General features: G+C 33.4%; 2 protein-coding genes across 2 annotated transcripts; both read right to left on the bottom strand.

Moving 5' to 3' along the window:
* Window positions 1–4,860: 4,860 nt before the first annotated feature.
* On the bottom strand, window positions 4,861–35,036 carry pasi2 (Protein). The gene is made up of 8 exons (XM_085956633.1): window positions 34,936–35,036; window positions 34,694–34,773; window positions 32,826–32,958; window positions 32,002–32,131; window positions 31,304–31,398; window positions 26,271–26,507; window positions 24,894–25,040; window positions 4,861–5,570 (listed from the first exon to the last, which is right to left on the bottom strand). Exons 2-7 carry the CDS (start codon window positions 34,762–34,764, stop codon window positions 24,939–24,941), a joined length of 768 nt encoding a protein of 255 aa, XP_085812759.1. The 5' UTR covers window positions 34,765–34,773; window positions 34,936–35,036; the 3' UTR covers window positions 4,861–5,570; window positions 24,894–24,938.
* Window positions 35,037–38,742: 3,706 nt separating this feature from the next.
* On the bottom strand, window positions 38,743–42,356 carry LOC147065075 (uncharacterized). The gene is made up of 2 exons (XM_085957129.1): window positions 42,306–42,356; window positions 38,743–39,402 (listed from the first exon to the last, which is right to left on the bottom strand). The coding sequence occupies exon 2, from the start codon at window positions 39,392–39,394 to the stop codon at window positions 39,077–39,079; it is 318 nt and encodes a 105-aa protein (XP_085813255.1). The 5' UTR covers window positions 39,395–39,402; window positions 42,306–42,356; the 3' UTR covers window positions 38,743–39,076.
* Between the last annotated feature and the right edge of the window lie 18,592 nt (window positions 42,357–60,948).

Here is a 60,948-nt window from a genome sequence, read left to right as displayed (position 1 = left end):
TAAGATTAGAGCAATAAAATGAATATTTTAAAATTGAATGGTAAATAAGATTTCAATATTCACGGACAAACGGATATCATTAAATTCAAGCAATTCATTAATACATAAGACTTTATTAGTCACACGTCGTTATTCTCAGGTTTATTTATTAAAAATGTACACTCATTATTTAACACTATAAAAATAATATATTTTTCAATTAAAATATTAATGAACGAAAGGGAAGCGCAAAAACCATACTTTTTAGATAATTCAATTATCAATTATTATTAACATGAAAATGAAACATTCTTTATGGCGGATTTGTTTTTTTTTCTAAGCCTTTACTGATGTGACATCACTAAACTGACAAAACCAATCACAGATCAGTACGTCCGCTGTTACATGTAAAAATCACAAACATTAATAGAACAAGGATTTAAGCAATAGTTTCCAAAAAGCATCTCCCTAAAGAGAAAGGGGTATTCCTTAAAAAGCACTTTAGTTGAAATGGAGCTTGAAAGTGTTACCATTTTGTGAGTGTAGTAGGATTCAGACAGTCGTAGATCCCTGCAACTTATCCGGAGGAGTTTCAACCATACATCAAGGCGAACCAGAAGCTGTTACGTGATGGTTTGTCGGTTCACTATGACTTGTGATTTTATATAAAATTATAGTTGAGACAAACTGTTCCCGCAATATGTATTTACGGCGCACACCCATATGGCAATTACAGTATTGAAAAAAAATGAATATTCTCGAAGGCATTCATAAAAAAATTATATTAAACAAAATATTTGAATTAAGGTAAACCTTGCAAAGTGTAGATGTTGTTGATACATAAATCCTTTATTTTCAACAAAATTCTACTATTATCCATCGATTTAAATGCAAAGTTGCCTGTTTTACCAAATAATCCACAAAAAAACTTGCACAAATGTCATGGTGTCATTACAAGAAAATGAGACTGTTATTTTCAAAGTCAGTAACTTCCATATTCTGCCATTCTGGCCCCCATAGTCTAGTGCGCAAAATACTGGCCTTTTATCCAGGGACTTCGGGTTCGATTCTAGTGAGGTCACAACAAATTCATGTGATGTCCTCAAAGCCTAGGTGCTGTTTGTGATTGTTTCGATTATATTACTAATTCCACTACTGTTTCACTACACTACTGCCATTGGGCCTCACAGCCTGTTGTAGTGTTATAAAGAATATATTTGATATTTTATGAATACACATATTATGACATGAAAGTACTTAGGTACCTATTATTAAAAGTAAAAATGGAGGTTACTGATTTTAAAACTTATAGCCTCAAATAAATTAACATAAAGGGAATGATATTCTTGGAAGCGATATCAATATGCCATCCATGTACCATTTTCAATTAAAAACGTTTTGTAAACAGGAAAAAATCATAGAATTTCTTCAACTAGGTGGTGGTTTTATGGTAACTTAAAATCAACTATTAAAAAAACCAGTAATACTTCCCTCGGATTACTATACATAAATGTCTTGTGATTACCAAATTTTTTTAACAACAATAATCTTTGATATCTGTATATAAAAAGAAACACATTCTTTATGAATGAAAAACCAGCTTGAAGGTATAATTCACACTATAAATTCGTCGAGCCTGTTTATTACAAAGAAATTTAAATGAACATTATTCGGACAACAAAATATGACATAAACATAAATAAAGTTAATGAAATTCAAAGACATTGAATCTTCTTCCAAACGAAGCCATCAATAATTTCCTTATAAAACTGGAACAAGTTTCAGTTTGAAGTGCCATCTTTGTATGAGAATTAGAGGTCCCTTTTTTGCTTCAATTTCACATATTATATTTAGTCTCCATTTCCATACAAGAACTTCATAAACAATGATATAGGTACTTGAACATTAGATGACATCAGTCAATTGACACTAGTCCATTTTATAGATCAAATGTTTCTTAAAAATAGATATGTTTAATTAAAAATATTTATTTATGATTGCATCATAACATTCTCAGAAGTTCTCCATGTATATTTTCCTTATAAGCTTATAAGCATACAATGAGACATTCATTTTTAAATTCAACATAAGGAATCGACTATAAATAACGTCAAATGATTTTGTTTTGTTTTTTTAATATGTATCGCAATCGGTTTTAAATTTAAATCTGCTTAACCCATCGCGCCCTATCGGCGCCGGTGTTACAGGATGCAAGACATGATTAAAATAAAAAAATTTTAATCATATTATGATTTTTTTTAAAGTTGAAATTACTTAATAATATATTATGTAGCTATCATTTTATGATGTTAGTTATATTCGGTCCGATATATTTTTTAAGAAATTTATAAATTTAAATATTAATAAATTTGTCAAAATAATGATCAGTTCGGTAGGTATGAGGTGTTTGAGACAGTAATAAACATAAAATGGCCCTCCATCTTCTAAATATCTTGAAGAGTATTATATTTAGCTCCAGTTTTAGTTTATCTTCCTTTTATTATTTACTTCTATCATAGACTTTCTATCTATGTCATTTTGTATAAAAGAAGGCTAAAAAATACCAAAAAACTATATTTGACATGTTTTTTTCATTCCACTTATACACAAAGTTTACTTAAAATGTAAATACATAATAGAAAAATTCAAAACCTATAAATATTTCAAAGATTTATTTAAATTGAATGAATAATACAAGAGTTATATCAATTTTAGTAATCAGTGTGCCTTTTTAAATGATCCCGAAAAATTAAATCTGTCTGCAAAAGAAATAAAATGTTGATACTAAATAATAGTCATATTTCTCTATAACATTTTCGATTTCTACAGCGTATTAAGGTAAAAAATTTAATTGAAATATCTTGTTATCAATGTGTATTTAGAAAAATGATTCTTTAAGCAACTACTGGTCATGTTATGTATTGCTTTATTTCTTCGTTGCAGTTTTTAATTCAAACACTCAATTTATGTCAAATCTTTTTTGTAATGCAGATAGACATAGCGATGTCGTAAAATTACAAATTCGGTCGATATTGAATCGACCTGTTAGCCATACCTAATATATACCATTAAACGATTATTATCCACATCAAATTTAATTTTGTATAGTAAAAGGCACTCATAATAAGTCACAATGATATTATCAAAGGCAGATACTAATATGAAAACCCTCCCATGTCATTTGAGCTTGCACACTTTGTATTAACTGTAAATACTCAGTGTGAAGTTATTATAATAATAATCTATTTATTTAGTTTCTAGACTCTGGTCTGGATGAGTTTTGCTTGCTTTAATATCATTTGGACAGCGTTATACATTTAAACACCAACTGACGTTTTGAAGAAAAGAAATTAGCATTATTTTTAAACTCTCTCCCATTGTCACTATACTCACAATATCTCCCCGTCTAAATTGCGGTTAGATGTAAATTGTACGTAAAACATTTCACCGTGGCACAGTTCATCGTGAGCTTTTTTATCGGAAAGAGATGATTGTACATTATACGGTCTCCAATTTTATTAGATTCAATATGAACATTAATTCAATTTTCATAGCTGATTTTGGCAAAATTCATGAATTCAAGAAAGAAAACCTAACCTATAATCTCTAACAAATAATCCAGTATATCAGCCATTTTCAAAATTTGTTTGCTGCTGGCTTCCTGTAAAGTGTAAACCGACAAGAACCGTGTTTTATTTCGAGATGAATTTTATGTCAGTACTATATGACCCAAAGAGGTTGGACGGTCTTTAATATACGGCCAAATATTTGCGATACAATATTTCACAGTGAAGTGTGATACGGCGAACTGCACACGTACAAGTTTCCGGACACGCTAAATTGTCACATTTTTAAACCCCCTTCCCCTATTTACCAAGAAGCACTTTTGTTGTAAATGATCGATTTCGGTAGGTATAATGTCTCACAGAATATTTTCTAGTTTATATTTTATTGGTTTTGTGATTTTCTATTTCAGATTTTCTACAACCTCGTCTACCCCCTTCATCACATTATATCAGACCCCTCCCCCTCTAAAGTATGACTTCGTACATAAACAATCCCTTAAACACATATACAACTAGAGGAATGATGAAAAATTCTAAGCTCACCCAAAAAATATACATACAGCTTTGCCTGTTTCAAGCGTTTAAAGGGATGCTTATACTATCAGAGGCGAAAAGAGGGGCACCTAACGGAGAAATATGAAGCTTGCAATTTGAGATTTTTTTTTGATAATTTACAATTTCAACTGTAGTAATTAATAAATATGTATCTGAAAACACTAAAAAGATTTTTTATTTTTTTTTTAATTTCAAGATAAACTGGCAATTGTAAAAAAAATGTAATAAAATGTGAATTCGTTGCAGGGTCAAATCTTACTATTACATTATATTTTATGGCCATATTTATTATTAAAATTTAGTTTATTAAGTTTAAGATTTTTTGTCATTTAGATTTTTAACTAATTCATCGTTTTAATATTTTTTATATATATATTTTAAAAAACATCGATTTTTACAAAAATATAAATGTGTATAACTTGAAATCCTTTTTATTTATATCAAATTTTATTTTAGGCATGGTCACAATATTGAAGCTTGATTTGATATAAATAAAAAGGCTTTCAAGTTATACACATTTATATTTTTATAAAAATCGATGTTTTTAAAAATAAATATAAAAAATATTAAAACGATGAATTAGCCAAAAATCTAAACGACAGAAAATCTTAAACTTAATAAACTAAATTTTAATGATAATTATGACCATAAAATATAATGCAATAATAAGATTTGACCCTGCAACGAATTCACATTTTATTACATTTTTTTACAATTGTAAGTTTATCTTTAAGTTTAAAAAAAAATAAAAAATCTTTTTAATGTTTTCGGATACATATTTATTAATTAATACAGTTGAAATTGTAAATTATCAAAAAAAAATCTCAAATTGCAAGCTTCGTATATTTCCGCTAGGTTCTCTGCTGGCATGCGTCTCCCCCTTAAAGACTGTAGTGAAGTTATGACGGAACACTAGCCTCTAAAGTCGTCGGTCACAGATTCAAATCCCGTAGCATGATTCAATTCACACGTTTGTGGTTTTCTACATGTATTTGGATCCAGATGTGTTGAAGTGATGAAGGTGTTGATTTGGAGCAGTGGCATTTATCTGATTTTTTTTATTGAAAATGTAATACAATTCGGAGTGTTCATTTAAATTAAATCCAACGAAACTGATCCCAACTGATATTAATTCATGTCAATTAACATGTATACAATTAAATTACAATTGTTTAATTCAATAATGAATATCGACAAGATTTATAAGTTAGATTTTGTTTTTGAAAATAATAATTAAAAAATGTCAGTCACATAACTGCATTATCTGAAAGTTTTTCAAATTCCGCGACTACTATGCAATTCATTTAATTTTATTTAATTCATTAAAAATTTGATTATGTGGTCCAACAGTTGGACGGTGATTTCATGTGATATGTAATGGACATGATGAGTTTTTTTTACTTACAGCTACATTAATAATTTCATAATAATTGTACGAAGGAAAGAGTGGCCCGTTTTCGTCCCTCGGATCTGAAACAAAAAAATCATTCAATAATAAAAAAAAAAGCAAAGTTATAGATAACACACATTATTTTGATTTAACAGCGCTGCGCAGGCTGGATTTATTTACACTAAATTATACAAGCATTGGTAGCGTTACATTATTGGTTACATTGTAGGTCACAACAGAGAGTACACATCATCATTACGGGCCATTATCGTAACACCTTTAATTTATTTGACGCCGACACTGGGGCGAATTGATATATTTAGGCACATTGCGGGGATTAACACCGAAACACTTTATCGGACACGCGATTCGTTTTAAGGGTGGTTATATGAATTATTATTAACACATTATCGGTACAAGGGGTGCACTGATATCAATTTAGGATAACATATCGTCCGGCTTATCTTGACGATCGCGCCACTCCCCGCAGGAGCGGCGCATCCGTCGAGAAACGATTTCTCCACGTCCGGTTTATTTAGGGGTTAATTGCAAACTGAATCTTTTTTTTTAAAAAGCCTGATGGTTGGTAAGGAGGCAGGAGACGCGTCGCTACGGCTGTGGGTTGAGGGGGAAGCTATCCGGCCAAGTAAAAACCTAACGATGATTTTTTTCTGTCACTTCGGCCGAGCGACCATCGATGCCCTTGGTTGCAGGCAGGTACTTTCTTTTGTCACCGTGGGTACCCAAAATTCGTATCGTCCTTTTGAAAGATAATGTTTGTAATATTGTTCGTAAGGTAGGGCTGTGCAACCTTTTAGTTGGGGAGGTGTTTCGATATTCATGTTAAATTGTTGATTTGGAATTTGAAACGTCATCGCGCTATAGTCTTTTTTTGTCTGGTAACAGTATGTACCTATGTAGTATAAGGATTATGCTTTAAATACATCATCACGTTATGTGCTGTCATGTGCTGTTACAGTAAGCTGCCACTACGGGAAAAAAGTGTGATGATGACTGATGCTCCCATTCCGTAGCACATTTTAAATGAATATTGTCAGTTAACAAAATCTGCTGAAATCGCCAGAACAACAATGAGGTCACCTCACGCATACCACGCTACATCAGCAACCGGATGACTCAATGAATGTTTTCTATTATTTTCTACATGCCTACACATTTTCGACTCGTGTCAAAATCGCATGTTCTTTGTTTTTAGTAGTTTCCTCTGTGGATTTTCTATTTAATTATTATCTATGTCTGGTGTTTATGTCTATTATCTATGGTCTGTTCAATATATTATCTATGGATGCAATATCGCAAGTACAGTCGAACTCGGTTATTACGATCTCGGAAATAGCGGGATCTCAGATGTAATGAGGAAACATTTGTTGACATTTTGGTTTATGATTTTCTCCATACATTTATTCACTGTTATAACGAGCAACTTATCGGATATACCAAGCTAAAATACTGTTAATGTGTCGATCGTTTAAAAACATTTCGACCCTAAGCAATAAAATCCGATCGGACAGGATGCCGCCAGGGTCGGATTACGTTTACGACACTAGTTAAGTGTCTAAGTACCTACCTAATTGTTGTTTCGATGACAATAATAAAAAAGTATCCACGCATATGGTTGAAAAATCCAAGGTTTGTGAAGTCCGTAGGTACCTACCAGTGTTCATTACAGTAAACACTTCTTTTTTAGTTATGAATGCCATGCTTGTTTTGGGGATTTTAATGATGATTTTAAGATTTTTTATTTTCGACTTTTTGTGTACTTAATGTACCGCTCATTTAAAAATACTTATTCTCTGATATAACGAGTAACGCTTATAACGAGCAAATTCAGTCGGTCCCATCTTCCTTGTAATAACCAAGTTCGACTGTAATTTTAACGTACGCGCGCACGTAGAAACTGTTAAAATTAATTGAAATTACCATGAATAAGAATACCGATCTGGACATTCACTTAAAAATGTCCCTCTGAGGCGGACGAAACCGGTCCTAATTTATTGATTAAAAGTGGAATAAGTACTATAAAAAATTGCGTTTTATTAAATTCAACAACAATTATAATATTATATTCAATAATGCAAAAAACATATTTTGAACAAAATGTCACTTACGATGTCTCGTTTCTTAACGCTCAATATGTATTTACCTATTATCACTACTTATATTCATAATTATATTTAATGATATAAATATAATATGGTATGTAGACATGATAACAATTCATTTATATACGATATAATAGAAAAGGTTATATTTTGTTCTGATATTTGCCATAATTTGCGAACTGACATTTATTTAGACAATGATGACATCATACAATACGAATTGATTATGTAATATTATAATATTTGACCTACTACATTAATGTTAATAGCATATTAGCTACATGAGATCAAATCACATTAAAGTGATGATTTATGTGTTACCGAAATCAAGAATTTGAAATATGAAAATATTGACAGTGACACAGATAGAAAGTTTATAAGTATGACATATTTTTCCAGTTTTAAATTAGTTTAGATCAGTGGTATTTTTTTTGTGGGGAATGGTTGTTACGAGGTAGTCCCAGAAGTACCCGACCTAACAAAGAAAACACAAAAAATTTGGGAAAAAATATTTTTATTTCTCTACGTAGTCTCCTTTTAGGTCGATACACTTTTTCCAGCGATGTTCAATAGCTTTGATACCCTGTTTATAGTGAGAATCGTTGAGCTCCTCAAAATAGCCATCAACCGTAGACTCCACCTCTTCATTGTTGGCAAATCTTTTACCACCGAGCCATTTTTTCAAGTTTGGAAACAGAAAATAATCCGAGGGGGCTAAATCTGGCGAATAGGGTGCGTGAGGAAGCAATTCGAACTTTAACTCATTGATTTTGGCCATTGCGATAACGGATGTGTGAACTGATGAATTATCCTGATGAAACGAAACTATCTTTTTCGCCAAATGCGGTTGTTTTTTCTTGATTTCATCACTCAAACACTGCAATAAGTTTGCATAATACAATTATGCAAATATGCATACATGTTGATTGATTTTCCTTTCTGAAGATAATCAATGAAAATTACTTCACGCGCATCCGAAAAAACTGACGCCATGACCTTTTGCCTGCAGATGGAACTGTCTTCGCCTTCTTTGGAGCCGATTCTCGTCTTTCAGTCGATTGTTTTGACTGTTCTTTCGTCTCAGGTGTGAAGTGATGGACCCATGTTTCATCCATGGTTATGAATAGACGCAAAAACTCTGTTTTATTGCTGTGAAACTTCGCCAAACACTCAATTGAAACATCCTCACGATGCTGTTTTTGTTCCATTGTGAGTAATCGCGGCACCCACCTTGGGCACAGCTTTCTCATGTCCAAATTTTCAGTCAATATGTGATGTACAGCACTTTTTGAAATGCCTACCATGTCTACTAGCTCGCGCAATTTCAGTTGACGTTCATCCAATACCATTTTGTGGATTTTCATCACCATTTCTGGCATGGTCACCTCATTTGGTCGACCACTGCGATGTTCGTCTTGGCAGCTCGTACAGCCTCGTTTAAACTCAGCAACCCAATATGTTACTGTTGAAAACAAAGGAGCAGACACCCCCAGAGTAGAATCTAGCGCCGCTTTGATATTGGTTGGACTGAAACCTTTCAAATGAAAGTATTGTATCACATAACTATGACCAATTTTTTCCATGTTTACAAATTCACTAAGAGCGTTCACTGTTGATGGCTGACAAATAATTACTGAACAACGTAGCATCGTCAAACTTCAAACTTAGGCTTTATAAAGTTGGTACTTTCTATCATGGTTATTATTTTCAAACAACAACTGCTATCTATACGTCAGGTCGGGTACTTCTGGGACTACTGGTACCCATGCGCCCAACCAAATAAGTCCTTGTACTGGATCAAATACACATTGAAAAACAATATTCAAATTATTAAGCGGCTGCAGGATTTAATAGTAAGTTAGCAAACTTATTTGTAACCGGGCAAATAGTTTTTTGGCTTTGCAGGACAAGAGGCAAAGTCAAGGATATTCAGAAAGTGGGCTAATGATCAGAAAAAAGTAATTCATTGTACAAAATGTAAGTTAATAATGAAAATAAGTAGACTACTGTCCGACAAGATCCAGGCAATAGCCAGAAGTCGCTAGTGCGGTTAAAAGTAGGAGGAGCTTGTTAGTTCACAGTTTTAACACGTGGACAACTCGTCGCTAACCGGAAACGCTTCAATCGAAGTGCGGTTAAAAATTGGAGGAGCTTATTAGTTCAGTTATTAGAAATGTTTGAAATACAGCACTAATAATGAAAAAGATAATATTGGTTTTTTGAAATAACGTTTTACCATATTGAGGTTCAAGGTTAATACTTATCATCAAAATTGATTGCAAACGTTCATGTGTTAATGCTGACCTGTATTGAAATTTTATAAACGAGTATTTCACCTATGAAAATTTAATATGTTTAATCAGTGCGTACAAATCGCATAGTCTTCGGTTAAATTTACCTCTTGACATTTTCCTTTTAGCGTGTTTTAACTATTGGGTGAAAGCTCGTCAACAGTCAAATAAATTTTGAAATATGCAACTTCTGCACTGACTTGACCTGTGAACTGTAGTTTGCCGACCCACGAACAAGTTACTAGGGCAATGTGGGTGCAATAATATACAATATAATTAAAGCTAATTTAAATCAACTTCAATGCTTATTTTCGTTATAATTCAAATTATTTATTTACTTTACATATAATGAACATGACAAATTATAAATTCAAAGCGTTCACAACATGAAAAAAAAAATATCTGTTAACAATGTTGAAATAAAAATACAGGATAATACGAGTAAATAATAAAAAAGTACATGGAAGCACACAGAGTGAACTAGGTTGATAGACCTTTTCTTAAAAACTCATAAAACAACATCCACCAAAGTGGATACATTCTGACGTAAGTGGAATATATCAATATCCAAAGTGATTTGAATGAACATAGCTATTGCCCTCCCAATTGACATTATTAATAGCAGATTAGTTCTGCACCTTGGGAGAACAAACAACGAATTATTATCAGAGACACACAAGTCAATACCACCAAGAATGGCAGAGATTCCATTTACGCCGCGTATAAGTTGGAAAAAATATGTAGCTAAATAAAGATCCCTTCTAAACTTTAAGCTACAGTATGTAAGCATACCTTAGAGAAAGTCAATCGGATAGAGCCACAGATAATATCCATACAGCTGAAAGTAAAAGTCTCAAAAATGTCTTCTGAACCCTTTCCACCATAAGGCCGTACTTCAACTGATGCAGGGCCCAGACAATAGACCCAATCTCAAGTCTGCTTCTAACTACTTTTACTATCATTATCATAGCCCAAAATATCAAGTTTTTAAAAACAGGCTCATTGACAAAATGATAATTGTGCAGGAAAGCAAAAAGGCGAATCAAATCGTTATTGGTTGGAAAATGGGTTTAATATTAAGTAAAAGAATTTATATATTGGTTTTTCTTATATTTTGTAATATAATAAAAGGGAAAAAATGTAATAAAAATATATTATCCTACGTTCTTGTGGAGTTTCATACACAATGAGCAGATTTTTGCTTTGACTACACTTTCTTCTCCTTTAATTTATGAAATAATGAAATCGATTTTAGTAGTTTTAATGATACATTCTTGAGCACTTCCTCTGTTGAACAAATTGGCATTTAAATCTCAAAAATGAAAAAAATGCGATGAGCCTGTTTTGCATGTAGGTACCCTCATATCGTTGGTGTTTTGTAAAAAGGGCGAATCAATCATTTTGGCGAAATCGAGATTTTAATGAAAATACAATATGTACTCCACTAGCTTTGTTGTGTAAAAACGATAATCGACTAAAATTAAATCAATTAAAATTACGAATAAAAAGCAAATGTGACATATTAGGCCTTTTAAAATATTATATAATAATCCCTATTATAATGTCAGTATTTTTTCTAAGCTTTATTATAAACTTGCTAGATATTTATAATCATCCACAGGTCATAAACAAATAAATGTCAATAGTTAAAAATCCTCCTGTAAAATAGCATTTTGGTTAATTCGCCCTTTTTACAAAACACCGACGATATATAATATAAAATTAAATTTTAATACACTCATCAATAGAATCAATAATTAATATTGTTTTTTTTATTAATTGAATTTGCGTCCACGTGGTAGATGTACATTTATAACAATGGCTCTTCTGATTTTCAAGTTGTTGATGTTGACAACCGTTTGTCAAAAAAAAAATGGTTTGGCCTTAGATTATATAAGCATAAACCCATTATCTACATACACATTGTGGTAATTCTCTTCTTTAAAGTAGTTTATATGTATTTTTTTAATTTATTAAATTATTGCTGTACCTATATGCAGTAAACTGGACAACAGCATAAATTTGGTTTTATTATAATTATGTAGTTATAGAGCGCGATGCTCAATCGTCTGTCATAATTACAACAAAACACTATCCAGAAAGCCTTTCATAGTTATGATCGAGTTGTCTATGGTCCACCAAATCTGCAATAGCTTCGTTCTGTTTTTCTATTGAAAATATTACCATATATAAAAATTCTCTTTCTCATAATTTAGGTAAATTATTTTGTAATTGTTAAACGATGACAAAAATATGAAAAAAAAAAAAAAAAAAATCAATAACTATAAATACACAATTAATATTTAATTCAAATGATTAAATGTCTCCGCAATTAGTGAATAATATAAGTTATTTTTTGACCCATGTTTTTACCGATACGAACACTTGCCGTTGAAATGTCAGATTTTGTCATTTACAATTATTACAAATATGCCATGATGTGAATAATTATATAGAGTGATTAAAACTTATATTACTATGTTGGTGTGTAGGTAACTAAGTACTTATATATTTTAACTACCTATCTATTGGTTTAATATTACATAAATGTCTAAATCCGAATAAGAAAAGTTAATTCATAATTCATTGACACTGACATTTCAATTCGATAATCGGTTTTACTAAATTAAGACATGTACAGAATCAACGAAAGTAAAGGAAAATATGTCGTATTAAATGTCACGGATATTTAATAGTTGTTCAATACCCATATTGAGATCAATTGTTAAATGAATTTGAGTGTATGGGCTGTTTATAGACATGTAAATTTATTTTGACAGCAGCTGTCAGTGGTAAATGGTAATACAGAAGGGGGCGAGTTCATAACAAAAGTAGTCTATGGTTAAGGATTCCTTATCTCTATAATCTATAGTTAACAGATGGATTTCGGCTATTTACCAATTTTACTGTAAGTTTGTGGTAAGTACGAATTGAGCATTACGCCCATAACTAATTTCTGCACAAATTTAGCATTAAATTAAAATATCAAGGAAGTATATTATATTTGTTTTGAATTTAAGCCAAACAACATTTTTATTACTACTTTTACAAAATTATAATATATATATTTAGTTTTAAATTATCAAATTGAAGCCTCCCCCTCAATAATGATCTATGTTACATTTGGGCATTTTGAGATAATTAAAGAAAACCATTTTGTTGAGAAGAAATTATTTATAATGAAGAGGCCTCTCCTGAATTCCTTAAGAGCGTACTTCAGTGAAACGGCAAATAATTTTCAACAGTAGGTGTGACGAAATTTCTCACTAGTCGCCAATCGGAGACTGACCGTCGAGGTGTTCGCACGTCGATTTGTTTTGTCATGACGTCGGATGAAAATATTCTTAAATCGTGTAAAGATGACTAAAAAACTTTAAGTATGTACTTAAAAAAGAAAATGTCAATGAATATACTATTATTATTAGTAATATAACAATAAACATAACATTAAATGGACGCATGTTGGATTTTTATGACAAATTATATTTCGTTCGGCACGCGCCATTTGCACAATACGCGCATCGCCTAGCCACGATCTTTTTAAACCATGCCTCATCTAAATTTTCCATGTGAATTTTTCTCTGTGAAGTCTTTTTGCATCAGCAGGGTTAACAAAAACTCTCGTGTCATCCTTCATTTTGACAGATGCATGGGAGGATAACATAACGGATCAAAAACAAGTGACTTAGTGTTGCTAGATCAAAAAAATAAATATGCCTAAACAGAGGCAATGTGATGTAGATCATTGTTGCATATTTAGTTCAAAACTGCCAAAATGCGACATAGATCATTATTGATGGGGAGGCTTCAATTAGAGAAGGTGTAGGCACTGATAATGTTGTATACATAGAAAATGGGAGTCTTTTGAGGTTTCCCCACAATGAAGGGAATTTCAGTTTTTCAGTTTCTAATGATCGACATCTATTTTTCGTAAAAAAAAAATCTTACAAAACTTCTTCGTGAGGCGGCCAAGATTCAGATTGGATTCTATAGCTAATGAATAAAAAAGTTACAGAAAGTGGTTTTATGTAAAATAATATCTAAATATATGGCAGCTATCGACCATAATTATGTCAAAATTAATTTCAGATTATATCATGTTTAGGTATGTAATACGTTGGTGGCATTTTAATTATATTATTATATTATCATATTAATTTTGCATTTAAAAAATGAAGACGTCCCTATAAAAAAGGTCTAAGTATATATAATGTAGTGTCAAAAGTGATTTCAATGGGCCATGTATACACAGCGTGGGGAATTTAATTTTTATAATATTGCCAGACTTTTTATCAAAATTCGTTCGAAAAGGTTGGCCAACATGAAAGAGTGGTCTACGTGCGATGTACAATATTATGATAGTTTTACTTTGATTTTTTTAATGTTTGCTCTATTAGTATCTTAAAATATTATTTTTAAGATAAGAAAATGCGTATCTTTCAAAATGTACCAATAAAACATTGAAATTGTCGTTATTTGTGTATTTTTTATCTATCTTGAAAATTTTTGTTTTTTGATATAGACTCTTTTTATATGGAAGCCTTGAATAGTGATATGATTAATTTGAAAAAATTGTTTATTAAGGGGGATGCTTATACTATCAGAGGCGAAAAGAGGCACCTAACGGAAAAATACAAATATAAATAAAAAGGATTTCAAGTTATACACATTTATATTTTTATAAAAATCGATGTTTTTTAAAATATATATAAAAAATATTAAAACGATGAATTAGTCAAAAATCTACACCACATAAAATCTAAAACTTAATAAACTAAATTTTAATGATAATTATGACCATAAAATATAATGCAATAATAAGATTTGACCCTGCAACGAATTCACATTTTATTACATTTTTTTACAATTGTAAGTTTATCTTTAAGTTTAAAAAAAAATAAAAAATCTTTTTAATGTTTTCGGATACATATTTATTAAATAATACAGTTGAAATTGTAAATTATCAAAAAAAAATCTCAAATTGCAAGCTTCGTATATTTCCGCTCAGTTTTCTGCTGGCATGCGTCTCCCCCTTAATAGGTAGGTATATAAAATTACCCTCTCTTAATGAAAATCTTATTAAAGTAAGTAAATAGCTACATAATGCATAATACGAGATGGTAGATATAATATCGTCTCTGTTCTGGCAGAACACACTAACTGGAGAATACTAGTTTTGAGTAATTTGATTTTGAAGTTGTTAAAATGTTTGAAATGGTCTATCGTGTGAGTTTATTAAGTAACCGTAAAAAGGATGACTTTAAAATAAAGACTGTTTATTTATTAAGAAGGTTTCAAGGTTTCCAGACGGTAAAGTTTGAAATAAGGAACATTTTGGTATAACTAACTCAATATGTCATTTTTTCGAATTAGTGTCTTCTGCCAGAACAGTGACGATACATTATAATAATAGTTGGTTGTATAGCTACTACTGGATGCTCTATTATGATGTAATATACGCATTTCTAGTGTATTTTCCTGACAGTATGAAATTGCAATTAAAAGATAATGTGATTGGAATTATTCGTAAATATCAAGGATACATATAATCCTAAAAAGGAAATATTTACAAAAAATCTTGCATTAATATTGATTATTTATAAAAATGAAATAACACTTTAGTTACCTTGAATAAATTTAGATGTTATTAGATAATAAAAAAACATTGACATCATATGCCGGAAAGAAAACGCGAAATGAAAATCAGATTAGCGAGTATCTGTGGGCCTTGAGGGAAACACCAGAGCACACTAGGACTCACTGTAAATGTGGAGATAAACAAATATATGGACGTATTCAGAGTGCTGGACGGACCATGTGACACTTTTAGGGCGCACAACAGCACTTTTTTTGAGAGATTTTGAGACCTGGGATCCTCAATTTGAGTAATTTCAGAATGTATTGGTTATTCCACTATTTTGAGATAATCATAAAAAACCGTCAAACGCATTTAAGACTGCAAACATTATATAATAGAACCCCGATTCTATGGTAAGAAATTGAACTGCATTAAAAACTCAACTTTGCCAAAAATGGAGCTTCCACAAACCAATCCTCGCGAGGCGACGATATGGTAGAGATGCTGATGTTTACAAATACCTATGTAGTATGTAGTTGAACAATATTGGCACTTTCTTCTTCGAATGATCTTTCAATAAATTTTTATTAGGAGTACCCCGAGTACCCCACTGGTAATTCCGTGTAATAATGTTTTATTAGTTTATTGCACTTCTTACATTTGGCAATTTCTTTACTTTTATCCTGTAAGTAAACCAAACACAGTGTTGCTCACTTTTTTGTTCAACAAAATTATATTTTATAAGGTACTCTTGCGTAGATAAACATAGTATAAAAATTAGGCATAGGCCAGTTCCATTATAGTGTATAATTATTATTCTATCATAAAATATTCACCCCTAGGACGGAGGTCACTAATGATTATACAAATGAACATATAAAAATACACCTGACAACTTCTAAGACTTGCGAGCGACTGGTCTGGAAGTACCTACCTATAGTGCTAGTGTATTTCACAAATAAGCATGGGTCATTGCTGGTCACCAAGGACGACGAAGGACAATGTAAGTAAACCGGACATCGCGTAACCCGACAAATAATTATAGTTCTGTTAAACCTTCTATGTTAATTAATAGATTTTGTTTCCACTTTCTTAATACCTACCGAATATACCGGTATATTCTGATTTTGGAAACCGGTAATTTGGTATCGAAAAATACTGGGATACCAGGATCATTTGAATGAGCGAAAACAAAAATAAAACAAAAAACTTAACCAATCCCATTGTATATGTAACCTTGGTCTTGTTGTATGCATTAAATTGAATGTGTTTAAATAAATTGGATTTCTAATTTGAATACGTAATTTTATTTGAATTTTGAATGTTTCAGATGTAAATTGCAGGAAATAAAAATGAAAAACCGGAAATTAAATGTACTAAAATGAAACAGGACTGCAGAAACTACATACAAATAGCGGAATAACGTGAATTCCGGACACGTAAAATCAGCGTTCCACTGTAATTGTGAGGTGTTTTCAAATTATGCATGTTCAATAAAATATATATCGAAATCTAATGTAAAACTCTTGAACGATCTAAGTCAGTAATGCACAAACTGTGGCCCGTGGGCCGCATGCGTCACGAAATAAAAAGTATTTCATTACCAAATTTTTTATTGAATACAAGCTGAAGTACCCGGATTCGTACAGGGTCGCTTCGTGGATACATTTATCTAAGATATTTAAAGTAATTATCTTTTTAATATTAAAATATCTGTGTAATACAATATGGCAATATGAAAATAATTCTAATAGGAGTAAAGGTCAAACAAAAGAACACTAAATAAAATCGAATCCAAAATATGCAAATGTTTTTAATATGTAGTAAAAAATTCAAAATTGGATGGAACAAACAAACAACAAACTTTGTATTTTATATAATACTAATTTAGAAACCTTCGCAGGTGTGCGCACAACAACTGACAAAAGTTTCATCGCAATCGGATTAATGGTATAGGAACGCATACGAATAGAAGAAGAAGATTGTTTTCTAATTCAGAAATGTTCGCGGGCGTGCGCACGACAACTGATCAAAATTTCATCGCAATCGGATGAATGGTATAACAACGCATACGATTAGAAGAAGATAGAATAGAAGAAAAAGAAGATGAAAATGGTTGTACCAATACCATACAAATAGAAGAAGATGGAATAGAGGAAGAAGAAGATGGTTGTACTAATTCAGAAACCTTTGCAGGTGTTGGCACAATTACTGACGAAAGTTTTATTGCAATTGGATGAATGGAATATGAACGCATACGAATAGAAGTACAAAGCATAGAAGGAGAAGCAGAAGAAGATGGTTGTACTAATTAAAAAACCTTCGCGGGTGTGGGCATAACAACTGACGAAAGTTTCATTCCAATCGGATGAATGGTATAGGAACCATACGAATAAAAGAAGATAGAACGAAGAAGAAAAAGAAGAATATGGCTGTACTAATTCAGAAACCTTCGCGGGTGTAATAACTGACCAAAGTTTCATTGCAATTGGATGAATGGTATAGAAACTATAGAATAAATGAAGATAGAATGAAGAAGAAGAAGATGGTTGTACTAATTCAGAAACCTTTGCGGGTATTACCACAACAACTGATGAAGGTTTTATCCCAATTGGATGAATGGTATAGGAACCATACGACTAAAAGAAGATAAAATGAAGAAGAAGATGGTTGTAGTAATTCAGAAACCTTTGCGGGTGTGCATACAACCACTTACCAAAATTTCATCGCAATCGGATGAATGGTATAGGAACGCATACGGGACAGATAGACAGACAGACAAACAGACAGACAGACATTTATTTTTATATATAAGATATAGCCTATACTCTTCAGGCAAGTGCAAGCAATAAGTTGACAAAGTTTTATCGCAATCGGATGAACGGTATGGCAGCGCATAAAATACGAACAAACAAACAAATATTGGTTTTTATATATTAGATGACAAAATTATTATTTCATATATACATAGTAAGTTCTAATATGCAAATACATTATGTACATAATGCAGAGTGAAGAGTAATTGGAGTATTTGATATGTAACTATTAAATTAAAAATAATAAAATGTATTATATGCATAAAATGCATTATTTTTCACTTTTACCCACTGCAGCCCGTAAAAAATTAGAACATGGATAAATTTGGCCATACTTTCAAACAGGTCAGCGATGACAAATACCTGGAACACGTACCCAACTTGGCACGCTAAAAGTTTTCAACAGCACGCCAAAAAAATGAAACTTTTTATTTTCTAATATTCAAAACGTCTATAGTGGAAAGATATAAAATCAAAGCGAAATCATGTTGATGTATATGTATATTTTGGCAACACTGGACAGTTGTGTTCTATATTCTATATCGTCGATGCACATCAAATATGGTCTATGTGACTCCGAGTACATTCTGAGAAAATCGATAAAAACTGTTTAATAACACTTCTATTTATGGACAAATTGGGGAAAAAATATTATTATTAAAAATATTAATACATTTTATTGCAAATATTTACTATTTTGAACAAGAAAATGGCATTTTACTGCGTTTTTTGCACATGGTTCATATTCTATGCACAGTTTTCGTCACATGAACCATTTTTAATACTAGCTATCAAAATATATCATTCAAAATTATTCAAATTTGATAACTAGGCACTAGTCTAGTGTCTAGTTAACAGAATTAAAATATGAGATTCTATTATCACAAAATTTATGTGAATGTTATGGACATACTATGACAATGGAATTGTGTAGTGATTATGCAGAGGATATGACTTTTTTATTACAAAATAATTTATTAATTTTCTGTTTTGGCAAACATTTATTTGACTTCGGCTGATAATGTTTTTTCCATCTTCCCATGATGTTTAACACTTACCATTGAGTCATCACAACACCCAGACTTGCAGCACCAGCACCCATATTTACACAGAAAAAACATCCATGTAAAACATGTTGGCGGTGTAGCGGGAATCCGACCCGTAACCTTCAACTCAAAGTCGAGGCCGTCATTTACATTTTCCCTCTTTCTTTAAGAATAAATTGTTATTCTTTAACAATATTGAAAGCATGAATATTAATCATTCTCTATTGAAAAAATAAACACAACTTCGTTTTAATGTTATTTTTATTTCAAATCGTACATCCATCAAACAAAATAACAACTATAAATAAGACCAACAAAACGAAGTGTTTTTATACAACATTGACATTATTAATTGGAACATAATTCACAAAACATGAAACGGTGGTGAAATTCTGTCGATCCCAAAGACTAAGGTGGGCTGGACACGTTGAGAGAATGCCTGAGTACAGGACGCCAAAAATCATGACCAAATGGATCCCACAGTGGAAACGGCCTAGGGGCAGACCAAAGAAGAGGTGGGCTGACTGTATCGAAGAGGACTGGAGAAAGATGGGGAGGGCTGGAGACTGGAGAGGAGCAGCCAGGGAAAGGAGCGTGTGGAGGAAAATTATAGAGGAGGCCAAATCCCGCCCCGGGATGTAGTGCCGAGAAAGAAGAAGATAATTCACAACACAAAAAATTAAATCAAAGTTTTTGCTCCAATTCCTACATGGACATTAGGGAATCATAAAAAGGGTGATGAACTTTGTCCATCACAAGTTTTAATTCTTCCAAATGCCTGAATTTGGAGTCAGACAAGGCAAGGGGTCTGTTATACAGTGGCAATGGGGGAACATAGCTAGTCTTGCGGCGTTGAAGCAACTCTAGCCATATTTCAGAGCCCTTAAATCTATGAAAAAAGGATCCCCTACTTTCTTTCCTGGTCTGAAAGAAGTTAAATTCGTATTTAAAGTTTCGTGATTTAAAAAAAAATCAAAATGAACATTTTTAATATTCTACAGCTGTTTGGGTCGAGCCATTTGCATGCGTGATACATAATCACTTGGAGAATATATTGGGGGCTTGAAGTAATGCTCCAGCACAGAATGAACATTATCGGCTTCCATCATAGTATGGGCCTTCTTCAAAAATATCTGTTCTACAGTGACTGATGTCATTTTTGAGTAGTCACTTAAAGCTCTTGCCAGTATTCGATTCCGATTTTGGTAATTACAACCATCAGAAATTAGGATGATCTTATTATAGTTACGTGGCCTGGTCCCTAAATAGTTGATAATACAACTTGTGAACTCGTTGGAGCTCACACCTCCATCTGCTTCGTGCCACGCGTAGAGAGTCACGTCCGCATTATTAAGGACATATAAGATGAAATTATGTAGTTGTAGTTTCTGTTTGTAGTAAACAGCAGATGCCAGCAATTTAGGCCTTAATATCACACTCTGCAAGTCCATTGTTAAAACTAATGTAGTCTCGCTGGCAGATTCTTTGGTAGTGTTCTTGGCCTTTTTAGCTTGCTCCTTTCGTGTTATATGTTGGTCGTAAATTTCTTTCCCAAGAGTTTCACATTTAAATCCTACAAAAATATCACATTGATCTTTGCGTGGATGGTGAATAGAAACTTTTTTAGCCTTTAAAACGTTGCTGAAAAAGTTTCTGTTCACAGTTAGCACATTGTTCTCTGTGCACCACATATTGAAGACTGATAGCATGTGTTGACATATCGTCGTTTTGTTTGAGACCGACAACAATGACTTGGAACAACTCGAGGGCTTAGTGTCAAATAACACTATCTACAAAACTGCAACTTTACAGGAGAGCCAAAAATCGTTGTTTTAAATTCTTGTAACTCAACAAGGGAAATGTTTATTTAAAACCTAATGTTAATATTTTATAATTTATTGTGTATTGTACATTTATCTTGCTTATGATGATGTTAAAATTTATATTGATAGTTTTTAAAAAATATGAAAACAAGGGTAACTTATCTAGTTAGTGTTAAACTTTACTGACGATTTAATAAGAAATTAGAAAAGATTGACATAACGTTGTTTGAATATCATGTAGCCATAAATGTAAAATAACGTTATCTCAAAAAAAAAAAAAAACACTTTTTTGTAGATAACGTTGTCTGACTTTAAGCACTCGAACTGGCAGAAGATTTAGCCACTTTTTTACATTCTCCACAGCTTCAGTTTGCTTGGCCACTCATTTATTTGTATTGTTGGGGAGAACATTTTCGCCGTCATTAATAATAATGTGTTGCTGATAACTCCATCTTGTGTTAGTGCTTTGTGTGATGCTCAAAGTATTTATGAACATATTGCGGCACACTTTATGTTTATCCCCGTCCTTAGTAAAAAGATATATATCGTGCTCTTGATTCTTCTTCGTGATAGCTGTACTTTCACTGCGACGCTTTCTTACAGCACGTGTTGCTACAAAGCCCAGGAAATATGCTTTTTTCTCCGACCAAGTTTTCAACATCCAAAAATTGTGAAATGTGTGCAGACGATCCTCTTCTGTTATTTTTTGACAACTTAAAGAATTTTTATATGCCACCTTGGGTAATTTGTGTGAACATCTTATTCCCATAGACTTTGCTTGCTTTGATTGGCTTTGTTGATATTTTCCGCAATGTTTTTTATAGCCGACATACCCTTTCCCCAAGACTCCGTTTCTGATTTTTTTTAATTTTCTGAACTACTGAAATATCAGAATCCATTGGTAAAGAAATATCCATATCACTTTGTGGGATCCACTCTCCAGTTGATTCGCACAGCATATTTACATGAAAATACATCAAATTTATTTAATGAAACGTAATAACTTACCGCTAATTTATAAACCAAATGATCACAGATAGTAAAACAGTGATATTAGGTGTGATTTATATAGTTTTTCACTCCAAAAACAACTAGGACACGTGTACAAGTGAAATCATGATGTAAAATACGGACCATGTGACCATAAACCCGGTACTAGCCACGTATTAAATATGGCGCATGTGCAGTAAGATCACATGGTTCATATTTAAATGCAAAGTTTTGAATGTTGGCACATAGTTTGTTTTCTATCTCCTTTAATTTTTGTTATTATCACATGGTTCATATTTTACAAGGTAAAGGAAAAAAAACTGTATATTTAGCTCATTTTCGTAAAATCGTCACATAGACCATATTTGATGTGCATCGACGATATGTAGAGTCAAAGACTAGAAATAGGTTGACAAAGGAAGTTTCGGCAGCATATATTAATTTGCAATCAACGACATATCAGCCTGACAGTCGCAAATAACAAAAAACCTCAAACAAAAAGTAGTGTGTTATTAAATGGTTTTATATTACCTTATTTTCTTTCATTTTATATGTATCATTTTTTTATATTCAATAAATATGATTTAGATTATAATATCATGTGTACACTTAGAAGGAATGGCATGCGCCATGAATTAAAAAAAAAAAACGGCTTATTTTGGCAAGCTGATCAAATCCTATTTGCCATCCCTGAAATAGGTTGTGCATCACTGATCTATATGAAGAAATCTTCACAGTTGCAGTAAGAAAAGCAACAAAATTGGTCTTATGACGACACATTTCAGCACATTCCCAGAGGATGTGGTTACATCCCCCACTTTTCAGCCACATGGAGATGTCAATCGGCCAACAAGTCCAAGCTCATAGAGCTTGAAAGCTTGCTTGGTTGTATAGGGACAACACAAACATGGACCCTCCAAACCAACACGCCCCAACCCTCGGATTTAATCAACCGTATCTCCAAGCTTTGACTGAGTTTAATGAAAGACGTAATTTAATAAAAAAAAATGGGAGAAAGGCAAGAAGACTAAAATAAATGAATTTGATGATGTGTGAAGAGTGCAACAGATGATAATAACACCGTTATCATTGACGGCGATGCTTTTGAAACTGTGGAATCCTTGGTCTCATGTCATAAACCATGATCATAAATCATGACCATAAATCATCACCCTCGCCAACAGGTGCTATTTTGATCTACAAAAGCTTCTAAAGAACAAAGCACTCTCATGTAAAACCAAAACAACCTTATATAAAACTCAGAATGCTGGGCACTCAGCAAACAGGATGAGAGAAATATGGATATCTTTGAGAGAAAAGTTTTGAGAAGAATCTTTGAGGTCATTCAAGAAAGTGGCATTTGGAGGTCAAAAAAACATCACATCGCATATGAAAATGCAGAAACTGTGCTGGATCGGCCACGTGCATAGAATGCGGGAAGATATACTGGCGAGGCGGGCTATGTACGCAACCCCTGATGGCAAGAGAAGATCTGGACGGCCGAAATTGAAATGGCTAGACTATGCCATGGGAGATTTAAGAATGCTCAGTCAAAGCAACTGGAGAATGTCGGCGCAGGATGGAGGAAGTTTTTGAAAGGGGCCATGATCCGCCAAGGGTTGTAGTGCCATAAATGATGATGATATAAGATACAAAAAACAAAGTAAAAACAATACGGACGAACAAGACTATGTGAAGAGATCTTCACGTCCGCAATGTGATGCCGCAAATTTTTTAAATGCAATATAATTGGCATTTGTGGCAACCAGGTCGGACGGCCGATGGGCCCAACAGCTGGTTGGACTGACTTAAGCATTTCTTCCCTCTCGGCGCACATTCTCGGGCATTCCCAGAGGATGTGGTTTGCATTCTGTAGTTCTCTGCCACATTGACATGTTGGCCGGGAAATAAGTCCAAGCTCGTAGAGCTTAGCAGCAAATCCACTATAGCCTATCGAAAACCCACTCTGTGCCTGCCCTTGATAGAAGCATCCCACTTTTGCTGTCAGATCTTCGATACCACATCCAGCATCATAAGACGTATTGTCCGCTTCCTCTAGAATACTTTTTCAGCATCAAGGTTTGGAGGCGTGGCAAGGTGAAAGTCATCAACAATGACCATCTCACCTTTGAGGAGCATCGTGGATGCACCGCTTACCTATATGTGCAGGTCAAGAGGAAGGATTCCGACCAGGACAGGGAGCGCATAGATGACCAGTTAACTCAAATGATGATTCACTGCTGATGATGCCACTATAAGTAGAACTACGTTCAATTCAACTTACAGGTTGATGAACTTGGTTGAAATATGGTTCCTATTTATCAATTGACTTTCAAGTCATTCACAACATACAGTTAAATTACAAAATTGACGACGTGAAAATGCGACATAATATCCCATGCAAGAAAAATTTTGCTGCATTGTAATATTGTCTGTAACATGAAACATCATATCTCTCGGCAGGTTTCTAAAGAATAATATTGAGGATAATTATTCATCACCCATGGTAGACAAGCTAATAGAGAGGCCGTTTATAAAGTTTTATGGATCACGGGTCCGTGGAAAAAAATGGATATGGTTTTTTTTTTTCAATGTGTATGTTGATCCGGTCGAAAGACCCAATTATTTGTGAAAAATCTGTTAATATAACCTCCACTTTATGGTGCCCATATACTCTGCTCAATTGTCTAGATAATAATTTACCCTTTTTTTAAATATATAAAAAATAATACATACATGATGATTTATCTGGAATGCAATGAAGGTGGATAGATGATGAATTCAACCGACAGGCATGGTAGAGACGGTGCTGTGGGGCGTGGTGGGACGAGAACCCGCCAGTGAGTGCGTCGTGGATGCGTTCAACGACGCCATTGTCCCCATCTGCGTAAACAGACAAATTGCAATTTGTTTTCAGGTCAACCAATAGGAACATTCACAGAAATATACAATTATGATGAATACATGATACAAAATGAACAAGTTATGGTTCCAATAGCAGACGGGTATGGGAAACATAATTGAATCAAAAAGAAATTAAAAGCAGTCTATAAAAAGAATAGTTATAATATTAAGGGCCCACATGCCCAACGAAGGTCAAAATGGAGGTTTTATGGTATTTACAGAGCATAACCTGGACATTCCTTAAACGTTGTAGATAATCTATTTATATAATTTTGAAGCCTTATTATCATTTATATTTATATTAAACATTTGATAACTGCATAAAGTATTTTTATTACATAAAATAGTATTCTTTTAAACCTCTCGATCTAATGTTTTAGAATATAGTCATATTTCAGTACATCCATGTTTGGTGGTGTGAAGATTTTTTAGATATATTAATTTTTAAACGCATTTGTAAAACCATTAGTAAAATTTATGTTGACATTATTATAGTGAAATATTTACGATAAAAACATATATTTATAATCACCCAAATTCGACAAGAATTAGGCATTTTATTATTCAAAAAATGGGCAAGATTACCAAATTTGAAGATAATTCTAAAGATACTGATTATAAGCTATGTCTTTGACCATTCAAATGTGATAAAACATCCTACGAATAATGATTGTTTTATAATAATTATTGACCTAAGAATAAGATAGTATTTTTTTGAAATACGCCATTTCTATTGGCATTTCCCAGTGGTTAGGCTACAACATACGGCTGTAGCCATAAATTGACAAACTATAACTGAAGTAGGGAGTAAGATCATGTTAGCTCGCGTGTTTGAACATGTACCGAACCGGAAAAAAATCATTTTTTTTTCTGTTATTTTTACTACTTTTAATTACTACGCACGTACTAATTTCAAAACTTTGTTTTTGCCCTCCTGTAGAATTGTGTAAACAGCAGTAATAACCGTTTGCCATCACAGTACCGTGTTTAATGCAAATAAATATAAAATTGAATTTATTAGTGTTTATGATACTTCTTTTAATCTCATTGCTCATATTGTTGTCGGTATTAAACCTGTCTTAAGAGTAAGACAAATTCATCTACAGTTTCGATGTACTCATCGTTTAGAAATTCGAAATTGAGAAGAAAATTACAACTGGAACAAATAATGTCATTGCCCCACAAAATAATTGCCAGCATGTCACTCACCCTGAGATGCGCGAGGTCCTCAAGTTTGGTGAGGTCGGAGAGCTCGATGTAGAGGCTGTAGACGAGCAGCCAGCCGTAAGCACTGCCCACGATGAACACGATCCAGCACAGCATCATGAGAACGTTGTACGCGAAGATGAGGTCGTTGACGATCGCCGCAAAGACAAATGCAAAGAAACGGAACAGCGTGAATACCGCAAAGCAGTAGATCCACGGGACGATCTTCTTCTCATGTTCCTGAACAACAAAAAAAAAACGATTAGGTGCATTGTTTGATTTGACATTGCCAACACAACTGACGGGCTGAAGACCAGAGACACGAGTAGAAGTAGTAAAATGAGTTTCAAGAAGTTTTCCCATTTATACATGAAAAAGGATTCAACCGTCTAACCGATCAGTTTTAGCGGTGGCGACGGGGGTGAAAGTAGGCTGTTAAGATCCGCCATAAATTCCAGTTTTTAGTTTAGTTTTAGTAGCTTATCCTGTCAATGATTACTACGCAGATAATAAATCTATCTACCTATAATTAATTATGTACAGTGAAAACCCAATTTTACATTTTAGAGAACTGACAAAAAAACATAAATAAACAGAAGATGTATATTGGCGATACTGAAAAATGAAAAAAAAAATATTAAAAAATAATAAAAATTGGTTTGAAGCATATTATGTCATTGTATTCTTTTACCATTTTGAGAATGTTCCTTTTTTCCTGAACTGACAATATTTTCATTGCTGAGACATTATTCGAAGGGGTGTGAACAAAAAGACAGTTATGCACTTGCATTCAGGGAACTCAGAAATAATGGGAACTGAAATACCTAACGGGTACGGAGAAGCAGGCAACCGATCTCGAGTAAGGAACACGAAGGACACGTGTCAAGAATACGTCATACGTTGAATACTGACAACTACTCTCGGTTCATGCATTGACGCTCATTTAATATTGGTGTATTATGCACAATATTGCACGTCTATAATGCGTGGTTCATTTTTGTAGGACACTCACACATTCAAAACCCTGCGTCAAAATTTACTGTATTGGTATATAGCCTATCGGAATTCTATTTATTATCTGTTCTGTGGTTGCATTATTTAACCTTGGTCTTGGACACAGCAGACATGTCTATAAATAAAAACGTACGTATGCATCTGGAATTAATTACAATGATTGGCATGCATTCAATTCAAATAAATTGAATCTTTAATTTTAATATGTAATTTTGTTTGAATTTTGAATAACTATTTCAGACATAAATTGCGGGGGGGGGGGGGGGGAACGTAAAACCGGGAATTAAATGAACTAAAAGGAAACGGGACTGCAGAAATTATAGGTACGCAAATCGCATGTAAAATTGGGGTTCTACTGTACTATGTTGACCTGTTGATTTTTAAATTCCTCAGTATCATAGGTAGGGACAAAATTAAAATTAAGAAATTAACCATCAATGGTTTTAAAAATCTCTAAAGTTTAAAAATATTTTTGAATACCATGTCATAAAAATAGTACAAAAGGCCATTTTTAAAAAATCATGTCAAGGAAGGCAGTGTAATGGATTGAAAGAGGTGTGAATTTTTTTACAGTGAATGAAGAGGCTGTATGGATGGATACCTTAAACTTCCTCCTTCCGGCGGGCGAAGAGCTCTGCCAATAGATAGCAAACGAGTGAACAAATAAGCCATGAAGTCACAATTAGTTACGAAAGTCAATACAAATGATGATATGAGCATACCGTGAAAAAATTAACAAAGCAAAATAATATTAAAAATGTTCCTAGGTATGTTTTAGTTGTGCAACTACTATACAAGTGTTGCACAAGTGCCAAATTCCTGCATTATCTGTGTAAAGTAGTATTGTCTATGCCTTTAAAGCGAGAAATATAATATTATGGTGCATGTCGCATACTATCACGTGATGTTACAGTAAGTTGCCGCTACGGGAGAAGAAAATGTGTGATGTCGTTTTTCTTGGTGTTTAAAATGTTATCAGACTGATGCTCCTATCCCGTAGCACATTTTGAACCTTTAAACGAACATTGTCAGTTGGCAAAATCTGCCGAAGTCACCAGAACAACAATGAGGTCACCTCACGTTGTACTGCACTGCATCGACACAATGAACATTTTTTATCATTTTCTACATGCCTACACATTTTCAACTCATGTCAAAATCACATTTAATTGTTGGCACTATGTATTTTCTATATGAATGTTGTCTATTATCTATGGTCTGCAGGTTGGGTTCTGTTCAAAATATTATTCATGGATATAATATCGCAGGTAATTTTAACGTATGCATAGAAACTGTTAAAATTAATTGAAATTAGCATGAATAATGAATGATAATTTAAAATACTAATACATCAGAGTTGGCACTCTCTTTAATTGAATTTACAGAGGTGGTGATCGTTTAATATACTATTATAGACTAAATTTGTTGCCGTGACAGCATGACAGTACGCCACGTGCATCTCAATATAATCACAACTTGAGGGACTAACACAAACTGGTTATGTGTATACTTGATCGAGAAATAAGAGACAATTATCAGCATTTAATTAATCCAAGGTACTAGAAGTTTAAAATAATAGTTCAGGGATTGCAGTCGGCTGCCAGTCGGAGACTGAGTGCTATTGTCACCCAGAGATACACATATTTGTACTTGAAGTACGTGGCCTTCCATCGCGAGTCATACAAATAAAAAGATGGAGAGTACAGTACTGGGAATAAGTGATACGATACATATTATGTGGCTACCATAGGATTCCTGTGACCCAGATCTCAACTATATTATTTATTAAATATTCATTTTTCACATACAGTCAGTACCTACATATAATATGATTTCATAATGTTATGAGATAGCGGATCTGCATTTTCATAACATTACGAAATAATATTATTTCGTAATCTTTTTAACATATTATCCCATAGTGCTCCGGTCAATAAATAGCGGGTCAGAATCGATTGGACATGTCACCCGATTACAAGTTTCCGTTAAAGACACATCGCACCGAATTGCCGTTATATTTATTATATTGCATCGATTTTACCCTACTAGTTACTTGAAACAGTAAATAATTTCTCGTCTTCTCAATCATCACGAACAACTACTACCGTCTTTCATCTGCAATACCTATCCTCCGCTGAACCAGAATACTACACATATTAGCTTAAATACTGAAGACACAATTTGATTGCAAATAAATGAAAATGTTTCTATGTAAAACAAAAAGCAAGTGCTGTTAATGAAACTTGACTAACTATGCCGTCAAAGGAAGGTTCAGGTGATGGTAAAATGGGTGAGATGTTATGGATGTAGCAGTACAGGTTTGAATCCCGTGTCAGGTAAACATAACATGTCATTTTTAAATGCGTGTCGGATCCTCAGCAAAGATGGATTGGGGCCAGTGGAGGTTTTACGTATGCGTAGGCCTGAAACCCTGAAAGATTTCGAGGTCCCTTTCGAAAATGTTGCCTATAAATCTACATTGAGTGTTATAAGCACTAGTTACATTGCCACAATTTTTACATTGATTGATCTTCTACATTCAGATTGTGAAAAATATATATATGGTACTTTCTAATGAAGCGACAGCGTCTGACTGTTTCGTGGAAAATTGGTTGGGCCTATGGCTAACAATCATCACTCCTAAACGAAGATTTTTTAATATAAATCCCTTATTAGGTATTTTTTAAATTTAACCCGTTTTTAGGTACACTACTGCAAAGTATATAAAGCGTTGTGTCTAATGCAGGAATTTGGTACCTGCACTATAAATAATATATTTAAATAATTTTGCAGTAATGAAGTACTGTATTGCCCAGTCTCTGCATGTTACATATCCGCATATCGAATCATCGTTGCATGTCAGTGTGGACCAACATACGTTGCACAATTCCGTAAAAAAATGGCATGCAAAGATAAACAACATGTTCCAATAGTCATTTGTCAATATTTCATCCTCACATCAAAGGGATAATATTATGTCACTCTGCTAAGAGCTCCATGCATAGTCATACTCTTGTAATTAAGTGGGTTTATGCATTATTTATTTGTAATGTCCACAATATGTAAAATAAATAAATTGAAATTGAAATTGAATTATCTAACCGATTTTCAGACACATGATAAATAACATAACAACGTATAAGGCCCGAACTGCAAAATGGTAGTTTTCAGTAGTACGATTTAAATAAATTTTAATGACACAACAACGTTAATTTTTAATGCTAAAATTGTAATTTTTTAGTTGATTGAGAAATTAAATTGATTGAATTTTGTTTTTTTTCGATTATCGTTGTTGTATTATCTTTAAAATTATTTAATAAAAGGCAATCAAGTCAAAATAGCCAAAAACGCAGTTACGGCCTTTTATGCATGAGTCGATATAAGGAGTGACTCCCCTAGTGACGAAATTGAAACAAAAGTAATAGCCTATAGTTTACGTTTTGTAAACAGATATCAATTAAATATAATATTGAATATTGTTCACTAGTATCGGACACATCAAAATTGTATTGAATACCAATTATCTAAAAGGCAACCTAAAAAGACGATTGGAGTAAATACTTTGCATCAATTCAATATATATATAAATGAGATTTGCGAATATTGAACATGAAGAGCGTGTTGCCATTTCAATAATAAACAAAAATAATGCTAGGATCACTTTATTCACAGTGCGTGCATTTATCCAAATTATTAGATTACAGATAAAGCAACCATAATTAGCACTATTAATTATTCACGGTGGTTGAATGAATACAAATGCACCGATGACCAAGTAAACATATTTAGTTAGTTTTATATTATGTCGACATCTTTGCATTAGCCCTAAGTCAGTATGGTACAGATACAGTGATATGAAAAAAAATTCAGACAATGTTGTATTGAATCGTATCACTAAATTATATGTTATGCGGATGTGCAACAAGCAGATGCCGGCCGTAATGGAGGTTTATCACTTTAATGGATGAAGATTAAATGATTGCACAAGGACTGATACAGTATTTGTTTAACGTGGAACTTACTTTTCTTAGAGCGTTGATGAGCATGATGCTCGTCACAAAGACGCAGCACGCTCCGATTGTCGAAAAGAGCGCAAATATTATCAGCGCATTGCGGACTGAAACAAAACATTAAATTAATTAATTTATTAATTAGCTTATTCCTACACGTACAAGATTTGATAGCAATTTAAAAACTATTTTAGTATGGGTCATGTGAGAAGGAGAAAATTAATATTACCTACGTTGACAGTATTGAATGCATTGTTTATATATTAAAAAGAAAATGATAGCCTCCATTGACATTCTTCCGTTACTTAATAGTGAATGGTTATCTGAGATTTTACGTGATTTCTCATTGAAATAATGGTTAATTCAGTTTTTCTTTTATATGGTAGAACTCCATTACATTATTATAATGGTTTGAAAACAAAGTTTTTAATGTGAATTATTGGAAAATTAGTAACATATAACTAAAACTGAAACAAGTTGTATTGTTTAAATTCAAAAATAAACTTCAACTGTGTGGAAAGAGATCCAGAAACCTTGCTGCGGGCTAAGGCAGTAGAGATGTCTTCGCAAGGTAGAGAAGATCCATAGTAGATTGCAGTGCCGATGACGATGACTACTAAGGATGTCTTCGAGAGGCATTCATTCAAAATTACTTTAGTGAACTTAATTGTAATTCATTCGGTCAAAATACATTGATAATAACAATTTACCATGAATATTTCCAACGTAGACAAACTCGAATGAGATGACATAGTAACCATAGTGAGTGGAGCCGGGAGCCGCCATTGCGAGGCAGTACATATCGAAAACTGACTCGCCTATCGTGAATAGCGCCACAAACTGAAAATAAACAAAATGTGTTGTGATTCATGAATTAATTCTTAAATTAATATATTGCCTTATATATAAAATAATAATAGGTTGTGCCAGTTGCGAAAGGTGGATGTAAGGTGTTACGAACTGACATAAATAGTCCACACTAAATTTTATTAGTCATACGTACTTGTTTTCACTGAACTGACAGGACAAATTGGAGATAGTGTTAGTTTTTAAAAATCAATTAACCCCTGCCTAAACCAACAAACAGGCTAGCTCCACCCTTTGCCACTGGGTTGTGCCATGTCACCAGTGGACATTCGTGAAATTAGGCAATTCATGTGTAATAACTATAATATTGTGGAATAATATGTCTGCCCGTCAGCAGCAAAAATTGGTTCTTGGACGGATGTAAATGATGACGAAATGAAAAAATTATGATGCATACCATGACAGCATGTTACTGTATTGTATAATATAATATGGTAATAAGGTGTGTTTGATATTACTTTCAAGTTATTAATCAGGTGACATGATAGGCATGGTCAAAACGTGGAGTTGTCTTTACCCTGAAAATCAAAATTTTTCTTCACCCATGATCCCTTGATGTGCTACGATAAAAATATTCAAGATATTCAATTATGTTGTACAAATTATAAGAGTGATGTGACTAAATTTAATTGATAAATTCTGGTCTAAGATGTAGGATGACACTTACAAGAGCAAAGAATCCAGTGAGCAGAGCCCCTCTTTGGATATCCAGGATGACAGCATCGTGAAGAATTGGTTTCTGATACCACGGGATTCTGATCGATCGCATAGACTTACTCGACTTTAAGTTAGTCGATGACCTGAAAAATACAATCGATTTATTAGTCAAATTGGTATAATGTTTGAGACTTTATACCAATATTCTATCAATACTCTTGACAAAGGCCTCTGAATGAGATTACAACAATGAGAAATGGAGTAAGAACACGCTGTGACAACCGAAAAATCTAAAATGCTAATTTTATTGAATTGGTGTATACGTGGTTGAACTCTATTATAATGGATTTCAAAATTAAAAGTATTATAGTTATTTATATTGATATGTAGGTATTTTAGGCCATAAACCCATCCTCAAAACAATTTCAAGGTAACTAATTTTCAGTTGAAACTGAAAGTTTTCAACTTCCAAGACATAACAGAAGAGAGAGTGTAGTATTTCAATCCATCTTCTCCCCTTCACACAACAGTAGTGTATTTTCATTGCCATTATTTATCACACGAAAAGATTTACTTCTACAGATTTACAATAAATTTCATGAGAAAATAATTAACTAGGTATTCGTTAATGTAATAACTTGTACGCCGAAGTGATAATATATTACATTATTACTGAAAAAATAGAGAACAAATCAAACACTGTATTGGAATCAAACCAAATTTTCTGTATTTTTTTGGTCCGTGCCGTGGCAACCTATTTTTCCAGAACTTACAATAAAAGCCAGTGATCGTAATGGAAAAGCAGCTTGTTTGATTCTAAAAATAAAAAATAATCACGACAGTACAATAAGTGAGGATTTTTTGGCTTGTCAATAGTGTCTGCTTCAGATTATATATTGTAAAATTGCATCTAGTATAACAGATGTTTTTGATTGTATCTACTATTCCCTAAAAAGCTTGCTTATCTATGCAACACTCAAATTAAAACTGTTGTCATAGACAGATACTACAATAAACCACACAAACGAGTGTCCGAGTAGATGCTATTATAAAGGGTAAATGTGCCGCAGATGCGAGCATGAGTTTTTATATTTTTTTTTCTAGACCAAACTCAACCTAACCTAACCTAATATAATCTTAGTGTGATAATGATGCATCGTAATGTATGAAAATTTCAAATTTTAAATTAATAATGGTACTGTTCGGTTAAAGCGGATACAGCGGAAAACGCATTTTGAAAATAGCCGATAAACTGGATTACTTGTTAGGTTAACCTAACCAAACCTAACCTAACCCAATCTAACCTAACCTAAACTAACCCAAACTAACAAATAATCCAGTTTATCGGCTATTTTCAAAATGCGTTTTCCGCTGTATCCGCTTTAACCGAACAGTACCTTAAGAATTATTGGATCGAAAGGCAATAATTGTATACATGGAATAAACAGTTTTCGAAAAAAAATTATAAAGGCTCAGGCGGGCATCTGCGACATAATTACCTCATAAAGTCCACAGAAACTGATCAGGTTATGAAACAAAAAATACAGTAGGTAGGTAGTCTAGATTTTTAAAAATCACAGTATATTTATAGTACTCCATATTGTCATTGTGGTTAATGTGTTTTTCAGACCAAAAACCAAACCAAAACCTAATACAACCTACTTATTTTTGAGTTACAGTAGGTTGTTAGGTTTTTGGTCTCAAAAGACCACAGAAACGATATGGAGTACTATAAAATTAGTATAATCACTAATACTTTTTAAATTATTTAATGTTAGTTGGCCAGTATTCGTTGTCCAAATTTTAATGCACATAATATCATAGCATAGACGGTACATACAATGTTCTTTAATAATTGCTTAGAATGAAATTACTTACTTCCCCGTATAATGGGAGTAAACAGAGGGTGTCGACCTATATGTCGACGGTGTTTTGCGACCATAATTCATCTTGGCAACCTGAAAATTAGTACAAAATAACAATGAGAATTAATTTGGTTAGGTTACACCCATTTAAATTAGTCACCTGTGTTCGGTTGTGAAACTCAGTTATTAATCAATAACCAACGGATTTATTTGGATGGGGATAATATTAGATTGATTAATACAATAAATATTCACCTTTGTTTAAATTAGGGGAGAGTTTTGTTATAAAATTCCTAAAATAACAATAGGCGTGGCGCGCGCGCACTATGTTGTCGTCAATACGTCAGTTTGTGTTTATTCATAAAATTAGCAAATGTTGCCACTATCAATATACCTAATTATTATCATCTATGGTCATGAGAGTACCTAATATTAGTTTATGGAAATGATTATTCAGTGATACTTAATTCGTGAGGATACAATCTGATAAAATATTATTATTTTATTATTCAAGTTACCTACCATATTATTTTGTTTTACTCTTTTATTATTATTATATCATTTGAGTCGTATAGTTCCTATATACGATAAATCCACTTTGATGAAATGTTGGCAAACTATCTAAATATTTCTTTTAATACTACTTCTTCTTATGAAAACCTATGATTGAATTTATTTTATGGTGGTTTGTTGTTTTTATACAAATATTCACAATAAAATTAATCATTATCGTAGCAGTAAAGGAGAAATTGACAAAAAAGTGATGGACTTATCGGCATTTGAAGCTAACTGTCAAATTTATCGTATTTAGGAACCCAGTGCGTGTGACATAGGTTTTTGTTTCTCAACACTAACAATATGTGGTTGACAAGTATAGGGTAAATAAAAAACAATTATTATTTCAATAAATGCAAAAATAATTTCAATCATTGGTGATCTGAGAATTATTGTCAGTAAAATAAAAATCGAATTTTTTTTAAATTTATTTATTATCATAAAACCTAATACATTAGAACGAATCGAACATAAGTTTTGTCTTCTCTTCATCTAATAAACAAATAATTATTAAAATTAAGATCAAAAAAGTATTAACATGGTTATGTATCTTTAAAAGGTTTTTTAAGTAATTGATAGTAGAAAAAGACACACAAAATGTAAAAAAAAGTAGTTAATAACCGTTTTCGCTCCTTAGCAGAGCATATGAACCTCCACAGAGTGAAGGTTATATTCAGACCTTTTTTTACGAGGAATGGTTATTAGCCATTCGCCCAACCCATTGGGCCCTTGCACTGGATCAAGCATACATTGAAAAAACAATATGAAATGTTACACAAATGTACATATTATGTATAATAATGATATTTATTTACAATCACTAATGTAATCACAATATTTAAGTAATTTTTAACAGAAAAAAATGTTATAAAACAATTATTTGAAACGAGGGAAGCTTACAATCAGACAGATTTTATTTTGTTCAGGTAGAACAATTACAAAAAAGTGCGGAAATAACTAAAATAAAAATAATTGTTTAATTCGAGAGAAATTCTCAATCACCCAGTATTTGCCAACATTCACTGCAAAATATTCGTATTTTAAATACCCTTCCTGATGATCCACGTTCTTTTTCCATAATTCAAACTGGATGACTCGTTTCGTTGATGTATTTCCTTCCACTTTAGCAACATTCTGGGTAAGGTCAGACATTATTTCGTTGTATTTCTACTAAAAAACTTGAGACACTTTTGATAACACGAACTACTACAACAGCCATGTTGGTTTTTGCAAATGCTCGATGCTAATTGGCTGCCTATGAGGTCGCATGGACTCATCGGCCTTTGGAACAAACTGCACCGTGGACTTATCGCCGATAGGAATTCATCGTGGTTTTGAAACTCTCTTTTCATATGAATTTATCGCCGTTAAGAACTGAACAACATTTTATTATTGTGGAGCGCTGCCGGTAGAAAAAAATGTCATCATTATCTCAATTTTGACTAAAAGTGGACTTACCGTATATAGGAACTATACGACTAATTTATTAATTCTCTATTTCGTTAACTTCGCTATTGATTTCACGTGAATGCTGGGTCGACTGGTTTATTTAAGAAACCGGTAGTTTCTATAAAATTTAATTAAACATTATTTCATAAGTACTTACAAGAAATAATATCAAAATGTTCAAGATTATCAAATAAATCAATTGAAATAAATTACCTTATCCTGAACGTACCTACCTACTTTCCAATAAGTAGTATTGTTATTTCAAAAATAAATATTGTACCTGTACCTACCTATAATATAGAATAGATAGGTAGGTATTATTTTACCTACTTATGTGAAGAAAAATATATCGAGTAATAAAACAACATATATTTTTTAAATAAATTATACCTAAGCATCTTTCATCGAATAGTGCTACAACCAAAAGAATCGTTTTGCCTACAACCCAAATAAACCCTTGGCCAAAAAGATTCTTCAGTCTTCAATCTCTTTGCCCTTGGCCAACATAAATATTCCGTATTTATGTGATTTTTAGAGTAGGTCCCAAGGGAGTTAGCTAGAGTAGGTATCAAGAGAGTGGAAAAAAATAGCTGAAATTAATATTTTTGCTAAAGTACCTATACAAGACTTGCATTTGAGGATAATGAACCATGGACCAGTCAAAAATAACCTATATCTACATTTTTTTAGTTGATAATAATTCAATGGATACCTACCTATGAGTGTTGATAAAAAAACTTACTGCCAAAGAAATAACTAATTCAGATCTGGAGTTAGGAATGGACGCTCAAATGACACACAATGGTACACTCAAACAAAAGCATCACCAACGTCTGATTAGTGATAATGTTGTAGTTCCCATGCTAACAAAGCAAGGCTAAGAGCATAGTGCATAGATAGGTACCTACTTGTGTAAGCTAGATGTAGCATCTAAATTGGGAAATAATGAGACGATGAGTTACAAAAACAGACAAAAAACAGTTTTCACTTCAAACATACTAAGTACGTCAATTTATATACGTCATCTATAATTTTATTTTCTCATATTTAATGACATAAAACAATAGTGATAAAATATAGGTACCAATTGATACACCCCTGTTACAGGCGGGCTTCTCCCGGTGTAAAATAATCATTTAGTAGCTATCAAGTCGAAACGTAACCCTGACCTCTAGAAACGGCTTCGTAAAACATCTAATCTGAGTCCTTGCTCAACCACGTAAGTATTTTTTTATTCATAAGTAAAGGCCTTCGTCCGGTGTGTGAAAATCACATATTGGGCGGAGGTGTAATTAAGATACATTTAATTTAATTTAAAAAGTATAAATGATGATGGATGAAAGCGATAATTTTAAGACTAAATATAAGTACTTATTCAAATCTAATAAAATTTGCCGGCAACGTTGAAGTCTCCGCGCGCCTGCGCCGAGGTGGTCCTCGTGACTCGTCAAATCGAAAGGATCACGCGATAAAATTTGGCCAATCACGAGAGTCCTTTTTGTAGAATGGCGTGGGTACGCGAAGTTTAAAAAAAAAAAAAAAGTTAGTGAGCGTCCGGTTTTAGAACGATACGGACTGACGACTGTAACTGTAAAAAACTACAAAATAACCTTGTCAAACTCAAGATTAAAATATATACCTAATACCAAGTTACGCACAAGAAAGTCTTAGTGTTTTATTTAACCACAAACATAAATATATCGTTCCTTTTTTTTTGTGAATCCGGGGTTCGATGGACACCTGAGCTAGCCGCTGGAACCCCGGGTATCTCACTATCCTAATTCGCATGGAAATGTCATTTAAGTAATTTATAATAAAGTGTTTTTAAAATTTCTAAGCAGGTTTTGAGACTCGACGACTCTTTTTAAAATTATTTGATCCGTATTCGTATCCAGAAAGTTTTTTTAATTCCTTGCAAAATCAGGTTGTTTGTGCATTTTTGTCACAAAAATGTGCTAAAATATCCAAATGTCAATCTATAGATTGGCATGGAGCTATCTATGGAAGATTGAAAAACCACAATAATTATTATTATTTTGAGTAAATAAAAACAACTTCAACGATGCATATTCCATCTTTATTATCTTAAATCAATACACATTGAACAGCATATTATTTAGGTAGGTAAAATAAGATGAAAGTAGGTAGCCGATTACTTGTTCCTGCAGTATCAGAATATTCCTAGTTATACTAGTGATTCTTTAAATATTTATAAATCATTTCTAACATAGTGTTTAAATAAATATTTAAATTCATCAAATATGATGTCTACCAATGAACTCGTAGATTGTCTCCTATGATACTTAATAATAATATTATTTAGCGTTATAATTACTAACCGTTATGAAAAAGCAAGGCTATACTAAAATTCAAATGTTTTATAAACAACAGATTACGATCCTTCAATAATCTGTTTGTTATAGCCTAGATTCGCAATGGATTTCTTGGTAGGCACCATATTGGTCTGCTTTTGTGTATCCGCATTCCCGTCGATAGCGTTAAGTACTTCTTTCTCCATTTTTTGTTGTAGATATTTGCTGAATTCTCTGGTTTTCAAAATGGCCTCATCCAGATAAAAATTTTCTGCTGCTTCCATTTTACCTTTTTGACGATACATGGATGTGTCATTGACGATGAAACATTTCTTTGCCCAGTCTTCTAATTTTATATTGGTCTCGTGATTTTGTTGAAATTTTATTCGGCCGGCCATTCTTGATTCTGTAAATAATCCAAAAGGCTATATTATTACAACATTCACTGTCACCTGAAATTAACATAATCAGATTTAGGTAGGTACGTACTTTGCGACATTTAAAAAAAAAAGTATTATTATAATTTATACTCGTATTATATTCCAGAGGTGTTTTCAAACTGTGTATTATCTCCTTTATTTAACATTGGATATATAAATATTGGTTGAGATTATTAAGTTTCTTGACAAATACATTATGCCGTGTGTGATTAGTTAAACCTGTGTGCGAAAAGAAGGTGTTATGTCTAAAATTGCTACATTTTAGGAGAGCCAAAAGAAAATCGATTTTTGGATCATTTTGTATGGAACTCCAATGTTTCTGTGTGGAATTTAGTAATTCAGTGACATTGATTCGACTAATCCTTTTTCCCCTTTGTGCATATTATGTATTATGTTATAACACATTGATACCGCCTAAACCATGGCATCCTCAGAGGATCCAAGGCCATGAGGCCTGAATCATCATTGGGCTGATTCATGCAAACATGAACAGATCGACTGCGAGGCAAATCTCTAGCCCGTAAGCAAATAGTAATTATTAATATCATTTTTTTAATATTATTACCTACATTTCATCCAATTTTGACCAATATTGGAAGCAAAGTTCCCAGCCATACAATGTACCTAGCACCTAGAATATCTGATTTGAGATTACTTTGAAAAAATATGTATTTGTACCTAGTTCAAATATTTCAAAATATGTAGCTAACAAGCAAAGAAATGCAGAAGGTAGTAATAATTCCAAGAAATTCACAGCCCCTTTCCAAAGCATGTACCTAGAAAAGGTCTGAAATATGAGACCTGAGGTACCTACTTACAAGCCAGGTACATATGCCAGAGGCTGTTTTTGTCATTTTTCAGAGATAGAATAATTGTGAATTGTTTGTTGGGTATTATTACTACCTACTCTGCCGTACCAGCCCCTATTAGGGTCATTCGGGTTTTGGTCTCTGTGGACGTCGGCTGTGGCGCCGCGCTCCCGGCGTCACCGCCATTTTAAATTTAATTATTTTTTTTTTTTAAATATTTTTTGTTAAATATTTTGTACGCTGTACTTTATTGTATTTATATTCCGAACAATAAACGCCCTGTTTTCGCCTGTACTTCCGCGTTGTCAATCAACATAAACATGTTCCCGAAAGAAGAAGCAGACGATATCACCGTGACATTCATCATCAGGGGGGTCCAGCGCATTTACCTACACCCCCCCCCCCCCCCTTTCGGAGGTAACAACATTTTTTGCTTTTAAGGCTTATCGCACTCTTCCTTCTGCTTACAGATTTTAATTCTTATTCTGATCAGTTCATATTTGATTCATAATTATGATTGTATCTATTTAGAATTATTTTCTAGAATATGTGAATGACGTGTCAACAAAAATGGTACAAAGATTGAATTGTTACCAATTGAGAATGTCCTAAGGATGAAACTGGTCTAGTGATAAATAACATTGTTGAAATTAGTATGGAAAACAAAAATATTAAATTACAAAAATGTATATTTCGTTCACCATCTTGGTATTTTATAGACTTCCAATTGCAAAATATCAAGTTTAACTTTGAATTTGTTTATTTTGCATGAGTAAACATTACACATTACAAGTTTTAAATATTTGCAACACAATAAATTATGTGGGTTACATTAATTATACTTTAAGGTCAACTGATTAATGATAGTGGAACATCTCATAATGAGCTAAATAAATTCTAAAAAAACAACCCCTTAACAAGCGACATTTCGCATAACGAGTGACGCGGAAGAGCTTATGGAGTTGAATCCTATTTCACAGCGAAAAGTTGTGGAGAAGAGTTTGTCAGTGGAGGAGGAGGAGGTAGCAAAGCAACAATCTTTTTAGTAAAAAAAAATTAATTATTGTCATAAATTCATAAATAATAATAAGTAATTTTCTTTGAATAAACGTTACAAATAAACAAAATTGAGTGTTTTTTTTGGCATGGAACGCATTGTGGTAGTTTAAAAATTGTTTCGGTTAACGAATGTTTCACATTACGAGTAAGATTCTGGAATGAATGAATATGAGAGGTTCCACTGTATTACCAAAACAATTAAGTAGTGTTATTTCTATTATGATATCCAGCAGGTTTGTTCTTAAAACACATTGACTGCTGACTAGATAATTACTTTTTAATTACCATATTTAAATAGCATGCTAAATATATTGAATGGCCATCTAATCGTTACGCGCTGATCGCGTCTTTAGCGTCCAATATATTAACGGTTATCACTTTAGCACGTTTCCATTATTTTCATTGTTACAAATTAACATGGAAGGAATTCTATAAACTAAACGGTTATTGGCGGCTATCTCTAATTCGTAATATGGCAAAAATTTAGGTTGGTAGACATTTCGGTCAAATTCGGATATGTTCGTGCTGCCGAACCCAAGCGGATAAAGCCGAACCAGCGCCATCTAGTCGGTAATGAGCCGAACACAAGAATTTTGTATTGACACGTCAGATATATCAACATTACCTACAATTTTATTAGTCATGTCATAGCGATTGCAGTACAACAGTCGGATCTTGCATATCAATTCTCAATATGTAAAATTGACGTACTCTGTCTCGTTTTCAAAGTTAGCATGGCCAAGAGAGGGGCTGTTAAATGATATCACCTTTTGACAGTTCAGACGGTTAACTTTATTACATAATCAATCACTAGAATACGTAAAGTGATAAATGTGATATATTTATCACAATTAGCTCTTTTTGAATGTTAAGTGATATGTTAGAATAAGCATGCAGATGTAATTATTACATTTATGAATTATTGACAAAGATAACAGATTATAGAACCTACACTTAAATAACAGTGCACAATAATATAACAAATTTTCCACAGAGCTTACCTGTGTCAGCAGCCTGCAGGATAAGTGATGAAGAATTCCATGCCACTGCTCGAATATAACCAATTTCGTGGCCGTAATTTGTACTTCGTTAAAAAATTAATTGTATTCACTAGTTATTGTCAGTGTAAATACAAAAACAGTAAAGACAAATTTTATTATTTCAGTGTAATTTTTTGCTTTCGACACTCACGATGACTGCGCGGCTTAAGCATCGGCCTATAGCGTCGTGGGACCCAGGTTCGAATCCTGGGTCTGACAAGTACACATATTGTTTTTCAAATTGTGTGTAGTATGGACCTAATAGGTTGACAAATGGCTGACATCCATTTCTCGTAAAAACAAAATCCGTTAATACAAACCTCCACTCGGTGGAGACCCATATGATCTTATTAGGATCGAATGTGGTCGAAAAAAAAAATCTATTTTTCACTGGCGAAAAATCACTCTCATCGCTGGAAATATTTAATGACGCTGACGCCGAAGAATGCGGCGCGTCTCTCGTATCGAACCTGGAGTGACTGACTAGTGGCGCCATGTATGTTCGTATGTATGCCTGGGCGGCATCCGGTGACAATAGATGTATGCACCGGTGGTGTGCAGTCCATTGCAACGCAATTTTTTGATAAATATGTACATACATACGTATTTTTATTCTTTTTAGTTTTTTTAAACCGTGTTATTTCGAAACTGTGCAAAAAAAAGCCGTGCAAAAAGAGGATCGGGTGTACTCGAAACATATTGTATGAAACGACAACTGCAGACTCCTGAAGTTTATACCGAGGAAACAAAGGATGACGTCAAGGTTGAAAAACCTTAGCATAAGTCACCTGTGACATCCAGCAGACTTTAAGATGGATATTGTTAAGATGATTGAGAAGAAGAAACAAAGAAGTAGTATGTGTATATGTGGACGTGACTCATAATATTTCAACATCTCCCATCTCAATTTTCAATATGTAATTGACGTACTCTATCTCTGTACTATAGGGGTGTTAAAAGATAGCACTTTTTGACAATTTAGGCCAGTCATTCTCAAAGTGGGCGATAACGCCCCCTTGTGGGCGCTGGAGGCTTTCAGGGGGGCAGTAGAAGGCTCAAATAAAATTAGAGGTATTAAGGAAATCTAGAGGGGCGACGGCAGACAAATTCTATCTATAAAAATCCGACGGAATCTAGACACGGCACCACTTGAGATGCGATTTACTACTCGAATGCTTGGAGTCCCGTATAGATAGTTAAATTAGAGTCGCTTACGCATGTAATAATGTGGATGCAGCTTTATATTTCATGTACATAGTCCATGTTTAATGTTAATAAAAATACTTCTAAATATGATTAATTAGAGTTTTATTTCCTGTCATTGAAACATTCTTTGATCTCAGAAATAGGATATGGGTCACACCCTATCTATACTATCCATATAATAATGCATGTTTAAAAATTATATTTGCAATACTTAACTGTTTTTAAGATACACAATAGATGGTAATGTAAAAAGGTAAGTTAAAAAATATGCGGTCACTAGATTTTTTTTAAATCTCAAAGTGGGCGGTGGTTGAAATAAGTTTGAGAACCCGTGGTTTAGACAGTGAACTTATTGTAATAACAAATTAACTGTCAGATGATCGGCTTGAGAGTCTCGCAGTGTAATTTGACTTTTATTCATTAGCTAAATATTTTTTTTAATATTGAACATAAAATTATGAACCTGCGGAAAATTGGATTGTAATATCTTTGCCATTTGTTATCTGAATCGATAACAAATTTATAAAATATGCAATATTCACAATGTCAGAATTATTATGCAACTGAATCATTGCATAATAATTCTGACATTGACTTATTGGAATGGAGACAATGAAAATTAAATCATTTGCTGCAGTTATCAATAACAGCAATAATTTATGAGAACAGGACCGCCACCAAAGATACAGCCATCTGTGTGTTCAAACCAAAAATATTAAATATTCTTCCACAGTGTTCCCACAGTGAGCTATATTGCTGGAGTGGTGGAAGGGGGCAGTGGTAGCAATGGCCGTTGAATATAAATGAGTGGGTGGTGGAAGCAAAAAGAAAGCAGAAGAAAAATTTGAAAAACAATTACATAATCATTACATTTAGTAACCCATTTTTCAGCTTCACTTTTATATAAGAGACATCTATTTACGAAAATCGATCATATGGTCAAAATTTAACAGAAAAAAATGTACTACCATAATTTTCTGTATTATGACAGCAGGTAAGCCTCAGTAAAAGTATATAAAAAAAATCATCAGTAGCCTGATGATGAGTACCTCCAATACACGGAAGTACATTGGAACACATGTATTTGTCTGAGAGCGATTAAAGACACATATCCAAATTCCATGTAGCGGAGGTACCTACTCAGCTTTTACCCACTAACCAAATATTTTTTTCAAAATTGATTTTTTTACAAAGTCTCTCAACCGACCACTGATGTATATAGTGGTTGTTATTTTTTTTAAATAAATTAAACCCAAAATCCAAGTGATATTAGATAATAGTCAAAAAATATTCATTTATTTATTAAATATCTAAAATTATGCCATTAAACCATACACAATTTTAGATATTTTATAAAAATAGAAGAATACTCTAGTATTCACGTATTAACGTATATTTGGTTAAAAATATAAATTAGTAATTTAAGAAATACTGTAATATTAGTACATAAATAGAATATAAAAATATTTGTCGTAAGTTCGATTCGAATCCACACCAACAGAACTTCAATAACGTATGTTTGTCTTATTAAGGTTAAAAAAGAGCCAACGGCATGCAGTGTTCCCAAGCAGTCACCCATCCAAGTACTATCCGCGCCCAATGTTGCTTAACTTCGGTGATCGGACGAGAACCTTAGACTGCTCGGCTAGCGCGCTCGTCGCAATGAGGTGAAAAATTGTAATAAAATAGTAATGGTAACATTTTTGTGTTACACTCGAATTTATGCACACAATTTTAATATCGCGGCAAGCAGTAAAATATATACATGTTAAAATCTGTGTAATTTCACATATCTAATAATATTATGTACTGTTTGTTTTATAACTTTTAAATCCTGCCAAACGCATAATGAAAAAATATGGTTAAAAATATAGGATGATCCATCCTATCGTATATAACACTATTCATTGTAGGTATAACATGACCCAACCATTAAAGATCGCCCAATTGTATCTGTGTGACCTCCTACAAACTCTATTGCTATACCTCATTGTTGTATACTTGGGTTCATCAAGATTGGGCCAAAAATATCACAAAGTACTAACCTGGTATTCTGGATCATGCAACAGGCTGTCACGCATACTTCGAAACTGGTCTTGTCATTGTTTTGTAAAAGATTCATTTTATGATGCGTTGGTTCAGTCCTATGGAATTTGTAGTTAGTGACTTAAAAAAACATAAAAATTCTACTGATTGGATTTAGCAAAATATAATATGTCACTAAGTTTGTATTTATTGTTTCACTCCGAGAGGAATTATATTTGTGTTGATGGATATCAAACGTCGTAAAGTCCACATATTGAAAAAAATTACTTTTGATATACGTTTAATAGAGTATGCAAATCTGCATATGATGGTATACTGCAAACCCCCAAAAGTCCACTGTTTATGTATGAAATCACGTTTCGAAAGATCAATACTTTTTCAAATCACCTAAAGTTCACAAGCGTATTTTATCGAACTCCATAAAGTCCCAACCGGCCAATCACTGACAAGCTAGAACCCTGTCATGGCCGCCATTGTTCCACTTTCAAGCTAAACGTGAACGACGGCTCCTATCATTTTGCTTAATTTCTAAACAATTAACTCATAAAATGGACGTATAAGTGAATGTTGTGGATCCAGACAAAGCCAGAAAGAGGTCGAGCACCGAAGCTAAGAAGAAAAAGGCCGCCAAGACACAGAAATTGTGAGTTTATTAACTTGAAACCGAGTTCATTCATTCAGGTTTTAGTTTTTTGTGACTTTTAGACAGGTTTAGTTTTAGTTTAGTTAATCAAGTGTACTTAAGACTAATACCCAATGTTTTTGAATTTTCAATGAAGTGGGTACTTCAATGTGTCTTTTGCTTGAGTTTAATAATTACTAATAGGGTAATTCTAATAATAATTTAATAAACACATAATTAAATATATTAGCTATAGAGAAAGTGGTAGGTAGCTACATATTTTTTTCAGATTGTGTTCGTGTTGTTTTCAAGTTACAGGTGTCAAAACATGTCGGTTTTGTCAAAAAATGACACATCGAAATGAAATATTTTTTAGGCAAAAAAAACACCTAAGCAGTTTTTTTTTTAATTTTAATACCTACCATATATTTTGCTCTCTGCATGTAAAATATCATTTGAAAACAAAATATGCACCGAGTTTCGTAGTTTGTTACACTGATTATCGGCATTTTTACTATAAAAGCGTATGTATGTATGTAACAAATGAAGTTATAATATTTCTATTTTAAAGAATCTGTAATAGAAATGAATTTTAAATGGTAGAATCCACTAAACATGCGTCATCCGGCGCTTCCGCCAAATTCCTACACATAAAAATGGCCTCGCGTTGATTTATTGATATGTTTTCGTCGGAGGGCGATAAAATTTAAACTCAAAAGAGGCTAAGTAATTATTGTATTGTTTGAACAAAATAATGGATTTATTTATAAACATGGTCTGTACAAACTCTGTAACAGTGACAAGTTTCATGGGTTAGGTTGAGAACCATAATTTTTTGTATAATATTATTATCGATCAAGCAAATATTTTTTACGAACTATCTATAATATAATATTATTACAATACCTACCTTGTTTAAAAAATGAAGTTTATTTATTTATTTCTCTGTAATGGATGGGAAAAAAACTATGTACCTACCTACCAAATTAAATAATCGAAATATTAATGTTCAGATATACAGCGGTCGAAAATATTATTGCTTATCTTACATTAATAAATAGGAATCACAATCGTTCTGACAATTCTAGATACATATTACCGGAATAATTCTCTGTTGTCAGTATTGATGATTGGGAGGTTGTGAGTGTTGTCGAATTGATGCTGAATCACCATCATTTCAGAATAACTTCCTTTGGTTCAAAACTTTGAATCGCAGACTGAGGACACTCTATAATTATTTATATTATATTTAAATTTCTATGTCTAATACTTAGTAAACTTATTTACTTTCTACAAGTACTTGGCACCTGGACTACCCATGCGAAAAAACTGCACACATAAGAAAAAGACTTCGCAGTGTCTCACATTGACATTGAATGATGTTTTTGAATTCCATCAAAACTTTTATAAAAGAAATTCCAAGATTGAACAAGATAATTTCATATTGAAAAATATCGAGACAGAAGAAATCAAACGAAAGGTCCGAGAACACAATCACGTAATCTAAAAGAATTTACAATAAAGCACTTTATACCAAAAAAAAATGGATCGCGGTGGAGATAAGAAAAAATTTGCGTTTGCATCGAAAAGAGAAGCTGTGCAAAATTTTATCAAAACGTTTAAGCCATTACACTCACATTATTGCCGTAGCCAAATAAAGAAACGCATATATTTACATCCTGAACTCAACATCAAAAAGATGTTTTTGATGTATAATGACCAGTGTCTGCCGGAATTAAACGTTAGTCATGGTTTATTCAGTAACATATTCAACAATAAATTCAATATTGGCTTTGGTAGTCCCAGACAAGATGTTTGCTCCACATGTATTGAGTTCAAGGAGAAAATAATGCGGGAAAAGTCTGATAATGAAAAAAATAAATTGATTCTGCAAAAACGCATTCATAGACTACGGTACAAAGCTTTCTTTGGACTTTTAAAGGAGGACAACCCGGAGATTTTTATCTTGTCTTTTGACTGCCAAAAGAATTTACCCCTGCCTAAAATACCCGATCAATCAACATACTATTCGAGACAATTATATATGTACAATTTTACAGTAGTCATTGGGAATTCTCACACCAAACTCACTCCTGAAAATGTACATTCATATTTGTGGACAGAAGATCAGTCTGCAAAGGGTTCGAATGAAATATGCAGCAGTGTATATCACTGCCTAAATAACATCGCCTTACCACCGCATATTAAAAAAGTTCGTTTGGTTGCAGATGGTTGTGGGGGGCAATACAAAAATTCAATGACAGTTGGCATGGCCATGAAATGGCTGGAGAACGCTCCTCATTTTGTTTCAGAAATACAGCTTATTTTTCCTGTAACTGGCCACTCTTTTATACCACCAGATAGGGTGTTTGCGTTGACCGAAAAACAAATTAGAAAACACGAATGCATAGTTCGACCAGAGGATTACGAGGAAATAAATAATAGCAACACATGCGACCATACATAAACTTGCTACCGATGTACCAGTTTTGCATTGGAAGGATCCGTCAAAGTAAGATGAAGAGAATAATTATTGAGAGAAATGTTGGAGGAAATATTAAAGTTCGCGGTGAATTATCTTATTATAGCGATACAGGGGTTGCAAAAACTATAATTAAAATTGGTAAACTTATAACTGATTTCAATCCTGAGCCCGTCCAACTGGGTGCCTCTGTGAAAGAGGCAAAGTTGACGGACATAAAAAAACTTCTCGGGAAACACTATGGAGAAGACTGGAGAAATGTTCCAGGACTAGAATATTACAAAAAGGCGTTGGACCAAAGAAATGAAATAAATGATGAATCCCGTAACGACCTGGAAGAGGATGAACCCATGGAAGAAGTATTCAATTTTGTTTAGTCCAGATATTTTACACTATTTATATTATTATAGACCACTAATGGTTACCATACTAAAATAATGTAACATAAAAATTCAAATTATGTTATTTAATTAATTATGTAGGTATACTGGTATACCAATATACCAATTCATTTTATGAACATATTTATATTATGTATTGTCATATTTCGGAATAGATCGACAGAAGTAGACTTACACCCAGTGTCACCCCCAATTTTTGCTAATATCCCAAGATAATGAATAATATTAATTTGCAAACTCTAAAAAAAAGAAAAAAAACCTACTTAAATAAAAAGCAAATTTTGATGTCATAAAAAATATACATGACTTGATTTGTACACACTAGTCTTGACTTCCAAAATAATATTATTGTTTTTTTATTATTTTGACATGTTTCAGTGGTACGATGTATGACAGCATTTTATTTTTAATTTCCTATCAATTGAATACGTGTATTAATTAAGGCGCTAAGTACCAAAATAATAAAAACTGACATTTTTATAGAAAAATGTTCTACATACCAACGCCAATCACTTCAACAATAGTCTAAGTGCCTCAAGCAAGTCAAAAAAATACAGCAAAATAATTAAACCTGTCGACGTTGTAAGTCCGTTGGCGTGTTTTATTTATAATGGTGTAAGTAGCACTGCAGTGGTCAATGGCATTCAATATTAAATACCTGACGATGGTGTGTTGACACTTGCGAGTTCTTAATACCTAAAATTATAGAAGCTGCCGTGATTGCTTCACACTGTAAAACTACATTTTTCAAAAGGTCTGCTTCATGAAATTTTACTGCAATGACTCGGTATTTTGTAACTACAGGCAATACTACTTTTTGGTACTTAGAGCCTTATTTAATACACATATTCAATTTACTATTTGTAAAAATGTACCACTTCAGTTCAATAATAAACCTTGAAAAATAATATAATTTTGTTTTTATTGATACGTCCCTCCTCGATTCGTCCTTTTAAAATAACAATAAAACATGGCCGCCAATACTTAACAAACTGCATAAAGTCCCATGCATATTTTATCAAACTGCATAAAGTCCAACTGAAATTTTATCAAAACTCATAAAGTCTACCTGTATTTTATCTAAACTGATTTTTATAAATGTTGTACTGAACTGACTTCCTTGAAGCCATCGTGGGTATTAGATTCAATTATCTTACAATATCTCACATGTTACAACCATTTGTATTACAAGATATGATAAAACTGCATTTTTCTCAGTTTGACATTCAGTGGACTTTACGACGTTTGATATGTGTCAACAATGGCTCCACAGGTTAAAAAAAACTGTGTATTACTACAAAGATGTTGAAAAACACATTCTATGAACATATGAATGAAGCTACAAGTTTTCCAACAGAGCATAACAACGAACATTACTATTATAGTCAAAACTTAATAGCATGTCATTGGCGAAACGAATGTTCTATCTATGGTACATGAAGAGAGCATCTATAAATTAATAATAAAATACTATAGGTAGTTTTAACCTTTTTACTGCATGCCAATTTTTACTACGTGAACACTTGTAGGCCAGCTATTTTTGGAATAAAATAAATCCCTTAAAAAATATGAAATAAACAGAATGATAAATATTTGTGAAAACTTACCAAATCAACATGTTTCTCGAGTAAATCGTGAATATTTTCACACTAAAATAATAAATATTATTTAGAAAATATACACAAACAGATCATTCAGAAGTTATGACGTTTACAAGAACGCACAAGTTAACTCGGCTCTGACAGTGATAGGTTAAATAAAATAAACTAATTTTTTTGTCCATAAAATATTAGGGAAATTGACAATGATATTTGTGTTCATGAAGTGACTGGCTAGACTTGATAAATGCGTTCAAATGTCATAATGTAAATAATACCGTCGAAAAAAATCGTTTTTTTTTTTTTTTGTATAAATTGAAGACCTTGGCCTAAAAACAGCAAATCGTTACCTTACTTTGAAAAGGTTCTAACTGACATTTTGGCCTAAAATGACTTTTTGGTGTGAAAAGGTTCCATTAGCCATATTCTATCATATACGTTCATTTCAGAGTCATCTATTGTCAAATATGGGAATTAACAGTATTCCGGAGTCCTATCTACATGTCTTTTTATATTAAAAATATGACCATTCCAAATTTCAAACGCTCATAGCTCAAAACATGGTCAAGTGCAATTAGAACCTTTTCAAAGAAAGGTAACGAAATGTCACAAAACCCTTTTTTTCAGGAGAGGGTAAAAACTTAATATCTTGGTTGTCAAAAGGTATTTTATTAATTTGACAATGAGGAATCATAGAGAAACCTTATATGCACTATATGGATGTAAAAAAACATTAAATTTATTTCGGTTAAATAGATATTTAAAAAAGAATGAGTGTGACCTTTGCTGTTTTTACACAATTTTTGGACCTTTGTTGTTTTTATTGCAAAATTGAAAAGATGGAAATGTAAATAGTATGACTAAAACTTATAAAAGATTTTAGAAAGAAGGGCCCAGAATTTTCCTTATTACATCCAATACCATCCTATTCAATCCTCTGGCGCATCTGAAAAGATTGTTTTTCTTGCATTGCTGAAAAAATGAAAGTCAACGTCATTTGGTAAAAACGTTGCTTGGTTTTGTTAATTTTTCTCTTTCGAGATGTTTCAGATGTCTATATGCTAGTACTATCCATGATAAAATATAAAAACAATCATAAGAAAACGTTATATAAAGCAATAATTAAACAAATCAAAGATAATTTGACAGCTCAGATAGGTACTAAAAAATATAGAATGTATACTAACATTACTAACGCCGCCTGGTGATAAAAGTGTAGAACTACTGGACCTTTGCTGTTTTTATACAAAAATGCCTGGACTATTGTGGTTTTTAGAAAAGTGGCATATTTTTGAGAGCAGATTTGAGGGACTTTTTTAAAAATATATCTTTGCACAGTTGTGTGTACACAGGGAATATAGAAATGGAATAAAATGAAAATGGAAAAAAGTGAACATTTGTTGTTTTTATACAAGTCTTCAATTATTTATTGTCTAGTCACAGTAGCGGCCGGTGATAATAAAATTAGGGAGTGTAAATAAAGATGTACATTTTCCTTTTCGTGGTATTGAAAAAATCGGCAATATCCTTTGTGGTCGGGGTAGGCATGGGGTAGGCTTATGCTTAAAGATAGAATACCTACATCTTGGAGGTTTAGAAATGAAACGACCTTTACATTCATTCACTGCAATGACGTCCCGGGGCGGTAGGCAGATTGAGCGTCGCTTGGGGGCGGTAGTTACTTAAAGGGCGGCAAATCGAGGAGAATCATTAGGTACATATAGAAATAGCTACCTAAACTTAGTAATAACTGAAATATCTTTCCATTAAAAAATTCAGCTCACTGGTTGGAAACAAAATGTATTGATTACGTAGGTACTATAAAAGTTTTAACAAGACTTTATTTTTTGTCGAGTTCGCGATGTCTAGTTTACTTCTGCTGTCCTTGGACGTCACGTTCTCGGTGAACAGTAATGATACATGCATACCTAATTTAAAATTATTTATCCAAATAATATGTTTGCCAGTCACTCGCGAGTTTTGGAAGTCGTCAGATATATTTTTAAATGTACCTATCTGAAGCAGTCGACTAATATCTTTATCCGCATATTTCGGAAGTCCTGGAAGGCCGCTAAATACTATCTACAGAGTGTATCCGACGTAATATCTTTATTCGCATATTTCTACGATGTTATCAAAAATTGGTTGCAAAAGTGTGGAAGTCCAACATACGGAGTTTTAGTAAGTTTAGCGAGTAAGTATTTTAAGTAGATTAGCAACACTGAATTCACACTTGTACTATGTTTTTGGCCGTCACCCGTTTCATCGAGTGTTCATCAAATATTATTCGGCTTGGTTTAACTAACTATCACTATCTGCCTATTGTTGTCTTAGTTTAATGAAAACAAATACTTATGACTGGCAAAGTTTAGTGTGCACTATTTATGTCGGACTTTAACAGCCTCATTCAGCCAAAATTCGTGTGTAATGGCTTAAAATATACCTGTAATTATTATTATTACAAAAATATAATTTTAAATGATACTATCATATACGTTTTATTCTTCTTCCTCTTCTTTGGCCATATCCGCCCCTTAATTGGGGCATATGGACACCACACGGCGCCTCCAAGAATCCCTGTCGCTCGTCAGTCTTCTTGCCTCGTTCCAGGTCAAACCAGTATCCCGTAGCTCCGTCGGATACACTCTGTAGATAGTATTTAGCGACCTTCCAGGACGCCGGAATCCGCTTGGCTTGAAGAACAGGCAAGCCAGGTTGAGGTTCTCTTCTGGCATCCGCAGCACGTGGCTGAGCTTGGTCCAACGTCGCGTCTTCACTTTCAGTGTGATGAGAGGCTGCTTGGTGCGTTCTCTTATCTCCTCGTTGCTCCTAAAGTCATACCACCGCACACCCAGTATTCGTTGCAAACATATGTTTTCGACGCTCAGTATATGGTTGCTCTGAGCCTTCGTAAGGTGCCATGATTCGCTACCGTAAAGCAGCACTGTCAGAATGCAAGCGTCGAATAGGCGGCATTTGGTTTTGACCGAGTACAATCGTGAGTACAATTCCGCATCGAGTTGAATGGTGCTCCAGCCATTCCCATTCGGATAGCGAGGTCTTTCTACAAAATGCCATCTCCCATGATGTGTACCCCCAGGTACTTGAAGCTGTCGACGCTTTCGATGTTTTGTCCGTCGCTAATCAGAGGGAAATCTGGATCAGGACAGGTGCTATTACACAAGACGTTGGTTTTGTTTGTGCTGGAGAAGACATCAAAGGTTGTGGATTTGGTCTGCACACGCTCGACCAGCCAGAAACCCTGCTTGGTTTTTCCTGAGGACGTGCATTATTGGGTCCCTTATTCTCATCAAGAGGATGTTTGCCAAAATCTTTCCCGGAACACTGAGTAGCATAATACCTCGGTAATTGTCGCAGCTTAGAGGGTCACCTTTTTTATGAAGTGTGGTGATTTTACCGTTCACCCAGTCCCTTGGACAGCGCTCTTCTTCCCACACCTTTGTCAGATGAAACATAGGGTGCAGGATTGCGCTCAGGCTGTACTTGAGGAATTCAGGATGAATCCCGTCTCCCCCCGGTGCTTTTCCGTTCTTGAGCCTTTTCACAGCCGATTTTATCTCGGTGTGCGTGGGCGGGCAATCGGAAATGTCGATTGCTCGAGGAATATCCAAAAGTAAAGCTTCCGCAGATATGTCGAAGGAATCCAAAGGGGGTGGGCGGTTCAGCACAGAAATGATTCTTCCAAATCTTCTTGACGTATTCTGCGTCACACTCTATTGCTTCACTGGGGCCACGAATGGCTCCGAGAGTCGGTGGTCGCCTGCTGCAGACTTCACGGGTGATTCGGAAGAGTTTCCTGGTGTCATTTCTGCTTGCTGCCTCCTCTGCCGCTTCAATTTGCCGGTTCATAAAATTGCGCTTGTCCAACCGCACGGATCGTCAGTCCGGCGGCCCTCGGTTCGGTCGGGGTCTGTCTCCTCGTCTCTCAGGGCTTTCACCCTGGCTCATTTTCCAATTTCAACCCACGTTTCGTCAGAAGATCGACTTTGGCTTCTCACTCCTTCTGGTACCAAGGACGGTACAGGCCGACGACACAATCGCACTCTTTATGAGGCTTCAGTCCGCCTCAATGAGGTCGGATTCAGATTCGTGCCGCTTGTAGATACAATCTACACTATCTCGTACAGCAGTTTCGAAGTCGATCCGAATTCTGCGGCGTCGGAGCTTCTCAACGTCAATTCGTTCGCGCTTTGGAGGCCTCGCCTGGCAACTGAGTTTTACTCATGATCGCTATGGATGTCGGCGCCTCTGTAAGTACGCACGTCGAGAAATTCCTTTCGGTGCTTCAAGCTGTACAAGAAGTGGTCAATCTGCGTCCTAGTGCGTCCATCAGGAGACGTCCACGTATATTTGTGAATGTCTTTGTGGGGAAAAACAGTGCCTCCGATGGCGAGCTCGTTCAGAGTGGCGAATTCTACAAGCCGCTCACCATTATCGTTGGGGTCACCGAGGCCGTGTCGTCCCATCACCGTGGGGCCAAGCACCGGGTCTGCTCCTACTCTTGCATTATAATCCCCCATTACAATCACGCGGTCTCTTCGGGGATGGTGGAGACTGCCGCGTGGAGAGAATCGTAAAAGGCATCCTTTATCTGCGCGTCGGCATCCTCAGTGCAGTAGCACTGAAAGACGGTCAAAGAGTTACCAGGCGTCTTGAAGGAGGCACGTATCAGTCTCTCCGAGATTGGTTCCCATTTCACAAGGCAACAGGCCGCTCTCTTTGACATCAATACTGCCACTCCCTGGCGATGATATTGCTCCTGACCTGAGTAGACAATAGAGTAACCCTCAATCAACTTTCTCCCGGATCCTTACCAGCGCACTTCACTCAGCCTTAGGATGTCCACACCATAGATGTGCATGATGCGTGTGGCGTGCAGGTCCTTTCCGGGGGTACGCAGGGTGCGAACATTATAATATGTCCCAATGCGCATACTCGAGTTGTTACTATTACTCTACCTGTTTCATTTATTACATATTTAAAATCCCAAGTCCATAGTATAGACATTATACAATAGAGCAGATAATCCAATAACTTCCCAATTATGAATTAATTAAAAAAAAAAAGTCTAACCTCAAATGGCCTTTACAATTTACAAATTTATCAAAATAATTGAGGATATCTGAAAAGTTTCATTAGAGACATTAATTTGACTGATTGTTTTTGGTTGAAACTGCTCTCCTGCAAAATATTAAATTTGTGACTTCCAGACTTTCGGCTCTAAGGTTTATGGTAAAGTTTTATGTATTATGATATTTTGATTTCACTAAGATTTACATTTGAACCAAAAAGATATTTTTTTTTATTAAATTTTATTGTATTTAATCTTTTAGTATAAACTATTATTTTTGAGCCGTTCTTTACCAAACCGTCTTATAAATCTGCACTGACTCTATATTATCTATGTGTGGTGAATATAAGAAATATATGGCGTAATTGAAAAAAGTGATAAAGCTATAAATATGTGTGCTATGTTCTATGAGTGGTATCTAGAATATCATCATTGTTTAATAGAATTCTTTAAAACTATGTTATCCCCATGAAAAATTTCTCGGTACGTCAGATAGTCGAAAAATAATATTTGGGAAATTTTGGCATGCGTACGTAAAAAGGTTCGCCAACCCTGATCTAACATAACTTACTTAATTATTTAATAAAAATGTAAGCCACAAACTTTGTATGTTACTGTAAAAGGTACTTAGGGTGAATACCACAGAACAGATAATAAATAGAATTCCGATAATTTTGACACAGGGTTTTGAATATGTGAGTGTCCTACAAAAATTACCCATGCATTATAGACGTGCAATAGTGTGTGTAATACACCAATATTAAATAAGCGTAAATGCATAAATCGAGAGCAGTTGTCAGTATTAGACGTATGACGTATTCTTGACACGTATTTAAATTTATCCCTTATTCTTCCTTACCCGAGATCGGTTGCCTGCTTCTCCTTACCCGTTAGGTATTTCAGTTCCTAAAAATATAGTTTTGAGATAATCGAGTTTGAAAGTTTAGACGGTCTTAACTTGTTTTATACATATAAATGGCAAATTCCTTTCTGCGATATTGCTTTGAGTATGACTTAGTGCAGTTTCGCACGCAGAATTTTGTGAATATATCCTGAGAATGAGAGAAGCAAAAGCACTAAGTCCCTTTAGTGCCTTTTCTCTGAATTGATGTATGTCTTCTTGACTTATAACATAAATTATCTTCGCCAGTTTTATAGATATGACTGTGTGTGTTTTTGTAGACTATAGAGCGTACTCTTAATAAGATTACCTCATCATTAAGTCAAAACAGCAAAATTTTGACTTAGTGCTTTTTCGCAGAATACCCACGATACTCTAGCTTAAATATTGGGACCATACCTAAATAAGATTCCATTTAAATAAAAAGGATTTCAAGTTATACACATTTATATTTTTATAAAAATCGATGTTTTTTAAAATATATATAAAAAAAATTTAAAACTATGAATTAGTCAAAAATCTCTTAGGTGATGCTTAGAAAACTTAATAAACTAAATTTTAATAATAAATATGACCATAAAATATAATATGTAATAATAAGGTGCGGTCTGATTCAACAAATTCACATTTTATTCCATTATTTACAATTGTAAGTTTGTTTATCTTTGACTTAAAATAAAAAATATTTTTCTTTTTAATGTTTTCAGATACATATTTTGAAATTGTAAATTATCAAAAAAAATGTCTCAAATTGAAAGTTTCTTTTTTTTCCGCTAGGTGCCTCTGGTAGAAGACATCACCTTTGTAAACAAATTTAATATTTTCTTGATAATTCACAAATCCAAACGGAATTTATAAATTTCCATGAAACAGAGCAATAGTCTCGAGGACTTCTGAAACTGGAGCTGCGTTCCGGTCCGCTTATAGGTAATTAAATTGTTTTTATAGGCTGTCATATGAGCTCACGTGATGTGATAACAATCTATTTCTGGCTTCACGTCATTTCTGACAGTCTGATTACGATATGTTGGTATTTGTGGTTTTATATCTGTGCGTATTTCTATGTTTTCATCTAGACCTTCCCACCATACGAGTGAATGAAAATTTTCAAAGCTCAATAATTGTAATAAAACGATGCATGTATTGATAAATGAGAGCAGTATCCAAATTTAATAACATTCCTAATTCAAGGCACTGTATGCAGCCCTAGTTACAGGTTGTTTGTGAATGTTTGTCACAAAAATGTGCTAAAATATCCAAATATCAAAATATTCTATAAATTGGCATGGAGCCATCTATGGAAGATTGAAAAACCATAATTATTTTTCGTAAATAAAAAACGATTTCAGCGATGCAAATTCAGTCTTTATTTTCTTAAATCAATACACATTGAACAGCATATATTTAGGTAGATAGAATAAGATGAAACTAGCCGATTGCTTGTTCCTGTAGTATCACTTTTTAGTTATAGCAGTGATTCTTTCAATATTTATAATTCATTTGTAACATAATGCTTAAATAAATATCAAATTCATCGAATGTTGTGTCTACCAATGAACTCTTAGATTGTCTCCCACCATAATAATAAATTATTTTGGATTGATAATAATTTACCGTTACGAAAATGCAAGGCTACACAAAAATTTTAATGTTTTTTTAGACCAGATTAGGATCGTTCAATAATCTGTTTGTTATAGCCCAGACTCGCCATGGATTTCTTGGTAGGCACTACATTGGTCCCCTTTTGTGTATCCGCGTGTACGTCGATAGCGTTAAGTACTTCTTTCTCCATTTTTTGTTGTAGATATTTACTGAATTCTCTTGTTTTCAAAACGGCCTCATCCAGATAAAAATTTTCTGCTGCATCCATGTTACCTTTTTGACCATACATGGATGTGTCATTGACCGTAAGACACCTCTCTAACCAGTTTTCTAATTTTAAATTGCTGTCGGTTTTTTGAAAAGATTTTATTTTTGCAGCCATTCTTGATTCTGTAAACAATTCAAAAGGCTATATTATTATGACATTCACTATTACAGTGCACTCTCAGTAATCCACCGCTCGATTATTCTCCATTATTTTTACTAGTTAAAAGCACAAAATCAAGCTCTATAATTCGCCGGTATTTGATTGTCATAATTCAGTAGTCTGCAGCATACAAGTATACAACGCAGATGAGACGGGTTTATTTTGGAAACTTCTCCTTCGTAACACGTACGTTCATCGCGAAGAAAGTAATGTACCAGGGAGGAAAGTGCCCAAGGACAGCATCATAATAATTATGCCTGCTCCAATGCAACCGGGACACACAAACTGAAGCTTTTGGTCATAGGGAAAGCCAGGAATCCTAAGCCATTCAATAATATCTGCCTCACAGAACAACTGGTTGGGTCAAGTGTTTTACTGTTTAATATTTAGTTAATAAACTTAGTTTATAAATATGTATAATTTAGTAATAATGCTTGATTTTGATTATAAATAAAACTGTAATTTGCTAGTACAAATTTCTCAAAAAAACTATTTTTACGAAATACGTTTTAATTTTTACCATATTTTGTATGTATTCAGTATAATCCGCCGCTTTCACTAATTGGACACTTATCTGGTTTTTGGGGTGGCGGATTACTGAGAGAGTACTGAATTTTAATTTGTAAAAATACCTTAAATTGAGAAAATCATTTTTAACTCTAATTACTTATTCAAAACATTGAATATAACCAGAGGTTGGAGCGGACCCTTTTTGAGTTGTTCTGGTCCGGGTGAAAAGTTTTAATAGCTATTATAATAATATGTAAGTATACAAATGTTAAAAAATTAAAAAATAAGTAGGTACTTAAGTAGTTTAAAAATAAACATTTTTCATAATTGATTCTATTAAACAAAATTTCCGACAGTAAATCGTCTTTCATTTGCTTCTTCGGGTCACAAAAAACGACTGGAATAGTACAAAACCTAAATCCATTAGAATTTAAATACATAGTTATCTAATTGTATGTGTGTTTTATAAAAATACGTGGGTTAGATCCTTTGTTGTATGGCTTATCCACCTCAGACGGTCAAATAAATTTTTTCACAAGACGGAGCGATAATTTTGGGAATTTTATGAACCGCAACGGTACATTTCGTGCCCTGGTGACATGTCAACATAAATTGTATAAAGATTATTGTTACCAATTAAGGATTTCCTTAGGATGAAACTGGTCTTAGTATGGTAATAATAATTAGTAGTATAGAAAATAAAAATATTTTATTTAACAACAATTAAGTTCTGTTATTTCTATTGTGATATCCAGATGTAAATATTACATTTTCAAATTATTGACTTTACACTCAAATAATAGTGCTCAGCAATGCCTAATTTTACACAGACCTTACCTGTATCGGCAGCCTGCAGGATAACTGGTGAAAAATTGCATGGCTGTCCTCGAATATAACCAATTTCATGGTCGCAATTTGTACTTCATTATAGAATCAATTGTATTAATTAATTTTTGTCTGTATCAATACAAAAATAGTAAAGACAAATTTGGCTCTTCATTTTATTGTAATTTCTTACAATAATGTTGAGGCAATATGATCAATGATTTTGGAGTACAAAATGCAATATGAAATATATGTCTCTAATGCCTTGTAATCTGATCGATGTAAACGTTAATATAATCAAGAGTAGAAAACTTCAATGCTCGAAACAGATTGTACAAACCGACTAGACTCCTGCGCATGTATTCTATACACAAGACTGCTATCGGCCGTTATCGAAAGTAGTTTATCCTTAGTAAGTAAGTAGTAGTAAGTAAGAAAGTAGACTATAGATACATCTAGACGCCACCCATTGCATTGCTAAATGAAGCTGCGTGCCATGCGTTTGGTTTGTGGGCGAGCGAATGCATTGGTATACAAATGTTTGAGACCATAGACCATTTCGCTAGCGCTCGCCCAAAGTGCTCGCACTAGACGCTTAGAATTAAAATGTAATTTTCTATTTTTTTACGTTATATAGTATTTTTAAGTGGTCAAAATGCAACCATTAGGTAAAGATATCCATAATTTAAGTTATTTTAAAGAGACGCCACTTGATATTAAAATATGTATAATATAATAATATAATAATAAATTATCACGAACATGTATCAACTTACCTATGAAACGTAATACCATCTTCTTGCTTATCAGTACGGCTACCACATTTTAATACAACACACAGAACCATCTTTTCTTCTTAATTAACTAAAAATATTTACGACTGACTTTATGT

This window comes from Rhyacophila brunnea, unplaced genomic scaffold (genome assembly GCF_057557595.1).
Source record: "Rhyacophila brunnea isolate RB1 unplaced genomic scaffold, BYU_Rbru_1.0 scaffold_6, whole genome shotgun sequence".
In the NCBI taxonomy this organism is placed as follows: domain Eukaryota; kingdom Metazoa; phylum Arthropoda; class Insecta; order Trichoptera; family Rhyacophilidae; genus Rhyacophila; species Rhyacophila brunnea.
This window is presented reverse-complemented; position numbering and strand designations above follow the sequence as displayed.

Coding starts and splice junctions, on each gene's coding strand:
- pasi2 (XM_085956633.1), bottom strand. CDS start 34,764: ATGAATTATGGTCGCAAAACACCGTCGACATATAGGTCGACACCCTCT. Junction 31,399..32,001: donor CTACGTTGGAAATATTCATG/GTAAATTGTTAT, acceptor GTTTTGTTTCAG/TCCGCAATGCGCTGATAATA. Junction 25,041..26,270: donor AGGACCTCGCGCATCTCAGG/GTGAGTGACATG, acceptor CTGTTTACGCAG/ATGGGGACAATGGCGTCGTT.
- LOC147065075 (XM_085957129.1), bottom strand. CDS start 39,394: ATGGCCGGCCGAATAAAATTTCAACAAAATCACGAGACCAATATAAAA.